At 33.5% G+C, this 66,399-nt stretch overlaps 5 protein-coding genes across 5 annotated transcripts; 3 read left to right on the top strand and 2 right to left on the bottom strand.

The window, feature by feature from the left end:
* The first annotated feature begins 13,181 nt into the window (after positions 1–13,181).
* Positions 13,182–16,987, top strand: LOC131622366 (1-deoxy-D-xylulose 5-phosphate reductoisomerase, chloroplastic). The gene is made up of 12 exons (XM_058893393.1): positions 13,182–13,418; positions 13,686–13,873; positions 14,120–14,206; positions 14,344–14,469; positions 14,555–14,617; positions 15,111–15,260; positions 15,445–15,512; positions 15,808–15,919; positions 16,007–16,111; positions 16,183–16,304; positions 16,407–16,553; positions 16,703–16,987. Exons 1-12 carry the CDS (start codon positions 13,328–13,330, stop codon positions 16,869–16,871), a joined length of 1,428 nt encoding a protein of 475 aa, XP_058749376.1. The 5' UTR covers positions 13,182–13,327; the 3' UTR covers positions 16,872–16,987.
* A 10,549-nt stretch (positions 16,988–27,536) lies between these two features.
* On the bottom strand, positions 27,537–28,982 carry LOC131622365 (uncharacterized). Its single transcript, XM_058893392.1, has one exon. The coding sequence runs from the start codon at positions 28,759–28,761 to the stop codon at positions 28,135–28,137; it is 627 nt and encodes a 208-aa protein (XP_058749375.1). The 5' UTR covers positions 28,762–28,982; the 3' UTR covers positions 27,537–28,134.
* An 8,550-nt stretch (positions 28,983–37,532) lies between these two features.
* Positions 37,533–40,476, bottom strand: LOC131622381 (probable inactive poly [ADP-ribose] polymerase SRO2). The gene is made up of 5 exons (XM_058893408.1): positions 39,669–40,476; positions 39,283–39,521; positions 39,048–39,190; positions 38,854–38,949; positions 37,533–37,915 (listed from the first exon to the last, which is right to left on the bottom strand). The coding sequence occupies exons 1-5, from the start codon at positions 40,103–40,105 to the stop codon at positions 37,838–37,840; spliced, it is 993 nt and encodes a 330-aa protein (XP_058749391.1). The 5' UTR covers positions 40,106–40,476; the 3' UTR covers positions 37,533–37,837.
* Positions 40,477–55,592: 15,116 nt separating this feature from the next.
* Positions 55,593–63,300, top strand: LOC131622380 (protein TORMOZ EMBRYO DEFECTIVE-like). Its single transcript, XM_058893407.1, has 14 exons — positions 55,593–55,973; positions 56,057–56,239; positions 56,779–56,952; positions 57,425–57,639; positions 57,955–58,237; positions 58,703–58,837; positions 58,995–59,113; positions 59,767–59,923; positions 60,137–60,383; positions 60,463–60,539; positions 61,247–61,366; positions 61,815–61,945; positions 62,027–62,201; positions 62,599–63,300. Exons 1-14 carry the CDS (start codon positions 55,677–55,679, stop codon positions 63,016–63,018), a joined length of 2,733 nt encoding a protein of 910 aa, XP_058749390.1. The 5' UTR covers positions 55,593–55,676; the 3' UTR covers positions 63,019–63,300.
* An 858-nt stretch (positions 63,301–64,158) lies between these two features.
* On the top strand, positions 64,159–65,499 carry LOC131622364 (inositol-tetrakisphosphate 1-kinase 2-like). Its single transcript, XM_058893391.1, has one exon. It carries the CDS (start codon positions 64,262–64,264, stop codon positions 65,192–65,194), a length of 933 nt encoding a protein of 310 aa, XP_058749374.1. The 5' UTR covers positions 64,159–64,261; the 3' UTR covers positions 65,195–65,499.
* The last annotated feature ends 900 nt before the right edge of the window (positions 65,500–66,399 follow it).

Genomic DNA, 66,399 nt, shown 5'->3' with positions numbered 1-66,399 from the left:
ATTAGAGTATAAATTCCAAACAAATTCATTTGAGGTATCACATATTCGTCATTCAAAAACAATTACGGCTTATTTACCTTCGTATAGATACATAGCTCAGGAATTTAAAACGATAATTTAATTAATCTTCGAAATCATTTTATCAAAATAAACATTTTTAACTCGCATCGGAATTCACAAAACTTCTCTATTTTCAGTTTAATCATCATAGCATCTTCGCAAATAACTTTGAGTCACAACAAAAGTAAAACATCACTAAAATTCAGCAAACATAACAAATAATAAAGCAATCGTTTATCCCCCCGAGTGCTACGTATCAGAGCGACCACCGACTCGACTCACAGTGTCTAAATCTTCATCAAAGCTATCACCTACACGTTACCAGTATAAAGGTAACGGCGAAACAAAAGAAAGGGGTGAGATATCAAACCATATAAACAGGGTGATGATAAACAATATATTTAGGTTCAAGTTATAATAATCATCACTTTGCGGTATAATCATTACCGTCTAATTTACTTCACCGTTTTAAATTAAAAAAAAAACACACGTCACAATATTTCACATATCTCATATTCATAATACACAACGATTCACATCAGTTCACACATCACAACGCATAAACTCATAATCACACAAATGAAATGCGACTCTAACAAATGCACATGCATGTGGTACCCAGGGCTTCAGCCCCCATCGCCAATTGCCAGATAATAGAGGCATCAAAACAGGCATAAGCCTTCGTCACTGTTTGCCAATCTAGGCCGTCGCTAAAATATGCAAATCATGAGACATGAATGAAATGCAATAAATCACAAACACGTCGCCAAACATCGTCACATAGGCACTTTCCTACATCGCCAAAATATATCAATAATTATTGATAAACAATCGTCACCTTAAATCCTGCACTTCGCAATAATTCACAAAAACTCATCGCAACATTGCAATATATTACACGACAACTCAACAATAATAATTCATCACAGATAATTCACGCAAACATCGCCATACTTCACAAAACTCACAAAAATACGTCACGTCGCAACATCACCAAAAACACTGCAAGCACAACGGTTATCGAATTATTCCCAAACACTTCTAATATTATTCTATATTATTAACTTGTAAAAAAAAATTATAACCATATATAGTTATAACTGGACAGGGTTTCCAAGGAACTCTAAACAACTCTACAATAATCCCTACAACTCTAAAGTGCCCAAAAATCCTCTACTGATAACTCTTACATATAAGAGCAACTGTTATAAACCTAATGGTCTGACTCAAGTAATAATAGAACAACTCTAAAGAGTCAAATACCTTCAATTTTAATCTATAGTTTCTCGGATTTTACTCTAAACAACTCGAAAGCAACTCTGACAACCATATAACTCTAACATAATTAAAAATCACTTAAATTGGCCAAATAATTCAAATATTATCTCTTACTCAAAATTCCTAAAATATTATATCAATAATATTAAACTATTATTATTATTATTATTATTATTATTATTATTATTATTATTATTATTATTATTATTATTAAATATCTTAGTAACTTGAAATTGATTTCTCAATTTAAGGTTACAGTGCCGCCGCTACACTATAGTATGTACCAAATTATTATGGTTATCAAATCTACAGTACCTATTTTGTATTCTGAATCTGTATAGTGTCGCTAGAGTCCGGTGGCATTACAATACTCTCTTGCAAGTGTTTCAAGCATACTAGATATTTATGTGCAAATTACCGCACCATATATACATATGTATATATATATATATATATATATATATATATATATATATATATATATATATATATATATATATATATATATATATATATATATATATATATATATATATATATATATATATATATATATATATATATATATATATATATAAATAAAGTGAGATACAGTAACGATAAATAAAAGTAACTATATATTTATACCTTATTAAAATTGTCACAGGCAACAATACGATTATCGGTACCAAACTGTATGTATCAAATCAGATAAAATTAACACCAATTAAATCATCAACACATCAATTTTTACGGAAACAACAAATTTACGCAGAATCAAACACACGATAATTTCATACAATTTTTAGAAATCAATCGAACACAAAGAGATAATAAAATTTCCTAAACCCTATATACGGTCCATCATATCCCCGTTTATAGAGCAAGAACCCCACCCTTACCTTGTATTCGGAGTCCGCTCTATAATTCCGTTCGAATCCAATTTTTCCGGCTTCGCGTAATTCTTCCATTTTTCTCTTCACGGCATATTTCTCGTATCTCTTTTATTTTCCTCTTCTCTGCACAAACACTTCCACGTTCTCTTCTTTTCTCTACAAACCCTTATTTTGTTTTACTGATGCCAAAACCTAATATTTTCCTTTTACTTCACCATATTATTATTATTCTCACAAACTCCTTAATGGGCCTATATTCACACCTCCAAACTACTAATGTCACCAACCAAGTTAATTAAACAAATACTCCAATAAATTAATAATATCCCTGATATTATTTCTCCGATTAACAGACGAATTTAATCCGACTTTCCATTCAACCGCTCGAACGATATAATAATTCACTTATATTCCTTAGATTAATTCTGGTAAATTCCCAACTTCGACAATTTCAATTAATTAAATCCTTAATTAATTTAACTAACCAATTAATTAAATTCGGGGCGTTACAACTCTACTTATCATACCCACACTATATGCTAAGGCATGCCTTTTGTGACATAGGTGTCTTAGTGACTCCATAAGTCTTCTATATTGGGTTGGGTCGACATCATCTTCATTTGGGTTCTTCGACAGTTGCAGTCTTGTTTCAGCAGATGTCGAAGTCGAATTGCTTGCTTCCATCTCAAATCTCTTGAGAATTTCACTTTCATATCTTCTTTGATGCATCATAAAGCCTCTAATACTCTTGTAGAATTCGATACCAAGGAAATATGAAATATCGCCCAGATCTGACATTTCGAATTCCTTGCTGAGATCACCTTTGAAGTTTTCGATCTCTTTCTTGTAGCTACCTGTTATCAACAAATCATCGACATAGATGCATAGTATAAGCAATTCACTACTGTTTCTTCTTACATATACTCAATGCTCAGTTGTGCACTTCACAAATTCCTTCACCCTTAAGAAACCGTCGATCTTCTTATTCCAAGCTCTTGGAGCTTGCTTCAGTCCATATAGGGCTTTATGCAGCCTGTACGCCTTTCTCTTTTTTTCCATGTTTCACAAACCCAACTGGTTATGCAACATAGACTTCTTCGTCTAAGAATCCATTTCGGAATTCATATTTTACGTCCATCTGACATATGTTCTAACTGTTTATTTCTGCAAGACCAACAACCAACCTGATTGTTTTGATCATGGCAACAGGTGCAAAAACTTCACTGAAGTCGATTCCTTTCTTCTGAAGAAACCCTTTCACCATGAGCCTTGCTTTGTGTCGAGTTATTTCCCGTTTGGGATTCATCTTCACTTTGTATACCCACTTGAGATCAATTTCCTTTTTTCCTTGAGGCAATTCGACAAGTGATCAAGTATTGTTGTCTTTGATGGATTTTATTTCCTTATTCATAGCTTTCACCCACTTCGAATCCTTCAATGCCTCAGCTGCATTGACAGGTTCGACATCTGCATAGAAAGCGTAATATACTAGCTCACATTCATCATTGACAACATCACCTGATGTAATCAGATAATCTTGCAACCTTGCAGGCATGTGTCTTGTTCTCTGAGGTCTTCTTGTACTTGGTTGATCTTTAACCTCCTCTTGCCGAACTTCTCTTCCGACTTGAGTTTCTGGTTCTTAGAGTAAGATTCCCACTGAATCTTTCTTGACATTTTCATCCCAATCCCATTATTTAAGCTCATCTATGATCACGTCCTTGTTAATTACTACTTTCTTATTCACTGGGTCGAACAACTTGTAACCTCCAGTCGAATGATATCCTATTAGGATCATCTGACTCGACTTGTCATCAAGTTTTCTTCTCAACTGATATGGCACATGTCTATATGCTATAGATCCAAATACCTTCAGATGACTCAAGCTGGACTTCATACCAGACCAACATTCTTCTGGAGTAATTCCTTCTAGCTTCTTCGTCGAACATCTGTTCAGAATATATGCGGTGGTCGACACAACTTCATCCCAAAACTCTTTAGGTAAATTCCTTCCTTTCAATATACTTCTCACCATATTCATGTTGGTTGGATTCTTTCTTTCTGCAGTTCCATTCTGTTGTGGAGTGTAGGGTGACACCACCTCATGCACAATCCCTTATTTCTCACATAACATGTCGAAGTCTTTCGACGCATATTCTCCACCACTATCAATTCTCAGAACCTTGAGCTTTCGACCACTTTGTCTTTCGATCATTGATTTAAACTTGACAAATACCTCGATCACTTCACTTTTCTTCTTGATCACGTAAGTCTGCAGTTTTCAACTGAAATCATCTATGAATGTAACAAAGTATTTGTTACCTCCATTCGAATCCACCTGGATAGGACTACATACATCAGAGTATATGATTTTGAGAATAACCTTCGACTTACTTCCTGCATCCTTGTTGAAGTTATTCTTGTGTTGCTTCGCCTGCACACATTCCTCACATACCTCGTTTGGAATGTCAATTTCTGGCAGTCCTGAAACCATATTATTTCTTTTAAAATCACGGATGTCTCTGAAGTTGAGATGACCTAGTCGATAGTGCCACATTCATTCATCTCTGCTAGTTGCAGTCGAAAGACGCTTGTGCTCCATCACATCGAGATCGATCTTGAAGGTTCTATTTTGAGACATAGGAGCCTTTGAGATTAACCTTCCACATACGTCGACGACTCTCATCATCTTGTCTTTGATCAACACTTTTTAGTTCTTTTCGACCAACTGCCCAATGTTGAGCAAGTTTCTCTTCATGCCTGGTATGTACAACACATTTGAAATTACTGACCTTTTTCATCTTTCCTCATAGTTAGAACGTCTCCAATACCTTCAGCTGCTAAAGTATTGTCATTTGTGAATTTCACCATGTTCTTCATTGAGGGCTTTATGTTGACAAACCAATATTTCCTTCCAGACATGTGTGATGAACATCCTGAATCCAAGTACCATCAGTCTTTGAATTTATCTTTATATTTTGTTATGACCATCAGCATCATCTCTTCTTGTTCTGCTTGTTTTGCAAACTTTGCATCACTTTCTTGGTCTTTATTCTTTTTTGGACCTTTTGTAGAATAATGACCATACTTCTGACAACTGAAACACTGAATGTGACTCTTGTCAGGCTTTCGGCCACCACATCTTCCTCTACCTGCAGCACCACCTCTTTGGTTGCTTTGGTATGAGGATTTTTTCTGATTCGACCAGTTTCCTTCTAGCTGACTTCGACTGGTTGAATTGTTGTAGCCACCTATATCTTTATTTCCATTCCAACTTTGCCTTTGTTTACCGACTGAGCCTGCAAAGCCACATCACTCTTCAACTTGCTTGCTGCTCTTTCATCCATTCATTGTTCATGGGATTCAAGCGTCCCTTGAAGCTCTTCCTTTGTCAATTTCGATAAATCCTTTGACTCTTCTATGGCTACGACCACGTGGTCAAACTTAGGGGCCAAAGACATCAAGATCTTTGAAACAATAGCTCTTGTTATTAACGTTTCTCCACATATCTTGATTTGATTGACTAGTTTCGTAACCCTAGTGAAGAAATCAATTATGCTTTCACTATCTTTCATCTGAAGCAGTTCATACGTTCTTTTGTAAGTTTGTAACCTCGCCTCTTTCACCTTATTAGAGCCTCCAAAAGATTTTTCAAGAATCTCCCAAGCTTCTTTTGCAGATTTAGAGTCACTAACCTTTTCGAAGTTGTCTGGACTCAGACATTGATGAATTATAAAGAGTGATTTATAACTCTTCTTCTCTAATTCTTCGTGTTCTTCTATTTCTTCTGTTGAAGCGTCTTCTTCAAGTTCTTCTACTCCATCCTTTACAAGATCCCAAAGACCTTGACACCTGAATAAAACTTTCATCTGTTTGCACCAATTCTCATAGTTACCTACTTTCAAAATTGGTAGACTTGCTGGATAATTTTCATTCCCATAATTCACCACCATCGTGGTTTTCTTCTTCCCTTGATCGATAAACCGGAGCTCTTGATACCAGATGTTGGAAATCCACCAAAACCTATGATGAATTTCTATCAATCTTGATGAACAAGATTGTTATCACCACACAATAACAATGAAAATAAGAATGGAAATGTAAAGAAAAGAGATTAGGATTTCTGCAGAGTAACTCTCTGCCCACAAACTGTGGAAAACTTTGTTATTCACTTGCAACTGCAAATTCTGCGAATATAGCTCAATTGACCTCATTTCAAAATAATGAGGGTTACTCCCTATTTATAGATTTAGGTTAGTTTGCTTCCCAAACCAAAGCCCAAAACTATAAAAGCGCAAAATACCTATTTTAGAACTAAATCAAATCAAATCTATTTTAAATCTAAACTAATTTTATTTAGATCTAAAACAAGTATGTGTGTAACAAACTGTTTCCACACTTCTAAACAAAATCAAATCTTTTCGACACAAAGAATTTAATTTAACAACAATGAGCAATCCCATCTGATTTTATCTTGATGTCATTTGAGTCACATTCAAAAACAGGTTAAGGTTTGTTGAAAAAAAAAGTTTAAGATTCTCTCAATTTATAATTCCCTTTTATTTTCTCATTTACTTATGGTTTTATATATAAATAATACATATTTTATATAATATTTAATATTTATTTAGTTTTATAAAAAATACTATAATAATGTTGCTCTCCATTATTATTATAAAATGGAAAGATTCAAAATCATATGATAATCATGTAGTCTCTCACAATCAGAATTGAAAGAATAAGAAATTATAATATACCAAATGAAAGGCATCTGCAATGTACAGATGTACTATGCAAATTTGCATTCGCCTAACGTCAAACTGGGGGGAACATCGAGCATCTTATAGCAGAACTGCAGGACTACTCTAATAGAGTAATAAGTAGTACTTTCTTTTGATCACAGATTTCTCAAATTATGTTTGCTCTCATATTTGTAAAAGAAAAAAAAAAGTAAAATATGTGTAATAAATAATGGGTAGTATATCATAGTAAAGATGTTCTTCATTTCTATTAAAAAAAGTTTTTTTTTGGTTATAAACATTTATACTAGTTATACTAGTGGATGTTCATCTCTCTTCTTATTCTTCATCTTCCTATTCCACTTTAATGTATATAATTTTCTACCTCCCTTGGGTCCTATAAATAAGACTCATATTACAATGTAAAGTTCACCCTTGAGAAGAATATAATACAATGTTGTTTGTTCTCTTCTCTTCCTATCTTTTGATCTCTATATAGTTTCATTTAGTTTATAATACGTTATCAGCACGACGCTCTCAGAATGAATATGGACGCTAGCTCCAGTAATGAAGATATGTGCCTTGCTGACAGTGCAACAATCCACACAATTCTCAAGCATAAAAGATATTTCTCTAATTTAGTGAATCGAAAAACTGATGTCAGTACTATTTCTGGCACCTCAAAAATAATTGAAGGCTCCGGAAGAGCCCATGTGTTGTTACGTGGTAGAACAATATTGCACATTGATAATGCATTATATTCCCCCAAGTCCCATAAAAATTTATTAAGTTTCAAAGATATCCGCCTAAATGGATACCATATTGAAACAGGAGATGATGGAGGGATTGAACATCTGTGTATTACAAAACACAATTCAGACACAAAACGTGTAATGGAAAAGTTATCGGCTTTATCCTCTGGCTTGTACTACACTTATATTAGTACAACTGAAGCAGATGCAACTGTAAACCAGAAATTTACAAATAATGATAAATTTCTAATTTGGCATGACCGGTTGGGCAATCCCGGTTATATAATGATGCGAAAAATAATTGAAAATTCATGCGGTCATCAATTAATGAGTAGGGAAATTATTCAATCGAATAAGTTCTCATGCAGCTCTTGCTCACAGGGGAAGTTGATAATTCGGCCATCACCAACAAAAATTGGAAATGAATCTATCAGTTTTTTAGAGCGTATACATGGTGATATTTGTGGGCCAATACACCCATCATGTGGACCATTTAGATATGTTATGGTTTTAATTGATGCATCAACTAGATGGTCACATGTTTGTTTGTTGTCAACGCGTAACCAGGCGTTTGCGAGATTGCTAGCTCAACTGATTCGAATAAGAGCTCATTTCCCCGATTATCCTGTCAAGAAAATTCGTCTTGATAATGCTGCAGAATTTTCATCTCAAGCATTTAATGAGTATTGTATGTCTATTGGGATTGACATTGAACACCCAGTAGCACATGTTCATACACAAAATGGACTTGCAGAATCATTTATTAAACGAATAAAATTAATTGCAAGACCACTGATTATGAGATGCAAGCTCCCAGTTTCTGCTTGGGGGCATGCAATTTTGCATGCTACAACATTAATTCGCATCAGGCCAACGAGTTACCACACCTCTTCCCCTTTACAATTAGTTTTTGGTAAAGAACCTAATATTTCCCATCTAAGAATTTTTGGATGTGCAGTGTATGTTCAAATTTCTCTACCACATCGCAATAAGATGGGTCCTCAAAGGAGGATGGGAATATATGTTGGATATGAATCTCCGTCTATTATAAAGTACCTTGAACCAACAATAGGAGATTTATTCACTACTCGTTTTGCTGATTGTCATTTTGATGAATCAAATTTTCCAGCATTAAGGGGAGAGAATAAGAAGCAGGAAAAAGATATCAGTTGGAATGAATTATCATTATCTCATCTTGATCCTCGAACAAAACAATGTGAACTAGAAGTTCAAAAGATAATTCACCTGCAAAACTTAGCAAATCAATTGCCAAATGCGTTCACTGATCCAAAAGGTGTGACTAAATCATATATACCAGCTGCAAATGCTCCAATAAAAATTGATATCCCTGTTGGACAATCTAATGAGTCTCAACCACGCCTGAAGCGTGGTAGACCAATCGGTTCCAAAGATAAAAATCCTCGAACAAGAAAGGGGGCTAAGAATAAAGATGGCCCAAGTGAGGATATAGAAAATCTAAAAGAATCGTCAGACATAATAGACATTTCATCTCTAGAAGAGATTGACCAGGTACCTGAAACTCATGAAAATAAAGAGATCTCGATAAATTATGTCCAAAATGGAATACAATGGAACCGAAACGAAGTCGATATTGATGATGTTTTTGCATACAATATAGCACTAAATGAGATAAATGGCAAAGAGGATGAGGAACCAACGTCTATCAAAATTTGTAGACAAAATGAGGACTGGCCAAAATGGAAGGATGCAATTGAAGCAGAATTAAACTCACTCTAGAAAAGACAAGTTTTTGGACCTGTAGTCCGAACACCTGAAGGTGTGAAGCCAATTGGATACAGATGGGTTTTCGTACGAAAACGAAATGAAAAAGGTGAAATTGTGAGATACAAAGCTCGACTTGTCGCTCAAGGATTTTCCCAAAGACCTGGAATTGATTTTGATGAGACATATTCACCTGTAATGGATGCAAGCACTTTTCGATATCTAATAAGCCTAGTAGCACATAAAGGGCTTAATTTGCACGTGATGGATGTTGTAACAGCTTATCTGTATGGTTCACTTGATAGTGAAATTTACATGAAACTCCCTGAACGGTTCAATGTACCAGATGCACACAACTCCGAATCTCGAGAATGCTACTCCATAAGATTGAAAAAGTCTCTTTATGGGCTGAAACAGTCTGGACGAATGTGGTATAATCGCCTCAATGAATATTTGCTTAGAGAAGGATATACAAATAACTCCATTTGTCCTTGTATTTTTATAAAAAGATCAGGAAAGGAATTCGCAATAATATCTGTCAATGTGGATGACATAAATATTATTGGAACTCCTGAAGAGCTCCCAAAAGCTATGAGTTGTTTAAAACAAGAGTTTGAGATGAAGGACCTAGGAAAGACAAAATTATGTCTAGGTTTGCAAATTGAACATTTGGACAAAGGAATATTTGTACATCAAGAAGGCTATATAGAAAAAGTGTTAAAACGCTTCTATATGGACAAAAGTCATCCGTTGTCTACTCCAATGGTTGTTAGATCATTAGATGTGGAGAAAGATCCTTTCAGACCTCGAGAAAAGGATGAAGAATTGCTTGGTCCTGAAGTACCATATCTCAGTGCAATTGGAGCACTAATGTACCTTGCTAATCATACACGTCCTGATATATCATTTCCTGTAAATCTATTAGCAAGATACAGTTCTTCACCTACACGAAGACATTGGAACGGAGTCAAACATATACTTCGTTACCTTAGATGTACAATAAACATGGGTTTGTTTTATACAAAAGTATCCCAATTCGAATTAACAGGTTATGCAGATGCAGGTTACTTGTCAGATCCTCATAATGGTAGATCACAAACTGGTTATTTGTTTACATGTGGAGGTACAGCTATTTCATGGAGATCGGTGAAACAAACCATAGCAGCAACATCATCTAATCATGCAGAACTTTTAGCATTACATGAGGCAAGTCGAGAATGCGTTTGGTTGAGATCCTTAATTCAGCAAAATACTTGTGGTTTATCTTTTGAAAAATTAAATACAACGATCATATATGAAGATAATACCGCATGCATCGCTCAATTGAAAGATGGTTACATTAAAGGAGACCGGACAAAACACATTTCCCCAAAGTTCTTTTTTAGTCATGATCTCCAAAAGAATGGTGATATACGCATCCAGCAAATCTGTTCATGTGATAACCTTGCAGACTTTTTCACAAAGTCACTCCCAAGCAGAATTTTTAATTAACTAGTACACAAGATTGGTCTTCATCAAAGAAATGACTGTTCAACTGAGGGGGAGAAATGAAAGGATATTGTACTCTTTTTTCTTCACTAGATTTTTTTCCCACTGAGTTTTTTCTAGTAAGGTTTTAACGAGGCATAACCTCAATGGACATCCAAGGGGGAGTGTTATAAACATTTATACTAGTGGATGTCCATCCCTCTTCTTATTCTTCATCTTCCTATTCCACTTTAATGTACATAATTTTCTACCTCCCTTGGGTCCTATAAATAAGACTCATATTACAATGTAAAGTTCACCCTTGAGAAGAATATAATACAATGTTGCTTGTTCTCTTCTCTTCTTATCTTTTGATCTCTATATAGTTTCATTTAGTTTATAATATTTTTATTATTATGGTTTTAGTGCATATGTGTTTGATTAATATCGCAATTTTTAGAAATACACATTTATGTCTTTTAGTGATTTGCAAAGACCATGGATCCTCTCCTTCCCTCCTTTTCTCTCCTTCACAAAAACAAGTGTAGTAGAATTAATTGCATCAAGAAAAAATGATAAAAAGAAGAAGAGAAAGAACATATTAGAGAGATATAGAGAGAAAAATGTGAAGGAGATAATTGGAGAGAAAAAATTGAAGGAGAGGATCCAAGTCCGATTTGCAAACTATGGTAATAGATACTACACTACCATTTTTTTTTTGAGATATTGAAAAAATATTTACTTCTGGGGTGCGTACGTATTGGACAACCCCGTCCATCTAGTACTCAATTGAATTTGAATAGAATAATGAAAATGGATCGAATTAGGTGAATGGATATTTACTATTTTTTAATGGTAAAACGAATAATTATATTTGGGTAATAAGAGATAGGATTCCTCCTTTTTTATTAAAAAAAATTATTATAGTGATTGAGACATATACAATGCATAAAAATAAATGTGTATAAAACTAAATAATAATAGTAATAGTTTTAAATAGAATTTTATTATTATAATTTTTATATAAAGTTAAATATATATCTTAAATATGTGTGTCATTCACACATAAAATTTATAGTAATACAAAAATAGAGGAAAAGAAAAATGGAGAAGATTCTAATCCAATTTTATGGATTGTTCATAAGGCCCAATAAATGAGACCCATAATTAAACACTTGCACGCAAGAAATGAGGAGGATCTTCATGCTCTCATGCACATACAATCTCATCCCCTAATTCATCGCACACCGTCCAGTTCAATTAGACGATCTCCAAAACGAATTTCATGTAAAACTTTTATAACTACCTTTGTTATATAAAAGGAATATGCATCATTTTACATGTAATTCAAATTCATATTCATCCTTCATTATTTTTCATTCTCTCATTTAATTGAGTAGTGATGTATTAACATTGAGAATCACCCCACGCCTCCATACAGAATGAACTGCATTGAACTTCCAATCACCAATTCATCTTACATTTTTTTAAACATAAAATGGACTAAATTAGCCTTAGTCCAATTATAACAAACAATTTATTATATATTATGAAATTTGTATTACTTTTACTATTCACATTATTTACAAATCTTTCATTTAAAACAGAAAAATTCATTTGATTTTTAAAATAATTTATTCATCATAAAAACAGAAAGAAAAAAAAAACTATTGTTTTCCTTACGAAGAAAGAGAAAAAATTTCTTTTTATTTTTAATTCCTTAACAAAAAAATCTTTAAATTAATTCACTTTCCTGATATATTATTATTATTTTTGTCTGGGTTCATGAATATAATTAATACATTTTTTTTTCTTTGACCAAATATAACTAATAAGCACAGCTGTTAAACAAAAAATTAGAATCTAACATACAAGCATTTAATTAAACACTTTATAAATAATGAACAGAGAAACCTTTTAAAATGTTCAAGACAATCCTAAATTCCAAACTATAAAGTGTGCTAATAAATACCAACATAAAATTAATTGAAAAAAAATAACATTAATTATTTATAAATTACAAATCACTTAGATCAGTCACATGAGTAATTCTGAATTTAACATATTGGTTGGACTAATGTTTGTAAGAAACAAAAGTTTTATTATATTTAATAGAGTTTGGCATCAAAGTTGGCATGAGACTAGAGGCAAACGATGATTCCACAAGTTGAATATTCGTCTCGTCTCTATTTTGTCTTCATTCTTTCCTATTTCTATATTTCCCACTTTCCATTTAGATAATATATTAAAATTAATTAATAGATGATGCTGTCCGAAACCACATCCATTGTACTATAATAACATTGGTTACGATATTTATTTTTTCTGTCACAATATCTTTTCCCTCTAACCATTCTTGTTACATACAAAACATCACTGCAATTTCTCTCTCGTTTTTCTTCTTGTTCTTGTGATGGCTCTCAATTTGTCTTCTCCAACTGAACTCAAGTCTATTTTCTTTACTGATCCTCTCAAGACTAACCGCTTCACACCTAAATTCCCAGGTTCTTTCTTCTCTTCAATCCAGAAATTGTGCTCTTCCATGATGTATTGTTCTTCCTTTTATGTTTACTGGCTTCATAGCTATGAAAATTACTTTGTGAGTTGGCGAATAAGAATAATTTGTTTTTAATGAAGTATAACAAATCATTGTCGTGTGGGGTACTGTGTCTGTATTGATGCTACTGTCTGATATACTTTTTTTTTTTTTTTTTGTGAATAGCTATGTTATGTTCTGTTTTACTTTCATAATTATTTGATTTTATTCTCAGGTGGTCTTGCTTTGAAAAGAAGAGAGGATGGAAGAGCATCTGGTGGAAGAAGAGTTTTTTGCTCTGTACAGTCGTCGTCACCACCACCAGCTTGGCCAGGACGAGCTGTCCCAGAACTAGGTTATAAGACTTGGGAAGGCCAAAAACCTATTTCCATTGTCGGATCTACTGGTTCAATTGGAACTCAGGTACTGCTGTTTATAAAGTCTGGACTCAATTATATTGGGAATAATTTGTGTTTTTACTGCTAGCACAGACACGAAACGGAATACCAATCTGATACGCTGACACCGGTAATAATTTGGAAAAAGATGAGTAAATTAAACATAATCACTAGTGTCGTGGTGTCCGACACAGACACACCTTTTTTCAGAGGTGTCAATGGCAATGCCACAGCGGTTTCTAGGACTTCATTCCTTTGTATGCTTTTGTAGACACTAGATATCGTCGCGGAGAATCCAGATAAGTTTAGAGTTGTCGCGCTTGCAGCTGGTTCAAACATTACTCTTCTTGTAGACCAGGTAAATACTTTCACTTCAACTATGTAATGAAACTTTGGATTGGTTTGTTTCTTAAATTTTATATGATGGATTCACTCATATTTTCGATATACCAACTTTGGGAAAAAGGCTAATCTCTCGGTATTTATGTTGCACAGGTTAAAAGATTTAAGCCACAACTTGTTGCAGTTAGAAATGAGTCTCTAATTGCTGAACTTGAAGAGGCATTGAAAGATGTTGAACAAAAACCTGAGATCATCCCTGGAGAGCAAGGAATCATTGAGGTGGACATCTGGTTTGTTCTTATGATGCAATTTGGTTTAGAATACGAATGTTGTGTTTCATAAGCTATTGCTTGTATGTTCTCAGGTTGCACGTCACCCAGATGCCGTAACCGTAGTCACGGGAATAGTAGGCTGTGCAGGACTAAAGGTAGCCTATTTTCCCTTTTCCCCCAGCTCTTTTTGTAACTGCTCTAATTACTATGCGACAAAAAACTCTTCTGTGTGTATGCATCTACATGTTTTTTAAAATTAACTTCATTATTCGTATCTGACAAATTGTGAAGTTAAGAATGTCATTATATATAGTAATATAGAATAATATATTGCTTTTAATGGCACATACCACATGAACCTTTGGGACTAATTCAATCAGTGAAATATACATTCAAGGACTAATTTAACCGCTAAATGAAGGTTTGGGGATCATGGATGTGATTTTCATGATTTCATCTCTCCTGTTGGTGTACTATTATGAGTTTATGACTGATATGATATCTTTTAAGGACTGGTTTGAGTATTTATTTATTGGTGACAAAAACCATAGCAAATTGAATTGAGTGAGAAAAGGCACAACTAAGATGGTATTACCATTATCAGACATATATATTACATTGCTGAAGTTCCTCTCATTATTTTATTAGCCAACAGTTGCAGCCATAGAAGCTGGAAAAGACATAGCTTTGGCCAATAAAGAGACACTGATTGCTGGAGGTCCTTTTGTCCTTCCTCTTGCTCGGAAGCATAATGTAAAAATACTTCCTGCCGATTCCGAACATTCTGCTATTTTTCAGGTACAACAGCACATACTTTATCAAATAATTTGTGTCTGCAACAAAGAGTAGTAGACTATAAATATACCAGTTTATTTCTTTCTAATTTCATTCTCTGGTCTCTACATATTTTTATTAAACCTAGCAATTATTTTATCATGCACTCAGTTAGTAATAGAAAAACTGAAAGCATTCTTCACTTCAGTGTATCCAGGGGTTGCCAGAGGGTGCACTTAGGCGTATTATTCTAACTGCATCCGGAGGTGCTTTTAGGTATGTAAAATAAACCTGAATGAATGCACTTTTACTGTTTAACTTGTTGCTCAATTTTTTCTTTTTATGTTAGACACGTTTATCTTTTCTGAAATGAATGGGAACCAAAAGAGATTGTATGTCACTCTAAACTTTCTTATATATGTCTGAATTTCGCTGGCTGCCAACATTTAATATCAAGACAGAGTCTCGTTGATCATGGAAAACCTTGAATTTCCCTTAGTTATGTTTCTAGACCCTATATGATCAACATGGTTGTAATGTAAGCCTTATTTATTCGCGTCATGATTAATAGGGACTGGCCTGTTGAGAAACTGAAAGATGTTAAAGTTGCTGATGCATTAAAACATCCCAATTGGAGTATGGGGAAAAAAATTACTGTGGACTCTGCTACACTTTTCAACAAGGTTTGTTCCTTATGATATCTTTATGATTATTTTGTTTAAACTTAACATTTTCTGATTGTAAAGTAAAATTGTTCTACGTCTTTGCAGGGTCTAGAAGTGATTGAAGCACATTACTTATTTGGAGCTGATTATGATGATATTGAGATTGTCATTCATCCACAATCAATCATACATTCAATGATTGAAACACAGGTTTAAAGAAGACCGAGATCATTAAATGTGGCTAAATATTTATCCAATACTAAATTATTTTATCTTTCTAGGACTCATCTGTTCTTGCACAATTGGGGTTGCCTGATATGCGTCTGCCAATCCTTTATACATTATCATGGCCAGACAGAGTTTATTGTTCTGAAATCACTTGGCCTCGGCTTGATCTTTGCAAGTACGATTATTTTTCCCTTAATTTTGTTTCCTTAGTTCATACTCAAGAAAATAGACTGATCCACCTAGGCACCGTTTGAAAATTTGAAATATGATTATGCAGGATTGGTTCACTTACTTTTAAAGCTCCTGACAACATTAAGTATCCATCCATGAATCTTGCCTATGCTGCTGGACGCGCTGGAGGCACTATGACAGGAGTTCTTAGTGCAGCAAATGAGAAAGCTGTAGAAATGTTTATCGATGAAAAGTAAGATTAATACTGTATTTTGCGGAATATTTATATCTTGACATGGAATTTTCTTTTTCCAGTTTCATGCTTCATAGCTTTTAGGCTACAATGCGTCTTCTTGTTGATGTAAATTATCATCTAATAATTGGCTATTTTGGTGTTTCCAGGATTAGCTATTTGGATATTTTCAAGGTTGTGGAGCTAACATGTGAGAAGCATCAAGCTGAATTGTCAACCTCACCTTCCCTTGAAGAAATTATTCATTATGACCTATGGGCACGGGAATATGCGGCAAGTTTGCAAAGGTCTTCAAGATTCTCTCCTGTTCCAGTATAAAACTGGTTTTAAATTTCTGAGAATTGAATAATTGTATACCATGTAGCACAATGCATTCCCCAGATTATGAAAGATAATTTTTATCAATGGAATCACTCAATATTTTTAGTCTCAAACTCTTCTTCAGCTGACATCTCATCAATTTGTCCACACAAATAATATGCAAGTAGTTATAGAAAAAACAACAATGAAGTGTTTCAGTGATTTTTTTAAGAGTCTTTTTGCTCACAATCTAAAGTGCAGGGAGGTATCAAGAGGCTTAAAACATGTGTAAAAGTTCACGGCCATTAGTGAAAAAGAGGTGATGTATTTAAACATATAAAAAAAGTTTAAATTCATCATTTTCACTATTTTGATGCTAGTTTCAAGACACAATGTATACATGATTACCATAATGTTGCTTATCTAACTAAAGCAACATTCAGCTAAAGTTAGAGGAGCCAAATTAGTCCCCATAATATCTTACCTAAGCTTATCTCTTAATTTAGCCTTGGCTGAACACATTTTGTCATTGAAATTTGCTAAAATATATTGATGTACGGTCAATTTCATCCCTTTGTTCAACATATTAGCCACGATGATAAAACTTTTGTCAATATTGGCATACATATTACTAGGGAAGGACATCAGGCTAAATTGGGCGGGTTCGAGCTAGAAAGCAAGGTGTTATTCATAAGAGATTTTTAGTTATTTTTGGTGAAAAACTTCAATGAATAAGTAGAAATTAGGGTTGGTTTTGTAATAAATATATTGAGAATTGCTTAACGCACCCTAAAAATTGCTTCCTCACTCTCGTGCAAAACTAAGAATACTCTTAAGATTTAAAAATGTATCTTCGAACGCATTCTAAATACACACAACCCATCCGTTTGAGTCATACCCCACATATTTGATTGAATTTAATCCGAAAATGTATCTTCGTAGACCTTGCGGAGGTGTATTTCCAGAACATACTGAACCACAAACAAACACATAAACGAAAAAGATGCAGAATGGAGATAAATTAACATTGATAATATAAAAAATGAAACATCACATAGTTAATCGTTAACATAGATCAAACATTACATTTCAACATCTAGATAGACGTTCCAACATCTTCCTAATATCTTCGATCAATCTCGCAATCGTCGCATCCAGCTCGATCAGACATTTTGTTTCGTAATGGAAAAATGTGTTTCACATAACCCTTAAATCTGCATCCTTCTTCAGCTCAAATTTGTTGAACTCAATCTTCCCTTCATTGTTAATTGAGGGTGAACGGTAATCGAGCTTCACAATTTTTCGATTGTCGAAGATGGTAAGAGATTCTGGAGTCTGAATTTTAGATCTACAAGAGGGGTGTACTCATTGAACTTAAATTCAATTGAGGACTTCGTCCCGTTGAAGTAAACATTGCAACATACTAATTGATGGTGTAATGGGATTTGGTAAAAAAATATGAGATGAGAGCCCTATACATATACAAGTTCTAGGCCAATATGGACCTTAGAAATCCTATCTTGTATCAGGGAGAATTCTGGAAATGCATTTCCATAACCACTTTATCCTGCGATTACATAGATGCATTTCCAGAACCACACAACACATAAGCAATTTTAGAAACATTGAGAAACATGACATGTTTTAGAATGAAAAATGGAAAAAATTTCTGAAAACTTAAACATGTATTGAAATATTTAAAAATGTATATATTTCAAGATTACATACAAAACATGTATAATCACATAAATTCATCATTGAATAAAAACTAAAATAAATCAAAATATGTGTCACCGGCTAAATCTATATCTATGGGTGGGTACCCGCCTTTACCTTTTGTTTATTTGATTCTCTTTCAATCTCGTTCAACTTGGTGAAGTTTTGCATCCTTTATAAAAAATAATTCAGCCAAGCCGCAACTTTCCTTGGTGAATGAATTGTCCAGTTCGGTGATGTTAATGGTATAGGGCACCCCGATTTCAAATAAACTTGAACAAAGTACCGCGTTTTTTAAATCCACCTGATACACATAAAACAATCATTTGGATTTTTAGGTGGAATAGTGTGCAGTGGAAAAAATGTTTCTGAAAAACCGTATTTTCTCAAATCAATACACACTCTTTCATATGTCCTTGCTATAAGATGACGCATTTCAGGAAAGTGCATCCATTTATTCTCTAGTATCGGTTCACTAATGCAAGAAACAAGAAATTAATAAATTGCATCAACGTTTTTTCCAGTATAGTCATATGTATCTAAACCTTCTGACCTACCAAGCAAGTGACTCAGAATGGTTAAAGTTTGTTACACGATAATATGAAATACACAACAATTATAACTGCCAATCGTGTAACACCCCCACTATTCCCATTTAAATAAAATTACGCAATAATAAGAAAATAATCAGAGTTTTTCACCAATAGGTGGGATGTCACATTAAAACAAACTAAAATAACTCCTTGTATTAATAAAATAAAACAGCGAAAAATTAATTGTTTCATCTCAACTTGGCGATATGCCTAAACACCATAAAAATATCCACATTAATTCGCGGTTCAACAAATCTCCCATTAATAAATGATACGTAACCAAATGATCAAAGAAATAACAAATAACGAAAACTCCCAAAATCCCGTGTTACATATGAGAGCGACTCCTAAGACTCGATCAGGCAACACGCACTCCGTGCACACTCAAGTACCTGAATTATCTGTACTTCCAAGGAAATACAGACGTAACAACAACAACAAAGGGGTGAGAACTTCATTCAATAATTTAACGGTGAAATAATCATGTTAAGAGTAGTAATCACACAAGCACACCAATCCAATTAAATAATAATAACGATGCAATGTGACTCAACAATGACACAATGCATGTGGTACCAATCACCAAGGTTCATTCAATCGAACCAGATAAATCACATACACCTCTCCTAGGCAATGATTCATCTACACCACTGGTCACATACACTCCTCCTGAGCAATGACCTATTTTCACCAATAACACCATGAATGTATGACAGCAATATGTATATAATTCATACGTGCAAAACATGTTCACACCAAGACGATCCTCCTGATCATTCATAAGTCTTATACTTACCGTAATACTCACTAGTATTACCACACTTGTCCAAACAGACAAACGCACATACATTCATACGATTTACTAAGTGCATCACTAATTCTAAATTATTAACTACACAATTAATTCGCCAATAACTCCATTGATTTACTACTGTCATTTGAATCCACTAATTTAAGGTATATGTTCACTATAATTCGGTTGAACCACTTCATCCAGTCAAGTTCTGTTACATCCTGAAGAAATATGTACTACCTATAGAATATATTTAATGCAATTGATCTAATTAATTTACTGACTATTAAGTTACCAAAATGAAGTCCTAGATAAATTGTTGTATGTGACAGTATTATCCTACACCTACGCGTACAGATGCTCTCATACCAATCCAACACACAGCACACACATGACGGACGTCATGTTCTTCCCCCTATCACATGTGTGCCGATCGGCATATTGCCCCATGTGACGGTCGTCACATGCCCTTCCCCGCCGGTCGACACATGCCCCTCCCCGCCGGTCGTCGGTCGTCATCTTCTCCCCTCTGTTTCGCTAGTTCTGTACTACGATTCTATTCTTATCGATTAAGAGAGTAATAATATTAACACACAACAATGTTTAATTACACTTTATCAATTAAATCACTGCAATTCCATCAGACAATTGTAACAGCAACAACAACAACATAATTCTATACATCATATCAATATAATTCAATCCTCCAACTTTTCATCACCAAATAATCATACGATTATCGATTCACACACAAGCAGAAATTAATTTACGAATTCTATACGAGGGAAGGGTACCCTCACTACCCTCTCATGATAATACACCCATATTGAAATAGATTCTCCCCCTTACCTTGGAATCATTTGGAACTTCCTGCGAATTGGTTCTCTCCCGAATATCCCTAGCAGCCGTTCACATTTAGTCCTTTTTCACCCTAAAATGTTATTACGTGAAACTATCCTATTTTTATATCTACCAAGTCCACTTAACCTATTCTCCTCCTTATAATTCTCCACTAAGCCCATTACTCCTTAAAAATCTAATTTTAATTATTAGGAAATAATACTAATTATAACAATATTTCTAGTACTACTAATAATAATATTGGTAATCTTAATAATACTATTAGTAATAATAATAATAGTAAAATAATAATAATAATAATAATAATAATAATAATAATAATAATAATAATAATAATAATAATCTTATGCTATTATTATCAATTTCACTACTAATAACACATCATAACATATTCTCCAATGCTTTTAACTAAGGTTCTATCATGTAAATACCCTAAACGCATTCTAAATCAAACCAAATATACTCGACGATTAAATAAAATAAAATAGGTGTTACAAATCGCACCTCTTGTAGCCAGTTACAAGAGTCAGTCCTAATCCAATTCAACAAAAATAAAAGTTAGTATATATTTATAATAATGAAAAATATATTTAACCATTAAACTAAACTATTAGTCATGCATAATACTATTAAAAATTTATATTATTTAAAAATAATTTTTCTATCCTTGTATATTTTGACATATATTAAGCATAAGTAATTGACTAACCACATCTCCTACATTAAATGAGTGACCTATTTACTGTTAGGTCAAGGCCAGACCGTTCATGACTGAACTGATGAGCGAAAGAACCGATCTCTCAAAGAGGGGAGACTAGAGCTATAAATATGTGAATCAATAGTTAGGTTTGATATCATGTGTTCACATATAAGAATCCTAAAGTCATACTATATACCTTAATGTAGGCATGATAACCCACAAGTATAGTTAGGTTTGATATCACGTGTTCACATATAGTTAGGTTTGATATCACGTGTTCACATATAAGAATCTTAAAGCCCACAAGTATAGTTGACGCTTATCGTGGGATCCAAATTCACCGGGTGAGATAGAATTTATTATAAAGTAGGCACCTTATGAATGACATTGATCTCACCCATCAACCTCTTCTTCTGCGAGAAACAAGTCAATAGCCATTCAAATCACCTTTTTGATTGGCGACCCCCACCTCACTTCTAGGCCTTCATCTTTTCCAATAAAACTCACACAAATAAAAGTGGGCACAGACAAAAAAATACACCTATGCAAATAATCATGAAGCACCTTCTTGTGTCCTTCATACTCTCCCTAACATTTAGAATGTAGAATTGTCTTAGAAAGTCAACGTCATCCTTCTTTGTTTCTCTAAGTTTTTCATAATCGATTTCCAATATTAACGCAAGCTCACCCGCCCAATATAGAAGAAATCATTGAGGTCTGGTATCCTCAAAGATAAACATGGGAAAATCTCCACCACTCTGCCCTCAAACGAACTTGTCTTTCTAGTTTTTGTAATTCAACGATTATATAGTGAGTATCCCCCTGTTGGAAAGAGCGCTTATATAAATCTAACCACCATTTTCAACCTCTCTCTTACCGTAAAATGAAAAGAAAATGCCCATAGTGTGCGTGATCCCAAGGGCCTCACTTAGTATTTCGAATCCCTTCATGAAGGCTTGCTTATTTGGATGGCTTTGTTAGAGGGCGACATTATTTTTCTTTAAAATTCCAGCCTCAAAGACGTTTAAAGGAATTCCTACCCCCATATTAGTTATAGTGCATGTATACATGTAGAAGTACTCGTTCCCCATTCCACAAGGAAACCTTAAACAAGTCTTATTGACATTAACACTTAGCTTTATTAGATATGTATATGTCATCTTGGAATGTATAAGTCATCGAGGAATGTATTTACATTATCCTCCCTATTAAATAGATAATTGATGTTTACGACTACACCATTTAAACTGGTCGCGCTTGTAGTTGAGGTAGCTATTGGTAGTCCAACTGATCTTGGATAAGAAGACACCAAAACAATTTTATTATCAATATTTTTGTCGCTATCAAAGATATTATTAGAATTATTGTCATAACTTCCAAATATTTATGTTTCAATGAATCTTCAATTCATTTCATTGTCTACTCATCTTGAACTCTTAACACAATGATTCCATAACTCCCACCTCTCCTCGTGGGTGCTAGGCTCGACTACTCGACTAGTAACATCATAATCCCTAATTAATCCATCTTATATATGAGAAATCAAAAATATACGAAATAAAGGTAAGGAGATAATTGTGGTGAGATTTTGTTGATGAATTATCGAATTCGAAAAGTTGTCGAAATGGCTAGATGGAAAACACTGTTAAGCGAAACTTATATTAGAAGAATAAGCGATGAAAGGGAAACTCAAATCTCTGGTATTTATAAAGGGGGAATAACTAATATATTAAACTAAACAACCATCATTAGGGCATAATCATCACTAATGTAACAGAACATCAAGGGTTGTGGTTGCAGGCATGTAAGTTGTAACACCCCAAATTCTAGATTAATTATTTATTTAATTAATTTAGCACGAATATATGATTCATTGTGAAGTATTCGATATATACGATGTTTTGGTGTTTTATGTGAGTCCTTATGATGATTCGTGATGTTTTGATGAATATGATGGTTATGTGATGTTTATGTGAGTTATTGTGAAGCATTTGATATAAAGGATGTTTTAGTGTTTTTTGTGAAGTATTTGAATATGTGATGTTATGTTGAGTCCTTATGATGGTTTGTGATGATCCGTGATGTTTGAGGGTATGATGACTTATGTGACATTTTGATGATTCATGTGATGTTGTGGTGATTTATGTGATGCTTAGGTGTATTGAGGGATTTTGGAGTATTTTAGAATCATTTATAATAATTAGAATAATAAGTGGAATTATTTTAATTACAAAAATAAGAGTTATTTTAGTGTTAGAGATAATAAGGGCAAGGTGGTCATTTGTGAAGTGTAAGTGAGGGCAAGATGGGAAGATCATAGAAAGGGTCCAAGGGTTAAAGTAGGGAAAAAAGTTTAGTTGTCTCATTCTGTGCAATCGTAAGAATTAGGATAAACATCGTGAAGAGAAGGCTAGGGCACAAAGAGGCAAGAGGAACCTTGGATTTCGGTAGAACACGAAGAGTAGTCGGATTCAACTACGAATTAAGGTAAAAGGAGTTTTATCATTGTTATTATAATTGATTTAAGGCTTATATACTTGTAGGATTATTGGGGTTTTGGTGTAGTTTTGGTAATGAGATAAATGTGATGAAATTGATGATGATTTAATGTAGTAATTGCTTCCAATTGATGCATAGGATGTATAATGAATCGAGTTGTTGTTGTATGATGTAAACATGAGGAATTATGATGATTTTGAGATGTTATTGTGTTGGATTTGAGTAGAATAAGGGTTGTCTAAGTGCACAAAATTGCAGCAAGGAAAAACACAAAACAGCTGGAAAATTCTGCACAAAACAGCGATAGGTCGACCTGGAGGACTGGGAGGTCGACCTAAAGATACCAGAGGGAAACACACTCCATGACTGCGACCTATGAGTCGACTTGATGAATAGGGGGTCGACTTAATCAGCCCATATCCATTTTTGACATATTTTTCTAAGGCCATAACTTGAGTTTTCGGACTCCGATTGATGTGTCGTTCGAAGCGTTGGAAAGCTAGCGCAATGAACTATACCCTGGTAGAATAAAATTATTCATATAATGTAATTTGCTGTAATGTTATAGAATGCAGTACATGATGTTATGTTGTTGTTTCCTAGATATAACTACCATATCCATTCCCTATGTCTTTTATAATAATTATGATTTACTCACCATTTCTGCTTGGAAATGTTGCCTCGAAATGTGGGTAACTTGCAGATGATCAATATTAGTGCAAGAAGCTTAGGAGGTAGCTTTCGTAGTGCGCTTATTTAGTTTCTGTTGATTCCAATGAATCTTGCTCTGATATGTAACATTGGGGTTGGAATCGATTGATTGTGAACCTTGTGTTTCGTTGTTATTATGAGATTTTGTATTAATTTCATGACTTTTATCTTGTTTCTGAATCATGAAGTTATAACATGAAGTATAATGACTTTGTTGAAGTTTGAACTACCTTTCATGGTATTTGAAATATTTTGTAAAGAAATTTTGAAACTCATTTATCGTGCTGCGAAGTTTAAAATAGTTTGATTGGAAATGCGAAAGATGTTATTTATGTTTTCAAGTGTTTTTGCAACTCGTTCTACGAAGCAAGATTATTTGTTATATGATGTTCCATGAAGATGTGACGCCCTTGTGTTTTATTTTTTTTGTTTTTCATAAAAATACATGCAAAAATATATGTGAGTTAGAAGGGTGTTACACAAGCCAATAGGCTCTTTAGATTAATTGGTCTTCGCCAAGATATTTTTTTATCATTTATAATATTAAATTATTAATTACATACCTAAATTTTGGATTTCAAACCTTTGATATGAATGACTAACCTTCCATACCAATTAGACGACCACAATCAAAGTCACTCTCAGGCTTATATATGACACCATCTTTGTATATGTCATCAACCTTAATCATTTTACCATTATGGGCCCCGCGCTTGAGGGATCATGGACAATTATGATTCTCGCTTAATCACTTCGTCTTTATAGGCCTTGTGATTAAGGGATTGTGAATCGTTGTGTCTTTTGCTTAATCGTTTCATCTTTATAGGCCTCACAATCAAGAGATTGTGAATCGTTATGTCTCTTGCCTAATCGCTTCGCCCTTACAAGTCTCACGCTTGAGGGACGGTGGATTGTCATGTAATAACTCAAATCTAATAAATACCTAATTATCCGGTCCATTAACCTATCAACTCGTACACATCATAAAGAGTACTAAAAGGAGGTGAGTTCATGTGGTAGACAATTGGATAATGAAATTTTGACACTTACAACACAGATGTCTCAATATAAACCACAATGTTAGGACATATATTATAACATAATATGCTGACAGAAAACACTTTTACCAAACTAAAAATTATGCATAATTAAATTGCATAAGTTAAAAGAATACAGTCAATTGTTAACCCAGATAGGTGCAACTCACCTACTCTAGGGACTACCAAGCCAAGAAGGAAATCCACTATACTAGTATTAATTCAAAGCCTAAACAATCTCAGTTTACAACTTATCACCTAATCACCACTTCTATGAAATTTCTACCTAGGAACCTCCTAGTTATGAGAACCCCCTATCACTTCCCACAATCACCTCAATGATAAAAACCAGTCACAATCCCAATGAGTGTTTCAAAACAACCAAATAGAATATTACACTTCCAATAAATAATACTTAGTTTTTCTTAAAAGCTTTAACTAGGAATAATACTCAACTCTATGCTTAAAAGCTCATGAGTGAGAACAATCAGTCTACTTCAGTGTATCCGAAGATACATGAGTGACATACAAACAAAAACACAAAAACCTTAAAAGACTTCTAAAACCTTAAACCTTTATTTTGCACCCAATATTTGTTGTTGTGAATGCTTGCTATTTTTGGTTTAGCAAGTCCTTATTTATAGACTCTTGCAGTATGGGCTTGGACACTTGAATCCAATTCAATCTTCTCCTTTTCAATCAGCTGCAAGATCTTCACACAAAAATAGGAACAATCAAATCAAATTTTCCTACAAAGTCTCCAAGATCCTTTTTATGAAACCAAATCAAATATGCACTGTCCCTAAAATATCCTTGATTGGTTGCGCCTGTATGAGCACTAGAATCTTTTTGAATCTCATAGTTTTCAATCAAATCTTCAAGGAATTAAATCAGCTAAACTGTCATGATGTTCTGGTATAACATATCACAACATCTGGCAGAACATTTGTCAAAACACATTACAGCAGAACCTGTTATGACAATTGGTCAAGATGTTACAGCATCTTAGTCAACATCAGATAAGAACCATGTTTTGGCAAAATTTATGTCAACCATAAAATCATGGATATGACATACGAGTTCGTCACATTCCTTGCCTTCAAATGAGGTGTTATGTTAAAATACATCCTAAGCAGATTAACGAGGCTTTTAATCATAATTGAATAATCTCAAGTCTCAATAACTGGCTAACCACATCTCACACGTATAGATGTTTCATCCATTACTCCTACTACTAGGTCAAAGTCAGTACTAGGTCAAAGTCAGACCGCAAATACTTAAGAGACCTTACATGGACTGGTCACATTTGACGTAAATGATAAATCACAATTTTTATGAGTTCATAGATGGATGGAGGAGACTTATTTTATTCACGCCATCAAAAAGAAAGAAATGGAATCTCATATATATGGATGCTGAAAACTCGCTATGCCATATGGCCAGCGATATTGTCTACCATTGAGATTAATTGAAGATTCGCTCTATATTACTACAATGCCACTTGCAAATATATATTGCCTCCTTCGTTCATTCAACCGCTTCACTTCGCAGCTGTCAGCACGATTACTACAAATGCTAAATGAATTGGAATTAACTTTGATCAAATACATGTACTTTATATTCCTAGGACGGTTTACTCAAATATATTCTCAGATAAACGATGTGACTTGTTTCCTTGATTTTGGATATGACCCTCCAATGTAATTAATAAAGCTAAACTCAACTCTTTTTTAGGCAAAAACAAAACTCAAATTCCCTCTTATCTTTCAATTTCAAGAGAAGCCAAATTACATATTTGTACTCTAATCTAATTCAATCCATGCTTCAAGTCTAGAACAACTTGCTTTAAACCATTATTTAAGTAATTCATAAACATCACCGTCTCAAGTCTCAACCAAGTCAATACCGCGTGAGACCCACACCATTTTTATTCGGAACATTCCTTGCCAACTTATCTCCGTCATTGTATTACGATACCATGCAGGCGCAACATGTTATCATCCTCTTTTCACTTACTACTTCCAAATTTCAAAATTCAATTCCAACTTTATCAACAAACATATTAGCCACAAAATTAAACCTAAACAAAAAGGCACCCATGTAATATAACCACACTTTAGCTCTAACCAAGAAAAAGATATCCCAAATCTTAACTAATCCCATGACACATACAACAATTATATTATTCTATCCATCAATAACCAAATTAAAGATAAATTTAAACGTTAATTACACCATAAGAAAAACACCAGAATTCAATTAAGGATAATAATGTGTATTCCAAAATAAAAAGGTAGGAGTAATAACTTGTGATTTACGTTTAATCCTTTTTTTTTTACCAAAAATTAATTTGCAATACCCACACAGTTCACTACTGAATAATCCAACTAATTCCTAACTTCCTCTTCGATCGGAACCCGTCCTTGGCCGCGCCGGCGACATCATGAACGGCGGAGTTCTTCTTACCGCCTGATGTAAAAAACAAAAGCGAGTCCTTCTTCCCATCGCTATGGCTCCTGAGTAACAAATCCCGGAACTTCCACCGCTTCGCCTCCGACCCGGTGGAGCTGCTCTTTTTGCAAGGTGGGGTCCACACGCAGTACGTCCCCGCTGCCACACCGTCAAGCTCTTTTCCTTCGCCTTCGTCTTCCATTAGTTTCTTCAGGGGTAAACGACGACGGCGAGGTGCAGTTTCAGGGAGATCATGAGAACGTGAAACGACGCCGTTGAGCAAAGATTGGTCGAAGAGTGGATATGTCGGTGTGATCTGACCGTTGTGGAAAATGTCGTCGGCGGGGACAGAGGAAACAGAGTCAGTGGAAAGGAAAGTGAAGTCGAATTCGAAATCATCGTTGACAGTGTTGATATTGTGGTTTTGTTGGGAAGAGTCGTCGGTGTGGATGACTCTGGTGGCTGTTTGAGCCAAAGAGTCGGAAGAGTAACTGCTGAAACTTGGGGATGAAAATTGGTGATGAAGAGGCTCTGTTTCCATTTTCATGGTTCGGTTTCAGAAGAAGGAGAAAGTGAAAAGAGTAAAAAATAAGGTAGTGGAAGATTCTAGGGTGTGGTATTTATAAGAGGGATTGGAATGGGTGGTGTGGTATTATGATTTGTTTTTCCGATGTTAAAAAGATGTACGGTTTTTTAGTGTGGAATTTGGAATATTGAAACCAATGATCTGCCCATTACAAAAGGACAGAGAGAGCGTGATAATGGAGATTATGAGAGAATCAACGGTTTAAATTTTAAGTATATTTTAGATTAAAGATAACAACTATTTGATCTTGAAGAGACTGTCTAAATGTTGGTTTAATAAGTCTAAGGGTCATATTAACTTCTGTTTTAAAAACAAAAATACTAAAAGATAAATATTTATTTTGAGAAAATAAAGTTTAAATTTTTAAAAAATTTAATACACACTTTATAAAATAGAAGTCTGATAATTAAATTTTTAATTTGTGTCCTTAAAGTTAGAGTTATTAAAATGAGCTTACCGATTCGAAATTAAAATTTGAATTTTATATGAAGGCTTAAATAGTTTTTGCTCTATGTAAATTGGCGTGTTTTTTATTTTTGTTCTTGTATCTTATTTTTCTTGATAATGATCTTTGAATGTAAAAATCCTTTTGGTTTTAGTCTCTAAAATTAAAATCCATAGGAAAATTCGCAAGAAATCTGCAGATTTTCCTGCGAATTTTAACTTTATGGACTAAAACCAAAAGGATTTTAACATTCAGGGATCATTTTCAAAAAAAAAAAGATACAAGGACGAAAACTAAAAACACGCCAACTTACATGGACCAAAAGACTATTTAAGCCTTATATGAATTTTCTTAATCGAGCTTTAAAATAATTTGCTACATGTTTGGGTTAACTCGTACGGATTGTGAGTAGTCTATTTGAATCGAAATAACTTTCTCAAGGAATTATTTTGAGTTATTAGGTTGTTTGAAGGAGTTAGCGTTTAGTGAAATAGAGAAAATATATTACAGAGATCCCACATTTTGGATGAATGTGTTGGCTGATGACAAATGTGCCTTAGAAATTGCTGATCTTTATATGATGCATCTAGGTGTTGATATATATATTCAACGCCCTTTATCTCAGCTTGAGTTTTATGATGGTCTCCTTGATGACACATAAGTGAATCATGATGACATTGTAGATGAGGGTAAAAATGTAATTGTTGGGAAGTTAAGAGATGGGGTCTTGAAGGAAGTTGAGATGAAGGAAGCTGAAGCAAATCTTGATTATGTGAATGGGGGTGGAGAGGTGCATGATGATGTTAGTTCTGATGAACCTAAGGATGAGAACTTCAATTATGATAGTGCTTTGGAGATAGCTTTTGATGATGATTTTGATGAGTATGATGAAATTGAGGCGGATGAACTTGAAAATCTAATTGACTATGAACACAAATATGATCAAGAGGGAAAAAGCAAAAAAGGGTAAGAAAAGTGGAAAGAAGACAAGGAATAATTTAAAAGGGGTGATAATGAGAATGAAGACCTAGAAAATGGATGTGAGAGTGATGATAACAGTGGAGTTATAAAAAAAGAAGTATCCCCATTTTCAAGTTGCAAAAAGACATGTCCAATCACAAATTGGAGAAGTACCTCATTCTTGAGTCAAGGGACAAGCCACTGAAAACCATGGTGGAAGAAATCAGGACCTACATGATGGAAAGTTGGACAACAAATAGGATGAGATTCCAAAGCTTGGCAGATGATAATGTGTTACCCAATATCAGAAGGAATATTGAAAAAACCAGCAACTACGCCAATTTATGGCTTGTCAGGTAAGTAAGTGTCTGTCATATAAGTTTTATGTGAGTACCATGTGTTGACCTAAAGTTTTCTGTTGTAGGATGTCAGATGAGCACATCTTTAAAGTGAGGCATCTTAAAAATCCAGCAGATAAGTTTGCAGTAAATTTGAAGGAACATGTATGCTCTAGTAGAATATAGAAATTAGCAAGCCTTCCTTGTGTTCATGCACTTTCAGCTATGAAGAGTGGGAACCATAAGGTTGGTGACTATATCCCTGAGTATTACAGGAAATCAACTTACATGTCAGTCTACAAACATCTGATTTATCCTATAAATGGATCAAATTTGTGGGTTAGGACATAGTATCCAGACTTGGAACCACCTAGAACACCAAAGAAGAGGAAGAATCTAGAGCAAGGAGAGATTGATGGCTCTATTCGTAAAATGAGAAGAACTGGTTTCATTGTCAAGTACAGTAGGTGCAAGAACCGAGTTCACAACAAACTTACTTGTAAGATGACACTAGCTAGTCAACCATCTTAACAAGCATCTAAGGAAACAACATCTCAATAACCTGCTCGACAAGAAACTCAACAAACAATGTCTCAATAACCTACTCAACAAGCATCTCAACAACTAACTATTCAACCCGCTTCTTACCAGTTAACTAAACCAGCTTTTCATGAATCAACTCACAGAAGGGAAAAGAAGATAACTGCTAAGAGAGCATCTCAACCAGCTACTCAAACATCTCAACAATCAACTCATGGAAGGGAAACGAAGTTAACTATTAGGAGGATGTCAACACCATTTCTACCACCAGGATCTACAACTAGATTGGGTGCAGCTAAGAGTGCAGGTTGGCCATCAATAAGAAGGTACACTGCACTGTACCTTGGGATCAACCTAGTCTTAGAATCATTCAACAGGCATCTTTCAAGGAAATCGATCAAACCTTTGTCAACTTGAGGGTAAGTCGATTGCATTCCTTCTTTGGTAATTGTGGGAGTTTCTTCAGTTTTTTCGACCTTCATATCGAGATACTCAGTAGCCTCGACCATAAGCACTTTAAAAGGTTCAGTGTAATTTGCTTCTTCAACGTGCAGTGGATCAATGTCAACTTGCATCATTGATTTTGGCTTCTGGCCAAACTGGAGTCTTCCCTCTTTCAAAGCTTTTTTCATCAGATCCATGAAAAGTACACATTGAGAAGTTTTATGACCAAGAAAATTATGGTATTTACAAAACCCTATTTTTTTCTAATGGGGGATTCTTCAGGCCCGGAGGCACTATGATCTGCCCATCGGTTACTAACAAATTAAAAAATTTGTCATATTTCGTTATGTCAATGGTATATGTTTTTGTGGAGAATTTATCATTTTTGCTAGGTTTGATGGGCTTCTTCTCGTTCGACGGCTTAAGCAATTTACAAACATAAGGAGGTCTTGGCTTAAGTTCAGCCACATTAACCCCACTCTCTTCGATTATGTCATCAAAGTCAGATAAGTACTCGTCAGTTTTCTACGTACGCAACTTTCTCTTTCTTATGATTTTTATGTGTCCTATCTTTCTCATTCTTTAGACTTTCGACTTGACGAACTGTGTCTACCAGTTGCGCCATGTCCCTAAGATATTGTGTGTCTATCTTCTTCCTAATGGAATAATTTAGATCTCCTACATCCATTTCGACCAACTCATACTCAAGGACTTGTGTAATACATCTCACCTTTAGAAGTCTAAACCTATTTAGATAGTCATTAATTGACTCAGGAACCTTTCGCCTCACACTTGCCAATACCTTCAGGCTTATATTTGAATGTCCCATGTAAAACTATTCATGAAAAATTCTTTCCAACCGACTCCAAGTGTGCACAGAGTGTAGTTAACCAAGTAAAAATATTCTTTGTTAGAGAATTTGAAAAATATTTCATCTTCAAACTCTCGTTATTGTCTATGTCGCCAGTCTCAGTCTGGTACATAGTGACGTGTTTGACCGTAGACTCATTTGTATCGCCGACGAACTTGGTAAATTTTGGTAATTTCCAACCCTTAGGTGATTCTGTCTTTCAAACATATTTCAACAGCGGAGATATGAAATTGGGTCTATGGAGACCTATGTTCAAACCGTTTTGAACTAAAATTTGTTCGACTATGTTTGCTATATTATGGTGGCCCCCATAATTATTTTGTTGGGTATTCCTAAGAATTTGATCGCTATCCTGATTTCTATTTACTACTATTATCCCTGGGTTATTTTGACCTATATACTCTTCGTCATCCCTATTTTATATTTGCCTCTGATTTCAAGGGATTCCCCCGTTATCAGGGGTTTCGAAAGGCCTAACATTTGAAATTTGGGGAGTTGGCCTCACTTGAGGTTGTGAGGTGCCAAAGAAGCCTGCTATTCTACCCATCTAGTTTGCGAGAATTTACAACTCTGGTTAGTATTATTAATCAGGGGATTGAAAATTGTTCCTATTTGTTGTGTTAAAGCATTCACCATTTCGTGGTTGATTTCATCCATTTGTTTCCTGATAGACATCATAGACGTCATATTCAATGGTGGTGTCGTTTGGTGGATATAACTTGTCCCTCCAAAAGGCGGTAACATTCGACCCAACATTTTCATGGTTGACGCCGAAGCATGATGGGAAAAATGTGGCGTAATTTTCATCACGTTATCTGTATAGTTCGACACATTTTTTGAAGGACTTCCATGACTAATAACGGCATTCCGTATGGATACATCCTATTATCAGTTGACACTGTAAAGCCAGAACAAAATTGTATCTTGGGTTCAACAAATATTGGTCATGGGGAACTTAATATTTGGGAAGGATTGATAGTTTGTTCTGGTGGTATTGTCGTTGTCAGTGTCTGTGATGTTAATGGAGCACATGCTTCGACAGGGTCAAAATAGGCGCTTCTCCGGCTGTTGATGTAAGTGGTGGTACTCCACCGCTTTGGGAATTATTTTGTAAATTATTGGTGGATGGACGTACCATTTCTGGAAGACCTTTACCACTCATTAAATTCATAAACCAACGACTATATTTCAGAGAGGAACAATTTTAGACACAAACACTTATAAACTGCAAAAAGACTAGCACAAAGGTCCCACTAGACGTGCCAATTTGTGTATTCTGATTTTTGGTAAACAACCTCTAATTTCTTATTAAAGGTTACTTGCATGATCAACTAGGGAATCCTAGGACATAATGTTAAAGTCTTGACAAATTTTGGTGTTAATTTGTGATAATGTGAATGTTATATTATCAAGAGATTCGACAATTATTGTAATCTTTGAAGTAAACAAAGAATTTATAAGAAAAATACAAAGTAAAGAAGTGAAACAACTTTAAAAGAGGCTTTGGAAGGAAATTTTTATATAAAAATTAAAGTAAATTGCTTGGAATTTATAAAATGACACACATACATTCATTCTCTAAAAATCACTTTTTTCTTGACACGGGCACTTTGAGTTTTTATAACAATGTAACAAATATGGACCACCCAACTGAAAATAAATGTTGTTTATATATAAATCCTAAAATAAATCTACAATAGTCGACTATGCAAAATCGGTCACTTTTCCAATTCATGCAAATTTTGCTCTACACGCTTCCACGTGTCCTTGAAAAACTGTTCGCCCTTATTCATTTAAAGCTTGTCTAGACTATGCTTCCAGTCACAAAGAAAACTCAAGCTTTGCTAAATTTTTAATACTGCGTGACCCTAGTGAAAATGATTCGACCAAAGTCATGGATTCCTTGTCTCGTCGTTTGAAGACAACAATTGTACTAACAGGTCACCAAGGTCCGACTAAGACCTTTCCGATTTGCATACAAATTAATTAGAATCCATCTTTTAGGACTATATCATGTATGCCCTATTTTACAATCAAAATTCCAAAGCAACCAGAAGTGGCATGTATGTTCCTCCAATGTGGTTGTCTATTTAAATTGTGCGGATAATATAAGGTGGATGAAATATGAAAATTTAATGTGATTTCTGAAATACATAACCATGCCTTACAACAAAGCTAGTCGGTCATCCCATCGTATGTCGCCTTAAACTGCAGGATGCGTTTCCTCGTGTTAACGGTCCCGCACCGTTTCAAAATGGTTGTGCTTCCCTGATATGAGTCATCTTATAGCAAGTACATATGACAGAGTGTGTATTGATCTAACAAGATATGGGTTCTCAGAGACATTTTTTTCCAGTTCAAAGTAGTCCACCTTAAGACTCTTTTGGACGCATCATGTGCATAGGATGCCTTTCAAAATCGCTATGTTTTGTTGAGTTTTATTTGAAACCTGTGTGACCAATACCAGCTACAACGTTGGAGTGGAAGACACATTCAACAAATGAGGTGGAAACTTGGTCGGATCATTTTTTGGAGAGGATGGAAGATTTCACCAAATTGAACTAGCTTGAAAGAGAATCAAATCAGGAAAAGGCGAAGGTGGAACCAATTGTAAATTTATGCGACATTGAATCTTTTGATGCGTTTTAGATTGTAATCAATACACTTTTTGAATGTATTATCGTCAATGATATAATCTTGATACGGTTTAATACATAAGTAATATATAACCTCTACAATGATGGTGTTATTCTTAATTAAATTTTTTGGTTTGCTTATGATTTACATTTTATGTGCTTGTATACTAAATTTCTGGTTTGTTTTCGATTCAAGTATATTTTCGGATATACAAATTCGGCTTATTTAAAAAAGACAATCAGTGACATTTTTTAATATTCATCTTCAAAGTTATCTTTTTTGTAAAAAGAAAAAAGGATTTATTCATATATACATATCTGAAAAGTAACGTGATGACTTGATAAGGTTTCTAAGGTACAGAGTAACCCAATACATGTATAAATAGGGTGTCTCTCAACCAATTTTTTATACACAACACACAAAAACTAGAAAATAAGTTCATATTACCACCTTGCATTTGTGTATTTCAATGGTGAGAAGCCACCACTTTCATTTAGGGTCACCTAAGAAACATCTCTCGCAGATCTGATATTCAAACTGAATACTCTCTTGCGCTTTCAAAAAAATCGCAATGCTGTCAAGCTCAAGTATCGGTCACCTCGTTTGACAGCAAAGAAAAGACACATTTGACCAACTTTGAACTGAAGACGGATGAGGATTTAAGGTTATGTGGAGTATTTTTCTCCATTAGGAATCAAAGGGTCTAATTGAAGTGGATGCGAAAATTCATAGATCCATCTAGGATATAATCACTATGTTGGAACGTCCCGATTATAACAATATGTGATGTTGAATTTATTTTAATGACTACCTATGTAATGTTGAGTGTTTTAATTTAATGTCAAGTTGGTGTTGGAGTTGGTGTTTGTTTCGTTTTCAATTCGATGATACCGTCATGTTTTTTTTGTTCGATTTATAATATCTGGTCATTTTCGGAGATACATCTTCGAAATATACCTTCGCAGATGCATCTCTGAATTAACCTTTAGTTAAAATTAAAAAATAGTGCGCTCGAAGATATATCTCCGAAAATAGAGAAATATTTTTTACTTTTCGCCAAGAGTCTAGGACAAAGTGACAGGATGCAAAGAGAAATTTTCTATAATAATACACAGTGGCTAGTTTTATAAGAGTTTGAACTGATCTTCTAAACGACAATTGGGCCAAGGGAGGCCAGCCTATAAATACTCTTTTGAACATCTCATCACAGGGTATTTCCTATTATACTTAAAGAAGTACAAGTGTAATTCCTATTATACTTACAGAAGTACAAGCTCATATTATCTTATAATGAAATTCAAGAACTGTATACAACAAAGAAGTAACTTGAGCAGAAGCAACTTGCAATCAATTGTCCTTATGTTTGCCTTAAGAACAAGTCAACTTCTCATACAAATGATAATTGATTGATAAATTTCTAAAGCTTGATTGATTATAAGTAGGGGCTATTAAAGAGCTCTAATGTTTGTTATGTGGGCAAATGCCAACTTAGGTGATAAATTGATGGAAAGTTGGTTTTATTTTTGTTGATTCTTTTGGTGGGTAGTCTCTACAAAAACATAACTTACACTATATATATAGAGAGAGAGAGATGAATCCTACGACAATTACATGGTACAAATAATAACCTTAGCGCGCATTGCGCCTCCATCCAAATCAATTAGGGGGGTAATTGACTTAACATATTTAGAATTATAACAAACCACAGTGACACAAGCTTTGGAGCTTCATAAAATTTGCCCAAATTTTCAGCCAGACAGCTGATCAAATCACAGGCTTAATAGATAAAATCGTGATTGTTTGATTGAACCAAAACCAGGAACAAAACTTTGTAGATTCCATGTAAGTTCTGTCCCTTGACCTGACCAACTGCCCAGGCCACATATATCCTAATATTGTTTTATCCTAATCCTCATACATTCGTTCAATCCCTTGAGCTTCAATCTCAGGATCAACTTGCCAAAACAACCTCATCATAACACCGGAAACCAAGGCAGCAAACCTTACTATTAAAACTAGACAGAATACCCCAACTTCATTCAATTCTGACGAATCGATAACCCTTTTGGGTCTTGCTCTTGATGACTCCTAATAAAACGTGCTTTCATCAAAATTTGCAACTCAACTTCCACCAAAATTGCCAACTCCTATCCACAGCTTCACATCGAGCTTCCTTCCTCGCCCCAACTGAGAAAGGCTCCCCTAGATGAGTGAGCTGTGAATCTCTGATACTCTGATGTAATAGAACCAAACCAGAACACTTAAAAATAATGCTCAATCATATTAGAGAAAATAGATCCCTTTGACAAGACTTGAATACAAAGTCACAAGACTTGAACACAAAGTCACATAGAGTTTAGCTGTTGCCCTCAACTACAACTCTAATCCTTTCCTATCTATATACAGAAATGCCTATTCATTTTTGTGTGCACCTTTATTATTTGGTTAGTAACGCATTTTTGCTAAAAATAAAAAACAGAAACAAAGTAGAAGAAAGTAAGTGAAACAGAAATTACATTTGAATTTTTAAAGAATGCAACTTGGAGTAGAGCTCAATATGTCATGGTTTAGCCTATTCGCTAGTACATTATTCCAACTAGTAATTGTAACTAACTAGAAAGGGAAATCAATTCCTTCTACTATAGTACAATTAACATTAAAACAAAATGCGTATACCACCCAAACAAAAACAGAAAACAAATGTCACCCTGGTTCTCATGCTTGTGTTTTCATCCTCAATGTGAGGTTGTGTTAGTACGAGTATTGTGTCAACTCCAGTATTCTATTCGATTTCTTTAATATCTATTGTATGTATGGACAATTATTCCATCCACGCGGCTGGCTGTCCGGTTTGGTTTGCTTAAAGCTTGCAGGCATTTTCTGAAAGACAAACAAATTTACCAGTTAAATTAGAAGCCATAATACATGTCCAAATAAATGTAACATAACAACACAAAAAATACAAGAAAAATATAGCTGATTCTGTCGGGAGGCAGTCTAAGATTTTGTTTTTGGCATACATATAGTTTCCTACCAAATATTGTAGGTATAAAGACAAAGACTCGCTCTTTGGCTAAACCCCCTTTCCCTCGATTGTTCAAGCATATAAACAAGAAACCAGAATCAAATAGACCAAACCTAACATGTTATGGTTTCAAATTTTGAATCAACCTCATATTTCTTTTCAAGAGGAGGGGGTTTAAGTATCAAAACTCATTCAGTACCAATGGCGTGTGATTTTCCACCATATCAAAATCAACTAGCAGAGCCACTAACAACATCTAGCATTGTGCAAGTCAACCCCTATTCTCACTGCAAGTTCATTATAATGTTAAAAATGTATTCTAATTTCTTCTCAAGAGGAGGGTCCGAGGGGGTTTATGTATCAAAACTCGATCAGTATCAATGACATGTGATTTCCACCACATTAAAATCAACTAGCAGAGCCACTAACAACATATTTAGTGAAAGAATATATGTTGCACTAAAAGAGTAGCCACTATGTCTGAAGTTTTTAAACTTCGAATAAGTGTCAAGAACACATATATAAACTTAAAATTCAAGATACCCAAAAAAGATATTAAAAACAGGGGTGTGGCGAATGGCAGTTCACGGCGGAAAGCCAAAATCCCACCATTGCAAGCGCCATTGACGGAAATTGCCGCAATTTTAGCCAAAATCCCGCCATTGCAAGCGCCATTGACGGAAATTCCCGTAATTTCGGCTGATATTTACCATTGCGGCAAGTCCAAAAACTGCCATGTATATCCGCCATAACGCTGAGATTACAGATATTTGATTACACTGATTAGAAGTACCTTTGCTCTGAAAGATTTGATAACAGAAAGCAGCAACTTGTCTCCCACAATTAGTCTAACCTTTTGTGTCAATTCTTGTCGTGAAATCTTCTTTTCCTGTAAAAGAGAAGGAACCCAAAACATAATTCAGCAAAAAATAAGAGAAACTAGTGACTCGGTCTCAAACTCCAGAAGCAAATGAAAAGCACACTTACTCTATACTCTTTGTGAATCTTGACAATGAAAACAATATCAGACGGAGGCAACATCTTGGAAAGCTCGGAAATTAGGACCGAGAATGGCATCCAAGGCGAAGTCGGTCTCATAGAATGCCCACCAACTCCAACCTTCTCATGTCCTACAAAATCAAACACACAAAATCTCAACCATCATCCCTAATCACAAAATCAGAAAAACCAATAACAATAAGGACAAGCATAAAAGAAAAACCTCTGTTGGAAGCAAGTTTGAAACTCAAAACATATTCAGGCAACACATGCGTGTTGATCATGTTACTCCAAACAATATACTCTTTGGGAGATGAAAAACTATCCACCCCAGAATCATACTCTTCAGAACTCGGTCGGCATTGTTCAGAACCCGCTGGCACAACCTCCATCTTTCCAAGAATCACACGACACAGCAACAAGTGCCTCAAACCGTCTTTATCAACAACAGAACTTTTCACACTATAAAAACAGAAAAGTCAAAACAACAATACTCATTCAATCACGTATCAAAATCTACATCGATTAAAGTGAATAATCAATCATTAACTACAGTTAATTCAATTAATTAAACTAAATAAATAATAATAATATAAAATTGGCGCGTACCTTTCAAGAGGCAAATCAATGGGAGAAAAACGCAAACCCTGACTATGAGCGTGACCAAAACCGTGTTGAATAATATCCCCAATCTCTTCCCTACTAGAAGCCCCATACCAAACATGCTTCACGTTCGCATTTCCGCCGCGCAGTTTCGCCACCGCACGTGCGAAGATCTGAAACGATTGAATTCTCGCCTGTGCCATTATAGATGAACAAGGATTCCTCTGAATCGACACCACATCGGCTTTCAATCCTTGCGTGCTCAAACCGCAAACGAATCTAGTCCGAAGTAGGTTCATATCAGCACCATCGGTTTTCCGAACATGCCTCTCTGAAACGTGGCCGCCAGAAGCAACACTCTCGCAATCGGAAACCGCCGATTCGTCATCGCCGGCGCAATCATGCGGTGATCTCTCTGGTAAATATCGAATTGGTCGCTCCATGAATATAATCGAAATTAAAAAGTTAAAAAGGATTATGTTATGTAACCTAAAAACTAAAAGGAATTATTGATAATGAAAAGATAATTGATATGAGTTCATTGTTTATATTTTTTAATAACAGTAAAATAAACTTGGAGAGAAAGAAAAAGGAGGGAAAGAAAAAAAGAAAAAACGAACACACACAAGAATTAGAGAATAGGTACAAGAAAGTGTGTGCGAGGAAAAAACAAAGAAAGAAAATAGAGGTTGAGAGAAGGTGGCGTTTTGTTTTTAAAGGGAACGGAAACCGCCATGAGGAAAGAAGAAGTACGACGACTTTGAGAGAGGCGGTGGAGTAGATAGGTTCGTTATTACGGAATTTGAATAAGAGGACCACGATTTTGGTTGTGAAATTACGATTTTGTCCAATCGTGTTGCATTACGTGTGCTTTCTTGGTGACTAAGGCAAAGGTCAAAATTTGCAACTGATTTGTTACTTGTGCAACACTGGTGGTGCTGCCTGCTTTTATTTTGTTTTATTGTTATTTTTATTTAAATGTCGACGCAAGGTATTTTATTTTGGTTTATTTAATTAATGGCATGTTATTTTAGATCATGTTGAAAGTATGTTATGTAACTGTAAGGGCCTTTATTTGAGGGTCATGAAATGTAGACTTCCGAAAATATAGTGTGATGCATAGATATAATACTTAATGGACAAGCAAAATCTACTCATGAATGCATAAAGTTTCTTTTAGTATAATTAAGGCTTAATTAGTTCTGCAGTTCCTTAACTTAATTTAAATTTTTTCGTAAAAAAAAAAAACTTAATTTAAATTTTTACTTTGGTCTCTTATTTAATAAACGATAGATTTTAGTCCTTCAAAAACTATTTTGTTAACCAATTTAATCCATTCCGTCAATTTTTAACTTTAAATGTTTTAGGTAAGGCAATATTGCTGAGTCTGAGTGTCCATCATAAACTTTATAATTTTTTTAATTTCAACCTCTTGATCTTTTTAACAAATATGTCACGGTTTAAAATTGATAGTCCACTAAATGTAACAATGACTTGTCAACACATGATATTTTTTATATAACTTCATCTTCTTTCCTTTTCTCCTTCGTCATCTTCATCATCACATTCATGAACATTCATACTAAACCCAAAAAAATCAAAGTTAAATCCAGAAGAAAAAAAAAAACACTTTTACTATAATAATTTGTCAACAAAAAATTGTTCTGAATTGGATGGACACACTTGGCGCTTAGAGCAAAAGTGAATGAAACTTAATGTTTCTATCCATTCTCACAACAAAATTTACTTTATTTTTCTTCCTTTTCATATTATTAGGGTTCAGAAAAGTAAAAAATACGGAAATTTCTCTTATATAACCAATTTTTTTTCCATAATGAAAAAAAAGCATAACCTTAGATTCTACCCGGTGCTTAAAAACACTTAAATATTAAATTAATCTTATCCCAAAAATGAAATATATCCAGTGATATATTTTACAAAAAATAAAAATCATATTCCTAATTGAAAATGAACCTTGGTGATAATAGCGCTCGTTTGTAGAGGAACCTTGAATTCTTCGACCGCAAATTTGAGCACGGTGGTAAAAGGTGAAGCCTGAAGAACACTTTTAGAAATGGATATGTTCAACAAAGATGTATGAATTTTAGAACAAGTTTGTTTTTTTTCCAGAACAATGAACAACAAAAATCAAAATTTCAGTTCTTTTTTTTTTTTCTTTTTTCTCTCATATTTAATATTCAAAAACAATGACAATGACAAAATATTAATATTCAACTTTATATGAGTTCAAATTCAATTAATAAATCTTATGCAAGCAATTCATCAACTATAAAGTCATAACACCGAAATTTCTTAATTCATTGAGGACACCGGGCTTACCAAATAACATAATCAAATTGAAAGTTGGAACTCAAATCATGATTATGAGAAACTTAGACCAATCTGAAGGGTCGTGTAATGGTACGAGATTAATGTACCGGTAAAAAATTAAGACCGAGACTATTGGATTGATCCAACTCGTATTTTAGTGAAAAAGAAATAAAGATAAATGGATCTAAGAGAAAAATAAAGGACGTTAAATGTGTATATATATATATATATATATATATATATATACATACACTTTCGGATCTAGTATGTGAGTAATAATAATTTAATCACTCGAATAACTTGTATTTTTTAGAAGTTGTAATTCGGTGTTTTATGGAAAAGACTAGTATTCGACTGTGTCGAAATAGCTAGTCGAAGTAGTAGGAGTTATTTGTATTCGATAGGATCGAATACAACTTTTAGTTGTGGTGTTGAAGCCAAAATATAACTTGTATGTTATGGACTTGGGTTGTAATTGGGCGTAGGTTTAAGTTTGGGCGTGTGCATTAATAGCTTATAAATAGGCACGACTCGTATAGTCTTGTACGCAACTACACTATTAACAGTAATACCAACTTCACAAAATCAGTTTACAATTTGTCTCTCCTTATTCTTCTCTCATCTTTCTTAAAAACTCTTCTGTCTCCATAAATTGGTATCATAAAGCTCGGGTTGCGATTCAAAGAGAATCTCTAATGGCGAACAAAACAACAATATCAATGTAATTTCCAACGAATGTACCAGTTTTCAAAGTTGAGAACTACGAGAGGTGAGTTGCGCAAATGAAGGCCATCTTCAGATTTCAAGATGTGTTTGAAATCGTGAATAATGGAGTACCGACATTGGAAGCAAATGTGAATGATGAACATAAGGCTGCACACAAGGATACAAGGAAGAAAGATGGGAAAGCTCTATTCTTGATTCATCAATGGGTGGATCATAATGTGTTCGAAAAGATTATTGAAGAAGAAATAACTAAAAGAGTGTGGGACAAGTTAAAGAACTTGTACGGTGGAGATGAAAAACTAGAAAGGGTGAAGCTGCAGTCGTTGAGAAATCAATTCAAGATGACTCAGATGAAGGAAGATGAATCTGTCTCAGAATACTTTTCATGTGTGGCGTCGTTGATGAACCAGATGAAGGTGTGTGGTGAATCAATCAACGATTTATAGAAGATTGAGAACGTGTTGAGATCTCTGGCTGCAAATTTTGATTACACTGTATTGTCAATTGAATAGCCCAAGAGCCCAGCTATGATGAAGTTGGAAGAACTTCAAGAAAGCTTCGCTGGAGGCTCATAAGATGAGACAAAAGAAGAGGAACTCATAAAGGGATAAGGTAGCTGAAGAGGCACAACAAGCAAGATTCACCAATAAATCTAGAAAAGAGAAGGCGAAACAGGAAAAAATCTTGCAAATGATAAGAAATCAAGCAAGAATTCAAATAATCATCCTGAATAATCCAAGAAATGCATGGGCAGCAAGTATTCTGGGAAGAAAGTTGACATGAAGAAGGTGCAGTGTTACAATTGTCAAAGATTTGGCCATTATGCTCGACACTGTCAAATAAAGAAGGAAGCACGAGCGAAAGATAGTGATTAGGCGCATTATGCACATGCAGGAGAAAGTGATTCTAATGATGCTCTACTCATGGCTAACACTCAATCCAACACGTAGCAAACCAACATGTGGTGCCTGGATTCAGGATTCAATAACCACATGTGTGATAATAAAAACTGGCTCACCAAGTTAGATGAATCAGTTAAGAACGTGATAAAGTTTGTTGGTGGCAAGCATGTCACATTATATGGAGAAGGAAGCGTATTTGTGGTGAGAAAGGATGGTCGAAGGGCCAACATCACTGATGTGTTGTATGTACCTTTGATGACAAGTAACTTGATAAGAATAGGTCAATTACTTGCCAGTGGCTACAACATGAAGCTTGAAAAGTATCATAATGTATCACGATGATGAGAGGTTGGTTTTGAAGGCACTGTTGGCAGACAACAAAACATTTAAGGTATAAATCAACTAATTGATCATAACTGTCTTGCTTTAACTGTAGAAGGAGACAAAAATCAGCTATGGCATCATAAGTATGGACATCTCAACTCCAGAAATTTAGTAATGCTCAACCATAAGAAGATGGTGTATGGCTTAGCTCAGGTAAAGGAACCAAGTCAGGTGTGTGAGGAATGTTGCAAATAAAAGCAGGCTAGGAAAACTTTCAAGCAAAACTTCCATATGAGTTCGAAGAAAAAGTTGGAGCTAGTTCACTCTAACGCGTGTGGGCCTTTTGAAGTAAGGTCGAATGGAGGTAATTGCTACTTCCTAACTTTCATAAATTAATTCACCAAATATACGTGGATTTACCTTATTGAAAGGAAGAGTCATGTATTCATATAGTTCAAGAAGTTTAAATTGCACGTCGAGAAACAAAGTGGATGCAAGTTGAAGAAATTGAGAACTAGTGGTGGTGATGAATACACTTCTCGAGAATTTGCTATATTTTGAAATGAGGAAGGTGTAGAGTATAAGTTCATTGATCTCTATATACCTCAACACAATGGTATAGCTGAACGAAAGAAAAAAGTATATTAAACATGACGGGATGCATGTTGAAAGCTAAATATATGCCAAAGAGATTTTAGGGTGAAGCCTCTTCGATAACAATATACATTCTAAACAGATGTCTAACAAAGAAGATGGTCGAGAATACACCTTATAAGGCTTGGACAGGATATATGCCAAATGTTAGTCATTCGAGAATTTTTGGATCAATGTCTTTCAGGCATGTTCTTGAACTATTCAGGAAGCAGTTAGATGATAAAATTCATACCATGGTGCTCATGAGTTATCATTCGACTAATGCAAACAAGTTGTATTTACCAAACAATGATAAACTTGTGATTAGTATAGATGTTCTGGTAGACGAAAGCAAAGGGTGAAATTGGACTCAGGAGTCAGATACAATCACAACTGTATTGGAAGAAGAAGATCAACAAAATGAAGCCACAACAACCAAAGGGGAGAATCACTTGAGTATAATGTTAGAATATCGACTAGAAGGAGAACTGAGTCAACAAGATTAGCTGGATATAAGATATTTCTAGATCAAGCAATCGATGCAGATAATGACTTAATAAAGGGAGCGATGATGATGGTTGGGGCAGAACCAAATAATTTGGATCAAGCCATGAATGATTCGAATTGATGTGAATCCATGGAAGAAGAACTCAAGAAAATCAAGAAGAACCAAACCTGGAAACTTGTCGAAAGAGCTAGCAAGAATCCAATTGATGTGAAGTAGGTTTACAAGCTAAAACGAAGGCCAAATGGAGAGTTTTCCAAGCATAAGGCAACGCTAACGGCGAGAGGTTTTTTGTAAAAAACCGGTATCGAATGCGACAAAATCTACGCACCTGTTGCAAGGTTGGAGACAATCAGGATTGTGGTGTCGACAACAACATACAAAGTATGGAAGATACATCAATTGGATGTAAAATTAACATTTTTTAATGGAACTTTGGAAGAAGAAGTCCATGTCAGTCAACCACAGAATTCGAAATCAAAAGGCAGGAGTTGAAGGTGTACAGATTGAGGAAGGCTCTCTACGGCTTGAAGTAGGCACCAAAGGCTTGGAATAAGAGAATAGATAGCCTTCAGATCAAAGCAAGTTTCACAAAGTGTGTCTCTGAACATGGAGTAAATGTCAATGATGCTGTCAGGGTCAATCGAATCATTTTATGCTTGTATCTAGATGATTTGCTGATTACATGTGTAGATGAAGTTGAGATAAGGAAATTTAAGTCGAAGCTAATGCAAAAGTTTGAAATGTCTGACCTAGGAAACTTTTCATATTTTATAGGGATGGAGTTCGAAGGCACTGATGAAGGAGTGTTCTTACACCATAAGAAGTATGCCCAGAACATCTTGAAGAGGTTCAAGATGAGTCACTGTAATGCATCTGCAACACCATTAGAAATTGAAGCAAAGTTGAAGAAGGTTACAAATGATGAGTTTGTAAGTGCAAAATTGTACAAACAAATCATTGGATCCTTGAGGTATCTTTGCAATACCAAACTATATATATATATATATATATATATATATATATATATATATATATATATATATATATATATATATATCAAAGTATTAGATTGTTGTGCAGATTCATGGAGAAACTCCAAGAATGTCATCTCATAACAATCACGAGGATGCTGAGATATATAAAGGGTGCAATTGATCATGGTGTGTTGATGCTAAGATAAAACAAGACCAACACAAATGCAAAAGTATATAGTTACACTGATTCAAATTTTAGTGGAGATCAATATGAGAAGAAGAGTAATGCAGGCTACATATTCATGATCGAAGGCGGTCCAACATCAAAATCAATCAGTTGATTAGTCAAAATAAAAATTAAATAAAAAAATGGACATCATATGTAATAATTGCATAAAATTATTATGAGTATTTAAAATCATTAAAAAAATTATTATTACTTACATACTAGATCGATAGAATATATATATATATATATATATATATATATATATATATATTTTATATATATATATATATGTATATATATATGTATATATATATATATATGTATATATATATATATATATATATATATATATATATATATATATATATATATATATATATATATCAAATGTATTAACATCTTGTGAGTAATTTTTTTATTATAAATCAAATGTATTAGAATATTTTAGGGTAGAGATATGTTTCTTATTCTAATGAGAAAACCTCAAAAAATTATAAGAGTATCCACCAAATTATTCTACCAATAAAAAGCAACTGAATTAAAAGAAAAAAATCAATAAATATTATTCTTCAATTTAGCAGTAATAATCCATATTGTAATATCACTAATTGTATCTTTATTCTATTATTTTTAGAGTCATATTTACCTTCTAAAGTTCTTTGCAAGCTGAGAATATATTGATCTTCAGTTTTAACCTAAAAAAAATTGCAACCTATATTTGTTCAAAGGCATGTAAAGATTTATCGTAAAAATTTGATTGAATAAGATGCATTTATATATATATATATATATATATATATATATATATATATATATATATATATATATATATATATATATATATATATATATATATATATATATATTAAATTTGTGATAATTTCAAACATGCATTAAATTATTTATTCACAAACATAAACACCTTTATAAAATTACCTGAATTTTTTTACATCTGTTCATGAACGATAATTGAAGAGACATATATACCATCATCATTTTAGGATAATCTCGGCTTAAAGCTTAAACTTCATAAAAATGTTTTTTATTAACAAATATACCAACAAGATAGAAATTTGCATTAATTTTATAAAAATCATATTAGGCTCTGTTTGGTAAGCCAAAATTTGAGCTTATAAACTCATATGATAATAAAAGACACGTTTGGTAACGATCTTTTTATAACAAACTTATAGCTTATTTTACTGACTTATAGCTTATTTTCCAGATGTTATTTCAAATAGCATTTTAGCTTATAGCTTATCATTTTTTCTTCTAATTTTATCCTTATTATTTTAACTATATTCCACTTTTATACCCTTTATAATTTATTTTAATATAAAATATAAAATAATTATGTATTATACTAGGCCCAACCCAATTTAATTAATAATTTAAATAGACCTAATTTATACAATGTGACTATCGAACCTATTAAAGATGGAGGCACAAAAAAGTTGCACAAAGCATGACTATCGAACCTATTAAAGGAAATCGTAAAAAAAAAAAAAACAGGAGGGGCTGCAAAACTAGGTGGTCACATAGAAACCTTGATATCTCAATCTCATAAGGCATTGAAAATAATGCAATATGATGGAAATACAAGTAAAAAAGTTAATGGTAGTTCTACAATTGCTACAACAATGGCAGTTATAAATCGGATGGTTACCGATGGTGTTCTGGTAAAGGGTAATGAATTGTGGTGCTTTGGGGCTTCTTTGATTGAGAATGAATCAAGGCGAGAGATTTTTCTAAACATGGTGGATGACGAGTCTATAAAATTATGGTTAACGTGTATGCACTCCAAAGAGAAATGAACCTTTTATGAATATTTAATTTTTATGACTTGTTCATCTGATTTTGACTTAAATTTTGTTTCAATTTTATGAATGTTGACATTTGTTTGCAAGACTTGTGCCTCTGGGTTTGACTTGAAATTAGTTTCAATTTTTTGAATGTTGAAATTTGTTTGCTTTTGGTTAATACAAATATGCAATCTATGCTAAATTTATTGATGCTGGTGTTGAATTATTTGTGTTGAATATGGTTATTAATAATTAAATATATTTATTTATTAGTAGGTACATCATGTATATTGCTGAAAGGGAAAAGAATAGAAGAAATTATGCACTTTATTGGATTATAAGATCAAGTACAATAAGTGCAATTGCTACATATTACTATAAATATATATATATATATATATATATATATATATATATATATATATATATATATATATATATATATATATATATATATATATATATATATATATATATATATATATCAAATGTATTAACATCTTGTGAGTAATTTTTTTATTATAAATCAAATGTATTAGAATATTTTAGGGTAGAGATATGTTTCTTATTCTAATGAGAAAACCTCAAAAAATTATAAGAGTATCCACCAAATTATTCTACCAATAAAAAGCAACTGAATTAAAAGAAAAAAATCAATAAATAATATTCTTCAATTTAGCAGTAATAATCCATATTGTAATATCACTAATTGTATCTTTATTCTATTATTTTTAGAGTCATATTTACCTTCTAAAGTTCTTTGCAAGCTGAGAATATATTGATCTTCAGTTTTAACCTAAAAAAAATTGCAACCTATATTTGTTCAAAGGCATGTAAAGATTTATCGTAAAAATTTGATTGAATAAGATGCATTTATATATATATATATATATATATATATATATATATATATATATATATATATATATATATATATATATATATATATATATATATATATATATTAAATTTGTGATAATTTCAAACATGCATTAAATTATTTATTCACAAACATAAACACCTTTATAAAATTACCTGAATTTCTTGACATCTGTTCATGAACGATAATTGAAGAGACATATATACCATCATCATTTTAGGATAATCTCGGCTTAAAGCTTAAACTTCATAAAAATGTTTTTTATTAACAAATATACCAACAAGATAGAAATTTGCATTAATTTTATAAAAATCATATTAGGCTCTGTTTGGTAAGCCAAAATTTGAGCTTATAAACTCATATGATAATAAAAGACACGTTTGGTAACGATCTTTTTATAACAAACTTATAGCTTATTTTACTGACTTATAGCTTATTTTCCAGACGTTATTTCAAATAGCATTTTAGCTTATAGCTTATCATTTTTTCTTCTAATTTTATCCTTATTATTTTAACTATATTCCACTTTTATACCCTTTATAATTTATTTTAATATAAAATATAAAATAATTATGTATTATACTAGGCCCAACCCAATTTAATTAATAATTTAAATAGACCTAATTTATACAATGTGACTATCGAACCTATTAAAGATGGAGGCACAAAAAAGTTGCACAAAGCATGACTATCGAACCTATTAAAGGAAATCATAAAAAAAAAAAAAAAAACAGGAGGGGCTGCAAAACTAGGTGGTCACATAGAAACCTTGATATCTCAATCTCATAAGGCATTGAAAATAATGCAATATGATGGAAATACAAGTAAAAAAGTTAATGGTAGTTCTACAATTGCTACAACAATGGCAGTTATAAATCGGATGGTTACCGATGGTGTTCTGGTAAAGGGTAATGAATTGTGGTGCTTTGGGGCTTCTTTGATTGAGAATGAATCAAGGCGAGAGATTTTTCTAAACATGGTGGATGACGAGTCTATAAAATTATGGTTAACGTGTATGCACTCCAAAGAGAAATGAACCTTTTATGAATATTTAGTTTTTATGACTTGTTCATCTGATTTTGACTTAAATTTTGTTTCAATTTTATGAATGTTGACATTTGTTTGCAAGACTTGTGCCTCTGGGTTTGACTTGAAATTAGTTTCAATTTTTTGAATGTTGAAATTTGTTTGCTTTTGGTTAAAACAAATATGCAATCTATGCTAAATTTATTGATGCTGGTGTTGAATTATTTGTGTTGAATATGGTTATTAATAATTAAATATATTTATTTATTAGTAGGTACATCATGTATATTGCTGAAAGGGAAAAGAATAGAAGAAATTATGCACTTTATTGGATTATAAGATCAAGTACAATAAGTGCAATTGCTACATATTACTATAAATATATTTATAAAGAACCATGTATGACTTCACTTCAAAGAGGACAAGATTGGATGGATGAGATATTAAATGGACACCTTGTTCGATGTATGAATGGCTTTAGAATGGATCCAACTTTATTTGCACAGTTGTGTGAAGATTTGCAATCGAAATATGAATTACAGCCAAGTAAAAGAACAACTGTTGTAGAGAAGGTGGACATATTTGGGTATACACTTGCTATGGGTGATTCTAATAGGGATGATAGAGAGTGATTTATGCATTCTGGAGAGACCATTAGTAGAGCATTTCACAAGGTATTAGAAGCAATTAGCGGTAGAAGTATGGGCTACCAAGGCCTAGCACGTGATATCATAAGACCAAAGGATTCAACTTTTTAATATGTACCACCTCATATTGCTAATGACGAGCGGTACATGTCAGACCCCGCCCAAGGGGTAGGCAATCTAGGCCACTGCCTTGAGCCTCCAATTATGTTTTGTTTTCATTAATATTAATTTATGTATTATTAGTATTAAGGTCCCACTTTTTTATTGGCCATAAGAGCAATAAAATTATTGATAATTAATTCATTATTTTGATTTAATTTGGAGAGAGAATCATTAAAACAAAAGTCCCTGCAAAAAAAATTAACGGGAACTTCAAGCAATGAACAAGTTATTTTTATTAATGAGGTCAATAATTAACAATAATAATAAATGGCCCAATCAAGCACCATAAAAATAGTTTAATTGTAAAAACATTTAAGTAATTTTCATTTTACTATTTTATACATAAACTCACATTAATAATAATAATAATAATAGTAAATATTAAAATTAATAAATTTTGTTTATGATCAATATTATATAAATAAATATTGAATGAATTATCTTCATTATCGATTGAAAATAACATATAATTCAAAAAAACATATGAAATAAAATCAACTAGAGAAATTTAATAAATAATTTTAATTTTTAAAAATAAAAATTAATATGTAAATTAAATTTTATTCAAAATTCGCCTTCAGCCTCAATATGTCTTGGGTCGGCACTGGTACATGCCTTATTTCAAGGTGTGTGTGTGTGTGTCTGTGTGTGATAGTTTATTTCTTATCATGATAGACACACCTTTATCTTAATTTTATAACATGATTGTGTTGGATGCATTGATGGTACTCATACAACTGCATGTATTCCTGAGGCAGAGCAAATGCATTATAGGGGTAGAAAAGGAATCCCCACCTTCAATGTCATGGCTAGTTGTGATTTTGATGTGTTTCACATTTATATTAGTTGGATGGGAGAGATCGGCACATGACACATATACTTTTCGTCATGCAATCAACACACTGACATTAAACTTTCCAAAGCCACCAAAAGGTATTATTATATGTATTACTACAACTTAATTTTCTTTTTTCTTGGGGGGCGTTTGTTTTATTAAAAAAAACGTCTTTACACTTTTTTTTAATAGGTAGATAAGGTCTATCCTGATAAAGAAGGATATTTGGTGCCTTATCCTGAGATAAGGTGTCATCAGTCGAAATTTGAATATGAACCCTCAACTAATGCACAAGAAGCTTTTAACACTGCACATTCATCTTTTAGAAGATGCATAGAAAGGTCACTTGGAGTGTTGAAGAAAAGATGGAAGATATTTAATAAAAATGCCGCAATTTAGTGTTAAGACTCAAATTAATGTTATAATCAATGTTTTAAAATCCAGATTGACTCGGCCGTTTGAACCGGTTCAATCTTGAACCGTTGTCTAATCCGGTTCGGTTTGGACTAATAAATGGTTATGTCTATAAAATTAGGATAAAATTGCTTCAAGCGCAAAATAACCGTAAAATCAGGACCGGTTTTAGAGAACCAGACGGTTCAAAAAAAATCAAATTTTTTTTTTTATGTTTTACTTCATATTATTTCTTTGTTTAAATCTAAAAAATTAATTATAGCAAACATTTAAAATTGTTTAGATGAAAAATAAAAGGCTTAATTACAACTTTGATCCCTCTATTTTGTCTTTTTCTCGATTTTAGTCCCCTCATTTTTAAAATCACGATTTTGATCCCCCTTTTGAGTTTTCTATTGAAAAAGATACAAGAATAGGGACTAATTTTGCAGAAAAAAGCAAAATAGGAGGACGAAAATTGCACAGAAAACTTTAAAAAGGGACTAATATAATGATTTTTAAAATAGAGGGATCAAAATCAAGAAAAAGACAAAATATGGTGACTAAAGTTACAATTAAGCCAAAATAAAAAATAAAATTGAAGAACACAAGATAATGTAAATGTAATAGAAAGAGAAGAAATAGTGTAATGTATGTGGACACAAGATAATCGATGTTGGTTTGTAAAGAGATGCGAAAAATTATACTGATGAATAACTTATGGCTTTGAGTTAAGCCGTTAGGACAAATATATACATATTGGTCCTTAATTAATTTTATGATTTTTTATTAGGTCTTACATTGCATTCTTCTTATTTTGTAAGCTTGTTTATTAGTATCGTATTTATTTGAGAAATTTATTTAAAAAATTATGATATAAATTAATTTTATTGGGATATTTAATAATATATTTATTTATTTTTTTAGTTTAAATTTAATATACGGTTCAATCACGGTTGAACCAATTGAACCATGACCCGCATGTTTTAACGGTTCTTTCTCCGGTTCGGTTTTTAAAACATTGGTTATAACATTTGCCTTGCATAACTATATTCGCATCAACTCACATGATGATCCAATGTTTATCGTCCTTGACCAACATCCAAATTATGTACCTCATGATGATCTTTCAGACAGTGTTGTTGGTCCTCAAGGTGGAGACATACCAGAGGAGGGAGCAAGGAGATCAACCAAGACGAAGAAAATTCGTAATAATATTGCTGCTTTCATTTGGAATATTAGGCGATAGACTTATTTTGATTATTATTTTATATTAATATAATTGTAGTTGAGAATATCTTAATTTTTATTATATGAATTGCAACATTTACTTATGTGTGTTTAATATATTTTATTATTATGTTTAGTTGTATGTATCTTAAATATTAATTTGACATACATTTTATTATAAATTAAAAATATTTTTTTATATCAGTATATGCTTGCAATTTTGCATTAAGAATATGTTTTTATATTAATATATGTTTGTAATTTCGCGTAGAATCCATTTTCAAGTCTCATAAGTTTAATATTGTACATGTACACCTTGATATGAAACATTCATTTTTTATTATAAAATTGAAACAATTTAAAAAAAAATATTTAGCATATAAAAATTAATTTAATAATAGTATATAAAAAATTTAAATAACTAAAATTTAAACTAACTTAAATATGGATTTTATTAAAAAAATTTAGAAATGTTCTTTTATATTATTTTACATTTATCAGCTATCAAATTGCTAATTTTACCAAACACTTTAATTAGTTTATCAGCTATCAGTCATCAGCCATCAGCTATAAGCTATACGCTATCAATTAGCTTATCAATCAACCACTATTTTTTCCAAACATAGTCTTAGTCTTTTGTTAGTGATGATAAAAAAGAGTTATAAGGTGTTCTGTATAAAGGAAATAAGTTGAATAAAGATAACTGAAAAGAGAGAGATAGAAAATGAAAATAATAATTAGAAGGTGGTATTTTTCACGTTTTCGCAGTGTGTTTTACCAATGAAAAATGTGCTTATATACACGTGTGGTTGCTATATATTCTTTATGATGTCTAATAAAGTTTCAATCAATTGAATACCGATAGATATAGGGAAATTCATAGCGTTGTTGTATAAGTGATTCATTATGCAAAAGAGCTTCATATAACATTAATGATGGACAATGAGTCGGGTTAGGCGGGTTCAAATTCAAAAGAGCGACCCAAGCCAAACCGCAGATGGAATAATTAGGCCCATCTCCGCCCATTTTGAAAACCAATTTAAGTGGGTTGGGTCTTTGCGGATCGCGAGTTAATTCACATGATTTGTTCGGGTTAATGGACTAGAGGGAGATATTCATGAGTGTACGCACTAAAAAAGCATACAAATAGGCACGTGAGTACATATCACAAAGTTTACACAAAAAATATGCGTTTATATTTTGATGCGTGAACAAAAAAAAAACAGACAAATGGACACTAAGACACTATATTTAATAATATTTTTCTCTTTCAAATTTTATTTCCATGCTAATTAAAGTTAATATCTTTTTCCATATTTTGTCTTATATATTAAGAAAATATCTTAACTCAACTCATGAGTCTCTTACACACCATACACGTTCTAAAAAATACCCTATTGCTTTCGTAGATGTACCTCCGGAAACACCATTTTTTTCTTCTAAAATATGACTTTTTTCGTAGGTGCATTTACGGAAGCGTTAAGAACATAGTGAATCTTTGGAAAATTCAAAATAATCCAGTTCATGAAATCTTCCATAGCTATATCTACGGAAGCTCTTGAAAATAGAGCGTTCCGTAGATGTAGTTACATAACATTCTGTTATATTTTAAATTAATTACATTTCACACAAAAACTCAAATTCTATAACAAAAATGAAACATCAAATTATAGTAAATTAAAATACTACTCAGATTGATAACACTTTCACTGGATTCATTTAAACTTATCACAACCGGCTTTGTGTTTGCTTTTGTGTTGTTTGAATGTTACAAACTAAATGGTTGTGTTACTAACCCAGAGAGAAAGAAGAAAAAAGGAAGAGTGTAAAGATGGCAACGTGATGTAATAGCATGCTAAAAGAAGAACTAATATTTTAATTGAATATAAGGGATAAAAGGGTAAAAACCATGGTCATATACATTCATTAAGTCTTATTTTGCTACATCATCAAAGTCCAGTCAACAAAGAGGGTAAAAGGGTGTGGTAAATCCAGGATTTATGTTTTATAAGGGGCATTTAATAAAAAAAAAACTTCAGGGGGCTCAAACCAAAACTCGCTATATTGACAGGGGTGAAGTATATTAAATCCTTAAAAATATAACAGAATTTTTCAAAAGTTCACTATATTTTTAACGCTTTCGTAAATACACCTATGAAAAAAGCTAAATTTTAAAAATAAAATGATATTAAATCAATTACTATTAAAATAAATTTAAATATTGAATTAACGACAACACGCGAAATCCGTAAAAGAGCTCAACAAGTATAAAAAGAAAACAATAATGAAATTAATGCTGATAATAAAATAAATATAAAATAATAAAAAGGCACCAAAACCCTGGCACATAAACCCTACTTCCTCCTCTAACTAATTTTGATTCACACATAGTTGCTTTGAGCCAAATACCAAATGGAGTCCCTTCGTTTGAAAACTAACTACCGATGTGTTCCGGCCCTGCAACAGTTTTACACCGGCGGCCCCTATGCCGTCTCATCAGACGGCTCCTTCATCGTCTGTGCTTGCGGCGATTCCATTAAAATCGTCGATTCCGCCAACGCATCCATCAGGTCCACCCTCGAAGGCGACTCCGAACAAGTCACCGCTTTGGCTCTTGGCCCCAACGATAAAATTCTATTCTCTGCTAGTCACAGCCGCCAAATCAGAGTTTGGGACTTATCCACTCTCAAATGCGTGCGCTCCTGGAAGGTACAGTCAGATTAGGTTTAGCTGATTAAGTTCTATTCAGTGTTTGGTTGTGTGTACTGTAATTGATTTTGGTGTTGTTTTAGGGTCATGAGGGTCCTGTTATGTGTATGGCTTGTGATGCTTCTGGAGGGATGCTTGCTACTGGTGGAGCTGATAGGAATGTCCTTGTTTGGGATGTTGATGCTGGATATTGTACACATTTCTTTAGAGGTCACGGTGGAGTTGTTTCTTGTGTTATGTTTCATCCTGATCCTGAGAAACAGCTTGTGAGTCCCCCGCCTTAATGCTATTTACGTTATTGCATTGTGTTTGTGACACTATACATTTTCTTAATAGGGATTAATTGAACAAATTGTGACTACCAAGATGAATTGAATCATAATCACGGACTAGTGATTACTGTTATGTGAGCTACACTTTAAAATCCTCCTTTCCATGTAGAAAGTCTAGAAAACAAGACATTTTCTAACTGATTGATTTAGAGTGATTAATGATGACTGGTGACAGGGACAGAGTAGTGTAAGCTTTAATTGATGATCATATAAATGTGATTTAGTCTTTTTTTGTCCTTTCCATTTTGTGATTTTTGAAGAACAAGAAAACTTAAGTTAATGTAGCGTGAGAAGGGTGGAGGAGTGTAGTAATTCTAAAGTAAAAGAATTGATAAGATAGTTGGTTCTAATCCTTTTGATGCAAATGTGAATTTTGTTTATCCCTTCCCTATCACTGCTTGTTTCCAACCATGTGCAAGTGTTGAATCCACCTTCATATGTTTAACTTATCCTAATGGAATCGGTGTATGCAGATTTTTTCTGGCAGTGATGATGGGGGTGATAATGCAACTGTAAGGGTTTGGGATTTTTCCAAGAACAAGCGAAAGAATAAATGCATTGCAATCCTTGATAATCATCACTCTGCAGTGACCTCCATTGCAGTATCTGAAGACGGATGGACACTGCTCAGTTCTGGAAGAGATAAGGCAAGATTTTTAACATTCCACTTTCCTCTCTGTTTTAATTTACCTGTGATACAATAGTTTAGTGTTGCTAAATAACTGGCATAGCATTGCTATACTGCTATTACATAGAGGGATTTCGATCAACTGCAGAAAATGAAACAGCACTTCTGTCAGTTGTTTGAGCTGTTGCAATTTTGAGTTTTTTGTTAGTCACCTTTTTAATTTTTGTTTATGAAGCTTTTATTTGTGTGCAGCATGCTATATTTTATTTTTAGTTATTTATTTAAACCACTTTGCGGCTTCCGCTATTTCTTTTTTTACACCATGAGCTTTTTCTTTTCTTCATTTTTATTTATTTTTCTTTAGAGTGAGACTTATCCTCAGTTTTACACATTGCTTAATTTGTCTGGATGGTATTTTTACTAGTAGGCCAAAACCGCAATGAACTTAATTTATTAATTTGACATATTGGTCTCTGAATTTGTATTGGCAGATTGTTACATTGTGGGATCTTCGTGATTATAGTAGCAAGAAGACTGTCATCACAAATGAGGCAGTTGAATCCGTTTGTCTTATTAGTGCAGGGAGTCCTTTTGCTTCCTCATTAGATTCATATCGCCAAAATTCAAAAAAACACGCTGGTTCTCAAGCAACACATTTTGTTACTGTTGGTGAACGAGGCATTGTACGCATATGGAGTTCTGAAGGGTAATATATGTGAATTTTTTTTCCATAAGTTAAAATATTTCTAGTTCATTTGCATGAATTAAATTTAGTTTGTGGTGGATTGAAATGAAATATGGGAGTTATGCAAGGATCCGAGTTAGAAACTTGTTAACATAATTTGTGTTTGTTACTTGGAGTTTATTTATACGGTGGCATCCTGTAACTTGTAAGTAATTTGGCACACCTAAATTTGGGATATAATATTTTTTACCGATTAAAGGATCGGCGCTTAAATTTCAAAGTTATCTTAATCAAGATGGAAGCTATGCACTCAGTTTTTTTATTTAATATCAACAGTGCAGTTTGCTTGTTTGAGCAAAAAGCTTCAGATGTTACAAACAACACAGACGAGGATGGTTCACGTAGGGGTTTCACTTCTGCTGTTATGCTTGGCTCGAACCAAGGATTGCTTTGCGTGACTGCAGATCAGCAGTTTCTGTTTTACTCTCTGAATTGGATTGAAGAGTTGTTGCAATTAAATCTTACCAAAAGACTAGTGGGATATAATGAAGAGGTTGTAGATATGAAGTTTGTTGGGGATGATGAAAAGTTCCTTGCTCTTGCTACAAATCTTGAACAGGTATAAAAATGTGCTAGTACATTTAAACTTTATGCTAAAAAAGGATAAATTTCCGTTGGTTGCATTGCAAATGAGGACAAGAAAGAACATGAACAAGAAAAATAGATAAAGTGCTAGTCAAAAGTGTCTTGCATAGACTGGTGTAATGTCACACCAGAAAACTATATATCCTAATTTTCTGAAATTGAACAATCCTAATTTTATAAAAGCTATACAATTATTTTCACAAAAGGATAAAGTAGACGTCGTCTCCCATATTTGTTGGGATTTGAATGATTGATCAATGTAAGAAGCTCAACATTTTTTTTTAATAAAAATCTTGGTATCCGGCCTTGCAACCGACTAATCCAAGAAGTTCAACATTTGGTTACCATCCTTCAATTTGTTATGTATCAATTCTCCATTCTTCAGCCGCGCAAGTGTGATGTTTAAGTTCTCGGCCTTTAATGAACTACCCCTTTGCAGGTTCGGGTTTATGACCTTGCATCTATGTCATGTTCTTATGTCTTATCTGGTCATACTGAAATAGTTCTATGCCTTGACACCTGTGTATCAAGTTCTGGGAGAAACCTAATTGTGACTGGAAGTAAAGATAACACTGTAAGTTTTACCTCTTTGGTCTCAACTATGACTTTGAACTTTCTTCTGCGGGAACTCTTATATAATGTTTGTAATAAGTTAATAATAATAATATGCTTGTAGTGCACTGTGTTGAAGTCAATCTAAAATTATGTAACAATGTCCACTTGCTGTATAGGTTAGGTTATGGGACTCAGAAATTACAAGCTGCATTGGAGTCGGTATAGGTCACATGGGAGCTGTTGGAGCCATTGCATTTTCAAAAAAAAAGCGGGACTTCTTTGTTAGTGGCAGTAGGTGAGTGTAGAATCTGTCGATGCATTACTTTTTTTTTCTTCATAACAGCAAGGATTTATTTTTTACTCTCCATAAGTTCCTGCATTTTGGAGTCGCTTGATATGGTTTTTCTCATAATAACTCTTTTAATAATAAAAGTAATTACTGTAAGATGAAAAAGCTTCTGCTGTTAAGTTTTGATTGTTATCTGTTGCTCTGTTTTGCCAGTGACTATGTCGCTTTGATATAACATTGTAAAAACATTATGGTTTAGCACCAATAGCTAGTTAGAAATATATTTTCAAAAACCTTTTTCTGTTAAGTTTGATGGTTATCTGATGCTTTGTTTTGCCAGTGACAATGTCACTTTGAATATAACATGTTAAAAACATTATGGTTGACCTATGCTGTGTTGCCAATCTTTTAAAGAAGACAACCACATTTATCTCTTTCAAGATAGTCTTCTTCCAATGGATCATTATCCCCAAACATTAAGTTTTACTTTTCTGTTTATTTTTTGATGTTAAATTTTCCTTTTTTTTATGCTGTATGACTTGACTGTTCCAATATGTTACCAGGTTTATTGTTGAATCCTTTGATTTTAAATGCACAAGCTTTTGGATACTACTATACTGTTTAAATTTTTTCTTATGAATGTGGTGAATGTTTCTCAGTGATCATACTCTTAAGGTGTGGAGTATGGATGGTCTCTTGGACAATTTGACAGCTCCAATTAACTTAAAAGCAAAAGCTGTTGTTGCAGCTCACGATAAAGATATCAATTCTGTAGCTGTTGCTCCAAATGATAGTTTAGTATGTAGTGGTTCTCAGGTTGGTATTATATATGACTTGCACATTTCTTTGGTCTTTTATATTAACTAATCTTATTAAAAGATATGTTCCCATTGCTGACTATAGTATTCTTTATCAGTTTTTAACGTGTAAAGACTACTTACACTGGCTTCCTTCCTTTACTCTTCCTGTTTGAAAATCTTGTGCTTCCATTGTAGTTACTATCAATTATATTTTAATGTCTTCAATCAGGACCGCACCGCACGTGTTTGGAGACTTCCAGATCTAGTATCAGTAGTTGTATTTAAAGGGCATAAAAGAGGAATCTGGTCTGTAGAGTTTTCCCCTGTTGATCAATGTGTAGTAACAGCATCCGGGGACAAAACAATAAGGATATGGGCTATATCTGATGGCTCGTGTTTGAAGACATTTGAAGGACACACTTCAAGTGTGTTAAGAGCATTGTTTGTTACTCGTGGAACACAGATTGTTTCTTGTGGTATGAGGCTATCTATAGCTGATTTTGTTAATTTCCAACATTTTGATTGCTTGTATGATATCCTCAATTAATATTTCAGGTGCTGATGGTTTAGTAAAACTATGGACTGTAAAATCAAATGAATGTATTGCCACATATGACAATCACGAAGACAAGGTTCTACTCGATCCTATGTTATATACTTATAATCTTATTTTTTGCTGTTTTTCTTCAGGGCCTTATTAGTTGAGGGATTATTTTATACCTGTGTTTGGTTGAGGGCCCTCACATATGTGTTTGCATACTTCAAGATTCTCAGTAGAGTTTTTGAATCTTCTATTATTAGTGAGAAATTTAAGAATTTGACCTATTCACCTCTCAGCCCGAAAACTGTATAGACGCTACTGAATTCTATGCTCTACCCAACATTCAAATTAGGCTTTTCTTGATCATTTATTATTTCCAAACTCAGAACATCAATTTATTTTAGCCATATCTTTTTATTTTTACCTTCAAGTGTGTAGATTATATTTTGGCAGTGACACATCTCTGAATTTCTTCTTGCTCCATAAGATAATTTGTATAATATAGATGATGATATATAATATAACTTATTTCTTGCTCCGTAAGATAGTTTGTATAATATAGATGATGATATATAACTTATTTGAATATTTGATTAACAGTTAATATCAGTATATATTTCATTTGGTTTGAATATGAAGACTAGTTAATTAGAGCGGGTCGTTAAATATACCCTATATATTTACAAGGTGTTTTGTTTCATTAATGCATTATCTCAAAATGCAGTTGCAAGGTTTTAATGACCTTCCAGTTCTTTTTCTCAAAATAAATCTTAAGCTGATTTTTATTTTACTCTGCAGGTTTGGGCGTTGGCTGTAGGCAGCAAATCAGAGCTGCTTGCAACTGGTGGCAGTGATGCCGTTGTCAATCTGTGGCTAGATTCCACTGCAGCTGATAAAGAAGAAGCTTTTCGCAAAGAGGTTTGTTAAACTGAGCACATTTTTTCGTTTTTCACTTAGCATTGAGATTAAATCAAAGGTTGATTATAATAATGATTGCTAAGTTTGATTCTACAATTATTCCCCAATACACGATGCACAAATTTTGATGGATGAGTGGTTATACAATCAGATAAAATTAGAGTTAGAGTCAGCAGAGATAAATACTCTTTAAAATCATCCGCGCCTTGTATATTAGAGAAGTGTTAGGCCTCTGTTAGTAACTATTGTTGTGAGAGAATTAAGTAAATTAGGTTGAGATAGTAAGACATGTTATCTATGACTATGAGTAAGAGGAGGTTGTGATCAAGAACTATAATATCATTTTATGAGAGATTTGAAGCATTTTACATGGGGAGTTTGCCCCAATTTCTTGGAAAAATATTCTGGGTTTTAACAAAAAGTAATATGGTTTCTATTGGTAATGCAGGAAGAGGGAGTTTTGAAAGGTCAAGAGCTAGAGAATGCCCTATCAGATGCTGACTATACCAAGGCAGTACAAATTGCATTTGAATTGCGCAGACCCCATAAACTTTTGGAGTTATTTACAGAACTTTGCAGGTTAGCTTTTATCCATTTTATGACTTGAACCTTATTGGTATACACATGAGTCATGACTGGCACCCAAATCTTGTTGTGCAGAAAGAAAGGGGCTGAAGATCATGTTGATAGAGCACTTAAGGCCTTTGGCAATGAAGAGCTTCGTTTATTATTTAACTATATTCGAGAATGGAATACAAAACCAAAGCTCTGTTATGTTTCACAGTTCGTGCTTTTCAGAGTTTTCAACATCTTTCCTCCAACAGATATTGTTCAGGTGTTTTTTCGCCGTTCTTTATGAGGCTTTATGAAATTTTATTCCTTAAAGACTACAACACAGGCTGGTTAGTTTGGGCTGCATATGCAGCTCGAACAGATTTAATTTTCAGATTGCATTCTCCGCTTTAATGCAAATGAGAAAATCATTTAGAAATATGATATTTGGTATCAAATTTAACTGTTGTTTACTATAAGGGATATAAATTGCATTATAGCATTAGGGTAAAAGTATGTTTTTATATGATAAACCAATATACATTGAATTCTACACAGTGCAACTTTTAATCCATATTTAGTTCAATTTGTTAGGATATTTTTCGTTTTATCTTAAAGAATTCCAAGTTTTTGAGGAAGCAAAAAAATGTGTAACATACATTTTTTATGGCACATTTCAGATTAAAGGGATCGGGGAACTACTAGAAGGTCTTATACCATATAGTCAGAGGCACTTTGGAAGGATAGACAGACTTGTAAGAAGCACATTTTTGTTAGACTTCATTCTATCAGGAATGTCAGTTATTGAGCCAGAGACCCATCAGACGGAATCAAAGGACAAGTTTCCATTACGGTCTGAAATCGATGCTTCAGATCAAGAAAATGGGAACGAGGAGAAAGATTACACTATTGAAAATAATACTGCTTCAAAGAAAAGGAAATCACACAAATCTAGACATGAAAATGGGATCGAGGAGAAGGATACACTTGATGGTACAGCTTCAAAGAAGAGAAAATCAAACAAATCAAAACACGGTTCCCACAAGAAAGTCAAGGAAGTTGCTTATAACAAAATTGAATCTATTCAATTACAAGCATAAGTTGGTGCTTTCATCCTCTTACAGAATTGATGTAAGAACTTGATTCCTTCAAAATTTTGACGGTTGCTGTCATTAAAGAATATGTAGCTCACCATTTTGTTGTTAATTGCTATGTAATTTTAGCCACAATTTTGTATTAGTATTTCATGTTTTTGATGTAGATCATTTTCCAAGCTTGCTACCAATGTGTTATAGAAATGTTTCTTCAGCTGTCGATTGAAAGAAAATTTTGTGACAGGAAGACTGCATATTTTATAGCATGAACTCAAGCGTTTATCCTTACTCTAATTTAAACAGTACTGCGCACTTGTCTTTGTCCCACAAAAGTTTTTTATTACGTTAATGCCTATTCTTTTCTTGTCCCAAATTTGTATCAGATTGTGTCATATACGTGTGCAAAAACTTATTTTTTGAAAGATTCTGATCAGATGTTATTTATACTAGTGATTTATTTTGAGTGAATAGAACCTAATACATCATAGTTTTCGAATTGTTTGAGATGTCCCTATTTATTTCTAAAGAATATTTAAGTATGATGATACAATTGCTTTTGAATCCTTGCGAGTCCCTCCAGTCTATTATTTCTTCAAACGTCGATTATTATTAGTAAATATGTAAGGAGACAAGTAAATCTGGTAAACACCTATACTATCAACTTCTTTGCAACTTTGAAGGAAAATTTGAAACCGTTTTTTAACACTTCGGTGTTGGATATATCTACATTCATCATTTTATATCATATTACTTTTTAATTAATTTATTTTAAACCTATATAAAAAGATCTAAAGAATTTATCACAAACAAATTAGTATTCTATGTACAATTTTTCCCCTCTACCCATTACACAAAAAAATTAAAAAAAAGTAAATAAATAATAAAAAAACAAAAACAAATACTAAATGTTAAATGGATGTAAACATGTATAACGGGAGAACCTTCCTGTAGGCACATGATGGCGAAGAAGTTGACCATATTTACATTTACTTTGGAACTGCTCCATTGCTATGTCGGCTTGGGGTTAATATGGTGGGTGAAGTATAATGCACGGATTTTCAATTTGGTAGCACTCTCCATCGTTGGTTTTACTGTCAAATTCAAAGGATCTATTCCCTACCATTAAAAAAAACTTATCTTTCTAAAGTGAATACAACTATTTTTTCCCTCAATTGAATCCTATTTAAGAAAACTTTGAGAACTTAAATTGCATCATCCTATCCTTCAACACATCAAGAAAGAAACAAAAATGTCTCGAGTAGGATACGCTCTTGAACCCAAGAAAGTCGATACCTTCATTCAACCCTCATTCCTCCACTACGCCAAACAACATTCCATTGATCTCATACAAATCGACCTCACCATACCCTTATCCCAACAGGGCCCATTCCACTGCATCATCCACAAACTCCACACCCAAAACTGGAAAAACCAGTTACAAGAATTCTCAACCAAACACCCAAACACAGTCATCATCGACCCTCCCGAGTTAATCGACCGTCTTCACAATCGCATTACCATGCTCGAATCAGTCACCCAGTTACAACTTTCTATCGAAAATGAAAACGCGACTGTTGAAATTCCCAAACAAGTTGTCGTCAAGGAACCGAAATTGTTCGATTTTGATGCAATCGAGGAACAGGGTTTGAGGTTTCCGTTCATAGCGAAACCGTTGGAGGCTAACGGTACTGTCAATTCTCACAATCTGTTTTTGGTTTTTGACCGTGACGGTGTTAAGTCCTTGGATAATAATCCTATGGTGCTGCAGGAGTTTGTGAACCACGGTGGGGTCATTTTCAAGATTTACGTTGCTGGGAAGCAGTTTAGATGCGTAAAGCGCAAATCTTTGAATGATATTTCAGAAGAGAAGCTCAAAACGATTAAAGGGTCGGTGCCGTTTTCTCAAATATCGAACTTGGGTGAGGATGATGGTGGTGGTAGTAGTGCTGTTGATAAGGCTGAAATGCCTCCTCAGAGTTTGGTTGCTGAGTTGGCAAGAGTGTTGAGGGAAAGATTAGGACTTAATCTTTTCAATATTGATGTTATTAGAGATGGTAAAAATCCCGGAAGGTACCTTGTGATTGATATCAATTACTTTCCTGGGTTTGGGAAATTGCCATCTTATGAAGAGTTTTTCACCAATTTTTTGATGGATGTTGTGCAACAAACTAAGTCTGTTTGAGTGAGTTTTCAAGCAAGAGAAAGAGGATCGTGTTATTAATGTTATTTCCTAAATTGACTAGTTAGTTGTCTTTGTTATGTTTTTCTGAGTAGCTTACTCTTTTGGTTCATCAATAAGTGTTGTATTGATGATAGTAGATGCATTGTATCCCTTCACTTGTGATGGCTCTAAATGTTTCTTTGTTGAGAATAAAGAATATCCAGGAATGGCAACAGCATCAGGTTTGTGCATGATGCTTGTTTTCTAGGCTGTGTTTTTCTTAATTAACAATCAAATATGAATTGCTTTGGCATCTGGTTCTAATATTCTATACATTTTGAATAAGGTTTATTCTACAAAGTTAGTCAACTATACACAAACAAGTAATGGATATCACTTTATCGAGTTTATTCCATTCAAACAGCAACACTTCTATGTAGTTAAATTGATGCTTATTTCTAATCTTACTAAAAGTTTAATTAATTACAAAGAGTATAAGGAAATAAGTGACAATGCAAACATATGTGGTATGTTCAAAACCAAACCAACCCAATAGAAAACCGCAAACTAAACCAACCTAAACCGAAACCGCAAAAAACCGCATATGGTTCGGATTAGTTTGGGTCATCTTTTAACAAAATCGCACGGTTTGGTTTGGTTTGCGGTTTGTATTTTGTAAACCGAACCAAACCGAATCAAACCGCATTATGTTACAACCTAAATTTTATTTAACTTACATTCAACCCAAACTTAAACCTATTATACCTTAGCCTTATGATTACCAACAATTTTCTCATTCTTACACATATAATTTGAGTCCTGATTTTCTCTAATCTCTAATAACATTATCGCACCTTCTTTGCCACATACATCTTCCTTATTCTTCTTCTATAATCCCTACTCTCTTATATTCTTTCTTTTTCACCTTCTCATTTTTTGTAAATATTTTGTATTGTAGTTTCGTTTTTATCGCACATCTTCTTCTCTAATCTCTCAACACTTTTTTTCTTTTTCACCTTCACTAATCTCTCGTCTCTTCTATTTTTTGTTTCATTATAATAATTTTTATATTGTTTTATGTTATTATTTTATGTTTAATATTTCACTTTTGTCTAATTTAATTTTTACATATTAAATAGAAAATTGTTGTCAAAATATGACGAGTTTTGTTGTTATTTGATAGTGTATGAATGTCTAAATACAAAATTATGTTGTCACCTATATGT

Source organism: Vicia villosa, unplaced genomic scaffold, assembly GCF_029867415.1.
Source record: "Vicia villosa cultivar HV-30 ecotype Madison, WI unplaced genomic scaffold, Vvil1.0 ctg.000029F_1_1_3, whole genome shotgun sequence".
Taxonomy (NCBI): Eukaryota; Viridiplantae; Streptophyta; class Magnoliopsida; order Fabales; family Fabaceae; genus Vicia; species Vicia villosa.
This window is presented reverse-complemented; position numbering and strand designations above follow the sequence as displayed.

Bases quoted from the DNA above. Each gene is read 5' to 3' on its own strand.
- LOC131622365 (XM_058893392.1), bottom strand. From the start codon at position 28,761: ATGAAAATGGAAACAGAGCCTCTTCATCACCAATTTTCATCCCCAAGT.
- LOC131622381 (XM_058893408.1), bottom strand. From the start codon at position 40,105: ATGGAGCGACCAATTCGATATTTACCAGAGAGATCACCGCATGATTGC. The intron at 39,191-39,282 runs GTTTTTCTTTTA...TTGATTTTGTAG, and splicing joins CAAACTTGCTTCCAACAGAG to GACATGAGAAGGTTGGAGTT. The intron at 38,950-39,047 runs GTAAGTGTGCTT...TCTCTTTTACAG, and splicing joins AGATTCACAAAGAGTATAGA to GAAAAGAAGATTTCACGACA.
- LOC131622380 (XM_058893407.1), top strand. From the start codon at position 55,677: ATGGAGTCCCTTCGTTTGAAAACTAACTACCGATGTGTTCCGGCCCTG. The intron at 56,240-56,778 runs GTGAGTCCCCCG...CGGTGTATGCAG, and splicing joins CTGATCCTGAGAAACAGCTT to ATTTTTTCTGGCAGTGATGA. The intron at 62,202-62,598 runs GTGTTTTTTCGC...GGCACATTTCAG, and splicing joins CTCCAACAGATATTGTTCAG to ATTAAAGGGATCGGGGAACT.
- LOC131622366 (XM_058893393.1), top strand. From the start codon at position 13,328: ATGGCTCTCAATTTGTCTTCTCCAACTGAACTCAAGTCTATTTTCTTT. The intron at 14,207-14,343 runs GTAAATACTTTC...TATGTTGCACAG, and splicing joins TTACTCTTCTTGTAGACCAG to GTTAAAAGATTTAAGCCACA. The intron at 14,470-14,554 runs GTGGACATCTGG...GTATGTTCTCAG, and splicing joins GAGAGCAAGGAATCATTGAG to GTTGCACGTCACCCAGATGC.
- LOC131622364 (XM_058893391.1), top strand. From the start codon at position 64,262: ATGTCTCGAGTAGGATACGCTCTTGAACCCAAGAAAGTCGATACCTTC.